Raw genomic sequence first — 63,372 nt, 5'->3', positions numbered from 1 at the left:
GAAATAGTATAACTTCCTTCAATTTGGTGACCCCGACGTGATGGTCAACGGATAAGTGAGAAAGAATACTCCAAAACTGTGGGAGGCAGGTGAAACGAGAGGAGGATAAAGACACGTCTCAAAACCAGGTAGGCTACACTCTAAAAAAAGAATAGTTGAGAATATTTAAAAATTCAAGGCAACCTTATGCACTAAGAATTTTGAGTTTGTTGTTCCAACTAAGAATTTTGAGTTTGTTGTTCCAACTAATATTAGATCGTTGGTCCAACTCATATTAGATCGTTGGTCCAACTCATATTAGATCGTTGGTCCAACTAATATTAGAATGTTGGTCCAACTCATATTAGATTGTTGGTCCAACTGATATTAGAATGTTGGTCCAACTAATATTAGTTTGTCCTGTCAATGGTCATCACGTTTAATTCTTCATTCTGACAATGCAGATTTGTTTGTTCAATAAATGGTGTTGTTCACAGAACTACAAAAAGCTAATCGAGAATATAATCGTCTTTCTTTCCACCCCATTCACTTTTTTTCATTAGACAAAATAATTAAATAACCTAAATTCTGAAATGAATCAATAATACTTAGCGTGGATATGATTTGGACTCTGCACTCTACAGCCAGCTAGCTAGTCATGGCTACTGTTATGTTCACTGCTGTTGTTCACTGCGTTGTTGTTGTTTATTGATTGGCCGCTTGGCCACAACTGATTTGCATATTAGCGGCCCCAAAGGATTATGGGCACATTCTATCAGTAAGTTTTATGGGTCAAACCGTAGATGTGTCGTACAGGGGGAAGTATAGGGTAATTCGAGTTCAAGGGACATCCCAAGCTAAAACCGTGCCTAGAATTGTGACTGTATCAGTGTTCGATGGCGTGCAACGGTCAATAAAAGCTCGCGTGATTTACAGGCCAGGGCCCCATTCCACTAAGCGAGATTATCTTCTAAGCCTCGATAAAGTTCTAAGCCTCGATAATGTTAGCTTGCGTTCGGTTCCATCAATGTGGCTCAAATAATTCCCTGCTTGGTTGAGCTCCTTCTGAGTCGGATATAATTAGCCTGGTCGCGACCAGGCTAAAACACTGGCTAAAGTAAGACGTGCGTCAAAAAAGGCTCACAGGCGGAAACTACATCCCGAACGACAGTTCCTCTTTTAGGAAATATTACTTCCCACTTCACACGAGATAGATGGATAGGTTGACTGTGTGATAGATAGATAATTTGATATTTTGAAAGTGTGATCGATCGATAGTTTGATTGTGTGATAGAAAACTTGATATTTTGAAAGTGTGATAGATAGATCGATAGATCAATAAATAAAAGTGTGTAAAAAAAAATATGGTAATTGTCTCAACTTGCATTGCTGTCATCACAGATTTACTCAGAAAGGCTTTAAACACCATTGTAATCGTGTCAGTTCTTGTAAATTAGCCTGCACCATCATTTTATAGCCTATATACTTAGTATTACTATATTTTAGATTAGATTTTAGATTAGATTCAGACAACGAAATGCAATAAAAAAGTGTGTCCGAAGAGGGATTCGAACCACCGTCTTAAAAAGACGAATAAATACCACAGCAGCGGTCGATACCACTAGGCCGTCGTGACAATAAGACAGTTTTAGCCTGCTGCTGATATCACCACAGTAGTAAATATTCATTTATTAATATATGAACATCAATAACTGGGGCTAGTATGACCTACGCATTTAATCGGTCAGCAATTTCTTGCCAAACAATTTCCCTCGCCTTGTTAATTGCGGCAGTATTGCATTTTACATCTTATTTTTCCGTCTTCATAAAGATCAATAATTTCGGAATGCTGCGCAAATGTAGAACCCCTGCAGAGTGGAGTATTTTCATTTAGACAGATCGACTCTTCGGGGCTCTTTATGTCTGCGTGCACGAGCCCATATCGAAGATTTGTAAGCCTGTCTTCTGTGAACACTCATGACACAAGCCTGATCCTCGTTCGAGGAATCACCTGAGGCTTGAATTCCAATCCCGAGTTGCCTGATCGCCTGATTTATTTCAATCGCCGATATACTAAGCCACCTTTAGTGGAACGGCCCCCAGGGCTAGCTTACCTTCAATTCACACACAGCAATTTTGGCACCATGTTATGGGTGATTTCTCGAGCTAACCCAGAAAAGTCAGTGCTCCAGAGCAGGGCCAGATCACTTTCAGCCCAAGGCTGAAGTCGTTGCGAAACCAGATTTGAATGAGCAAGAGTGAACAGCTGCTTAGCCCTAGGCTAAAAGCTCTATTAACCTGCATGCAGTGTGAAAGGCGCTGGGGAGACGTCAGGGAGAGTCCAGCCATCAGGTCAAATACAGTAGTGAAAGTAGTCAAAGGGATGGACATGTTGGGAAACTGCACAATCAGTGGGTGCTGGGGTGTTGCGCAAAATTGGAGAGCAGTGTGATGTTGGTATATCACAAGTGACAGACAAAGCTGTGTTAACAAACATTACTGGACAGTGTCATATCAACAATGGTGACTGGCTTATAAGGTACAGTAGGCTATTGACTTTTGTATGTGTATATATATACTGTATACTGTATATCATATATACAGTAATGTACCTTTGTAGAAGGGACACATTTTTAAACTGCCTTTAAATAAATATTAAATATCTTATAATAGGACAATACACTTCATCTGATTCATCTGGTGATACATCTTACATGAACTGTGTTGCAGTCGGAGGAACATTTCACTCCTCCTTTTATCACCATATCATTTGGGGTAAATCTCTGCATCTACTATTTCCTGTGAATAGACTGACTTTGTGATAGGAAACCTCAGGATTGGTAGGAAATGATGCTGGTCCTGACAACAATATTTTATTTTCACAGGGATTGCAAGCCAAATAAGTGCTAAGCAAGTCACAATGGAGGATTATCTTTTTTATGACAATTTTGATTATGATTATAGCAATTACACCTATAACAACAGTACGCCATTTGAAGAGCCTGTTTTTAAAATCCACACCACATGTTTCAAGGAGATATCATGTGTCAGCCTCTTGGTGGTCAACGTGCTAATCTTCCTGCTGGGGGTCAGTGGAAACGGGCTGGTCATCTGGATCACCAGCCTCAAGATGAAGAAGACAGTCAACACCACTTGGTACCTCAGTCTGGCCATCTCTGACTTCATATTCTGTGCCTGTATCCCCTTCACTATCACACAAATGGTAACTAATCAATGGTTATTTGGGCTCTTCATGTGCAAGTTCACCTCTTTTGCGATGTTCCTCAACATGTTCAGCAGCATTTTCCTCCTGGTTGTCATCAGTATTGACCGCTGTGTGTCAGTCATGTTTCCAGTGTGGGCTCAGAACCATCGCACCATGAGTAAAGCCTCTGTTGTAGTCATCCTAGCCTGGGTAGCCTCTATTGCCCTCAGCATACCCTCCATGGTATTCCGGGACATTACAACTCATTTAGGAAAGACTGTTTGTTTCAATAATTACACCCACAACCAACACACCCACAAGACCATTGCCGCGAGCCGGTTCATCGGTGGGTTTGTGTTCCCGTTCCTCATCATCATCGTTTGCTACTCTCTTATCATCATGAGACTATGGAGCAACAGGATGAGCAGGTCCTCCAAGCCCTTCAAAGTCATGACTGCCCTCATAACCACATTCTTTGTCTGCTGGCTGCCATACCACATCTTTGTTCTGCTGGAGCTGAGCCTTGAAATCTCCAAGAAGGAGCTTCTAACAACTGGACTGATGGTAGGTACAACTGTGGCCACAGCGAACAGTTTCCTCAACCCAATTCTGTATGTTTTCATGGGCAATGACTTCAGAAGGAAATTCAAGAGCTCTGTGCTTTCTAAAATGGAGAATGCCTTGGGAGAGGAGGGTCGCACCACCAGCCGCTACCTCTCCAGGTCCAGCTCCATGGATCGGAGGGCCTCCTCACATGCAGTATAATGAACAGTATATAATCTATTAACAAAACTCCATATCATGACACTTTAAAGTTTAAACAATTGTCATGATACTGTTTGTCAATCAGTTAACAAATACATAAATTAACAATCCTTTTGGATAAATCCAGGTGACACAGTCTCCATTGGATCATGCAGATATGGAACAGTGGCTGCCTAAAAGATCAGAGCTATTAACTCTGGCCTGTTTCAGCCAGCAATGTTGGATATGGTTGGATAATGTAAAATATTACAATATTTACATCCAACTACAGTATGTAGACATCTGTATTGTTATGAAGATATTTAATAGAGAATATCCTCCTGCCCTATCCAAACATGACTCCAGATGGAAGGTTATAGGTATACATTCCAAATACTTGTGGTGTTTTAAATTATATCGATTTAGTTTATGAATTCATAAGTAATTAAAACGGGTAATTCTGTTACCAAATCAAATAGGTAATGTAATTACTGAAATTAAATTGACTGCACTCGCTTATTGTACAGGTTGTACAGAACCTAAAAGGGTTCTTTGGCTGTCCCCGAGGGAAACCTTTGTGTTCTATAGAACCCTTTTCACAAAGGGTTCTACCGGTACATGGAACATAACGTTTTTTACATGGAACACACAAACCACTACATCAACATCATCACCAAGCAATGCATTAACAAACCATCTCATGCTCCAATAAATGAAGACTTCATTTTTGTTGAGTACATGTATGTGCATTAGTAACTTCCATTGAGAATGATGACATACTGTGCTGCACACTTCTACAAATAGGACATCAAGGGATTTATCTTCATCATGAAAGAGCACACTGGCACGTATGGTGTGGTATCCCTAGGACAGATTCTTAGGATCCTTTCCACACCGGTTTATGACAATAAAGAACATTTTCATTTTGCAGAGGCTTTTTCTGAGACCAACTAGAAATAAAATTTGATTTGATTTGATTTGAAACCTACTGTTTTTTCCAAAGCCATTTTTGCTGCCAAAAGTGGACACTATTTTATTTTTTGGTATAATGAAGAAAAATTGAATTACATTAAATTACATTAAATTAAGAGTTTCAAAGGCAGATTTATGTGTCTTGTATTTTGTGACTTTTTACCAATTTCTCTTTTAATGTTATATATAAGTTGATACAATAATGCATTATTACTATCATCATGTACAGAATAACATTAAAATCCAGAAATGATGCATTTCTGTGGAGGACCCATTTAGTCATTCTGTTACCGGATGTAAATCCACTTCACTTACTGTAGCTCAACAACCAAAATATATATTTTATAACTCAAGGTATCATATGATAGCTAACACCTCACTATTTTTGCTAACACATTTGAAACTTAATTTGGGTAATTTCTTTACCAAACGTTGAAGCTGCATAATTCTTAAAGTGAATGTGTTTTTTAAAAAAAATATAGTTAGAAGAGTTAGAATTAGTCCCTGTAGTCCCAATAGTCCTATAGTTTATTAAGCATTGCTATCAAGGGTGTTTGTTTGGCATATGTTTGAAAGTGAAAAATGTTGTCCCATGGTCATTCTGTTACCGTGGAATTGTATTTGTAAAAACAGTATTGTTCTTTGTTTAGTATTATGAGTATTATGAGTATTATGTAACATTTTGCACAGCAGTTCACCTGCTTGTATATTTTTCTCCAATGAACAAACTGATTATGGACTTGTGCAGATATTGTGCTATTATTACTGTATATTCAAAGTAATAAAAAAGCTGCTTATTAAATTAGAGTGTTGAACCATATTCTTTCTAACACCATTGTGGTCATACATTCTAAATATATGGTACATCACCGAAACAGAAGTTGCGCCTTAAAGGACATTAATTTCAGAATACAGGAGAAAGCATTGCAAGCTTATACAAATTGCTTCAGATCGTCTTTGTCATATGGTGATTGTTCTGTTCTGATGAAATGCAATGTTTTGGGAAATGTAATATCAATACATAATATACTATCTTTGTTTATGTAACAAGCTGTTCAAAGCATCTCATTCAAAGTTGTGATCAGAAACAAACTGCCGTCACCATCGTTCATGAATGAATACAAAGTAAAAACTCAAACATGCATGGAATAACATGATGTTTCTGTCAATTTGCTTGGGTTTAGTGTTAGCGGTTGAATAGAAATGAAACAGCACTTTGAAATAATCTTCAATTGAATATTTTAAATTGAAAAGTGACAGCATGGCTTGAAAACATGATTGATGGTTGCGTTATGTGGTGGTTATTTTTAGAGAATTAATAGAGAATGTATAGGACGTTCTGTCACTGCCTTATTTTCAAGCCATGCAGTTAGAATGGCCCTTTCATAGAAACTCAATTTCTCACATCCTCTGCTCTGTCCTTCACTCACTTCCTTCTCAAAAAGTATTGTAGGAGAATATCCTCTAATGCATTTTAAGTAGGAAGCTAGTGGAATCTTGAGGCTGGATCACCAGCCTCAAGATGAAGAAGACAGTCTACACCACAGGTTCCTGAGTCTGGCCATCTCTGACTTCATATTCTGTGCCTGTATCCCCTTCACTATCACATAAATAGCAACTAATGATTGGACCTTCGGGCTCTTCCTGTGCAAGTTCAACTCTTTTACAATGTTCCTCAACATGTTCAGCAGCATCTGCCTGCTGGTTGTCATCAGTACTGACCACTGTGTGGTGGTTATATTCCCAGTTTGGGCCCAGAAACCATCTCACCTTGAGGAGGGTGTGTGTAGTAGTGGTCCCTTCTTGGGCCATTGCTGTTGCAATGAGCATTCCGTCTTAAGTGTTTCGTCAAGTATTGGAGACAGAAGATAACCCAATATGCTTTAACATCGCATCCCGTAACAGCCACATAGCTGTAGCTTTGAGTCGTTTTGTCAACGGCTTTATCATCCTCTGTTACTCTGTTGTCATCCTGAGACTACGGAACAAAAGGATGAGTAAGCCCTTCAAGTCATGACTTCCCTTATTGCCACTTTCCTCATCAGCTGGCTGCCCTACCATGTCTTCATTCTCCTGAAAACGTTCCATTACTCTTCTTGTGTTGGGCTGCAGGTTTCTGTGGCCCTTGCTTGTGCAAACAGCTGTCTGAACCCATTTCTCTATGTATTCATGGGCAAAGAGTTCAAACAGAAATGCTGGAGCTCTTTTCTCTTAAACAATGAAAATGCTTTTGAGGAGGAGGGAAATAATTTGACTTCCTTTTCTCAGGTTTACTCAAAACATTCTACAAATGTCTGATTGCTTTCCAGAAAATAATGAGAGGGATAATGTAATATTCATCCTCATGAATATCTAAATATTTCCAATACAATGTATTCCTGTTAAACCTGCACACTGTACAGTATCATGGATCCATTGTATGATAAATTATTCATAGAATGTGCTCCATTTGCTATGTTATCCATGTAGGTATTTGAGGTAAAAGGTAATCACACATTTGAAGTAACTTTTCTGTAACACCCACTCAATTAAATACAAATTACCCCAATGATCAGGTACTACAGTATTTATAAAACTGCAGCAATTATTGAGACAAATGTAACATAATGGACTCTGAACCCAAATATCAGTAATGCTATTGTTGTTAATTTTCATTACCATTCATGTACTGTAATATGGTATGAGAAGAAAAAAAAAACTAACACTGACATAAAGTCAACAGCATTTGTATTTCATGCCATACATAACCAATGTTGTGGTTGACAGGTTTTTGTGTAATCACATTTGTACCATGAAATGTACACTGCACACAATGCCAACACTTATTTGTCAGCTCATCTACCGTAGCACTGAAAGGTCAAGTACAATCGCATAAACAATGGAGGAGCTGAGAAACGTATTGGAGGATAGGGCAAGGAATACTGAATAAATCATATCAATGGAGGTAGTGGGAACTTCCTTCATAATAATCAAATGTGTACAATAGGATTAAATACTGTTTTCTTTCGCACTGGAAAAATAGCTAGTCTTCAGAGAAAAGAATATGACAGTGACACATGCAAACATACAACACAATGCTTGCTTGGTCCTTCTATCATACTATAGATTGATATGTTTAAATATAAATACAAATTAATAAAATTAATTAATAAAAACTAATACAATTTAAATATATATTGTTTGATAACATTTCCTTTCCTGTGAAAGAAATCTGAAAGCTGATGAGAAATGTTTTGGAATATAGTTAATGCAGTTAATGCACACAGTTAATGTACTGTATTTTGTGTCCATAGATGTGTCTTTGCATAGATTATCAAGAAATAATGTAATATGAAAATACTGGACAATAAATTGGAAGAATTTGTCCCAGTTGAATTTATACTTTTACCATAATGTATGTGTACTTGAAATTAGGGTCCTTTACAATATGGCCATTTACATATTTATTGGGTATAATCACATTACATTCATTCCATACAAAATACATTCAAATGTGACACCCCATTTCAGATATTGCCAGCCTGTCAATGAAAGCAAGAGACACACCAAGTTAAAGCCTGTGTCCAAAAATAGACGAGATCTCTCCCATTTACTTCTTGCATTATAAAGATATTTTTAATGTTGTTGCACGCACTATAAAAATATATGCATATATACTGTATCTATATATCTATATATATACTGTATATTAGAAGTCATCAATCATCTCATTGCTCTCAGCCTACATGTTTCAGAGACAGGTGTACATTGCACATGACTTGAGACAAAATGGTGGTTGTACAATATCTGACCAGAATATTTCACACTGACGGATTATTGTAAGATTTTATGCTCTTGTTGCATGATTAAGAGCTGAACAGTACCTGTATGGATGGGACAATGTGTAGCTTGTATTGCAATAGCAATGAAATCAACAATAGACAATGGTGTGTCACTTTCTGTATTGTATTACAGTAGCAACTGTCAACAAAAATATGCTATCTGGGAAAAATGTATCAGGAGGACTAGGGGAAGACAACTCTAATCTCATTCTATAAAATGAAGGGAATACCTTTTCAGCCTTTGGGGTTGTAAGCTTACAGTCCACAGTGAAACTCTTGTTGAATCATAACAAAAATATTCAACTAATTAACCATACGTTAATACTGTATATGTTTCATTTTCATTATGACAGAATCACACAAAATTAAAAGAAGAGATTTCAAGATTTTTGATGACAAAATACATATTGTCAATTTGAGTCAATTAATGTAGGCAAATATTTGTCTGCTTCCCATATTTGTCATGAAATGTAACAAGTTATCATCTGTCATCATACTATCATCAAGTATTGTACTGTGGGCACGCTTGAGAACTCTTTATCACTGACCTAACATGCCTCTATAGGACAGTTTACTATATGTATATTCAGACAAACTTTAGATCTACAGCAGATTAAATATGTGTTTGTTTGATAACAATAAGTAATTTAGAAATGTAAATACTGTACAACTATTGATGAGTATGTCAGTCTTTTGGATCATAATACAGTAACCTGCTTAAATATCAGTAGAGAAACAAAAACATCATCAGTCTATTTGGTTGCCCTAGGCTGTCATTTACAGTAGTAGCCAAATAAAATGGTGAAAATAGTTCAGCCTATATCTGTGTTAATACTGTACAGTATAGTTCAGCCTATATCTGTGTTAAGACTGTACAGTATAGTTCAGCCTATATCTGTGTTAAGACTGTACAGTATAGTTCAGCCTATATCTGTGTTAAGACTGTACAGTATAGTTCAGCCTATATCTGTGTTAAGACTGTACAGTAGAGAAAAAGCACTGTGTTAATACTGTACAGTATAGAAAAACCACCTGCATTTTGCAAAATGTGTGTTCTTGAGTTTGAAATTTGAAATATGCAATGAGAGATTTGGAGTTCTCAAGCGTCCTATCTGTGCCTTGCACTGACAAAATAATTGCAATAATTGCATAACAACTTCCTTGCTATATGTTTTCGACACTAGTGCATTAGTACATTGCCAGGGATGCATGACGATAATATTTGATATCACTCAAATCTGTTTTCCCTTCATTAAAACACAAAGCCAAAGTCCAACTGACGCTAAAGGCACTGCAATGTCATTTTGCTTACAGTAAAACCACCTTTATGAGCAAAGCAACTAGATCTGCAGAGTCTTTTGGCAGAAGTGGAAGTTATAGCATTGTGTCTGATGATCCGACTGGATTAAGTCTGTGTTCACCAGAAAGTTATGGTCAAAACACCCTGTGGGGGGTTTGTTCAGTGTTTGAGAGCTATTGTCAGTAACAGAACGACCTAACTATTTAGAGATTGATTGTGTAATGTCTTAGTAGCACTGATACAGTGCTGTGTTGGGTGAGGCAATTTCTTCAGAGAACGAGAGGTGCTATAGCGGTGCTGTATCATACCTACTCATACAGTAGATTACTGGGTTACAGTTGAGGCATAATAAAGAGGGATTATGTCCGTCGTCATGGGTCTGAAGGGGTTGATGGAGAGCTGTTCATGAATTTAGAAAGTCTCATTATATGGTTTTGACCATCCAAGTCCAGTACCTCTCAAACATACAGTATTTTGCAACTGGAGGTATACATATTGAATTTTCATCTCTCAAGCTATTTTTATTTTATTTTTTAGAAATGACCAATCATTGAAAAGGTTTTATGTGACCATTTCAAATGATTTAATGTATCCAAGAGTACTACTGTATGTTTTCTTTATCAGTGTTAGCAGCAGATCATATTCCTACAGTAAATGTACAAGTATGCATATAAATACACTCATTTATCTTTTCCTACAATGCCTCTTCATCCCTTTCAGATGAATAGGAATTTGCTCCTTATGGGTGGCTGAAAGTAACTCAGCCATAATATACTTGGATGTGCTTCAAAATTAAGTCACAGCAACTGTACCTTCTTCATGTTAAGGCATGTGCATAGAGGGGAAAAGTAGCATTACTCATTGGTAGTCCGAGCTGAGTCCATATCTGACCACTTCTCCTAGTGCTGGGCCAAATGCATGTTTATCAACGTGTCCTTCCTATAGCAATATACATGCGTTCAAATGTGTGTCTTGTCAAACAAATAAAGAAAAGGGATGTGAGAACAAAAAGCAAGATGGAGGGGAAGAGAGAAGTGTCATAAATAGCACTGTCACGCAAACATACGTAGATCTTCAGTTTATGTGACATTTTGGGGACAAAAACTGTCTGAAATATAGGCAAAATGATTGTCACATGTAATCCCATGTGAAACTGTGGTGCAGGCCATGGGAAAAACAACAAAGATGAAGGAGTAAAGAGAGAAAGAATAAGAGAGAGAGGTCATATCATCTTGGCCGGTAATCCGTGGGCACCCCAGACATGTTCCTCCTCTTCAGGGCAACGTCTACTGTCTTGATGAGCTCGTCAATGCTAGCGCGCATCTCAGGTGTGTAGGGGTCGTACTCCAGCTTGCGCAGGCCAGAGCGTTTGAAGTTTCCATCCTTTTGTCCCTCCACACAGAGAAGGCGGTCCTCTGACACCTCCGGGCCCATAAAGAGGACCATGGCTTTGAGGTGGGAGAATAGGTCCCTCTTCAGCTCCTCAAAGTGGACCACGTGGACCCTCCTCCCAAACCGCAGCCAGTCCAGTGTGTGCGAGGCCCACCAAGGAGAATAGTTCTTCACAAACTCAGGCCACTCTGAAAAACAATACAAGGAACAAACAAAACGGTTTTGTTTAGAATCAAATTACACAGGGAGGCCACAAAGCCTAGGATCTTTTTGTAATTAAGGGAAGACATTTAGGCATATTTAGGCATTCTGATCCTGAATCCAGTGCACACTATATTGATTAGAAAGGAATGGACAAGACATTCAATGGGGCACTATTTGACTACACCAGCAAAGAGCAGAAAGGAATACAATTTCAGAGAAACAGGTATTCTCCACAGCTATGCCCCTCCCCAGGGAACCCCCGGGTAGTATTGCAGTGAAGGCCCCTCTCAATGCGGGCAATAAAAAAGGGATGTGAGAAAGGGACCAAAACAAAAAAGAAGTAAAAAAAAGTTACGTTAAGTTACCCTTCCCCCTTTCCCTGTAGAACAATCGTCTAATACTGATTCACTTCATTTATGGGGTCTGGTGCAATTCACCCAGTGTAATCACAGCACATAAAGCCTTCACAGACACACGGCATCCTCATTGGGGGGATTCAATTAATGACTCGTAAAGAATAAAGAAAGCTTTAGTCCTTTAGCAGACCTGCAGTCTGAGAGGCTTAGGATTTACCACACTGCAAAAAATAAAATCTAAGTACGATGAAATATCTTAAATCAAGGCAATATATGCTTGCTTTTTTGTCTGACAAGATATTTCTTCTTACCAAGCAGATATTATCTTAGAGCATTTCACTTGTTTCATGGTTAAAATTATCTTAGTAAGACATTATAACTTGTTACAGAGATTTTATTACTGGTTCTGAGTACCGGTAACTTAATGCTTGAAACTAGAATTAGCAGAATTATAAAGCTGTTTGATCTACACTGACAAGTACAAAACTCCTTTGTCGAAGTTCTTATTTCAAGCATCTTATCCTTTTCATGTCTTCACAGAGAACAGATAATGATCAAATGGAATTCACTGTTTTATTGTCAATCTTATACACAACACAGCAATCATGTAGACAAAATACAGTTTTGAACAAAGACAGTGCACTTTTCATATCTGGGGAACACACTATGAGTCATTTGAACTGTTATGCAATTATACTACCTCCTCAAGATGGTATTTGACTTAAGTTTGGCTCTTGTTGCTAATTGTGTACGGTAATAAGAGGTAAAATCAACCAGCTTTTCAGCATCCACTAACTCAGTGGCCTGTGCAAGGTGTGGGACCTCAACTTGATAAGCCATGACGTTTCTATCAAAACATAGTCTGAAATGGTTGATATTCCAAACAATAAAGCCTAGAATCTACAAGAAATATGTTTTGATATATTTGATATATTATATATTAACCCTAACCCTATTAACCCTAACCCTAACCCACATACTGAACAACACTGCATAGCAGGTGACAGTTGTTTTTGCACAGCACCAGACTGAATAGGGTAGTGTGGGGTAGTGGTGGCCTAGTAGATAGTGAATTCGACTGGTGATCAGTTCAAATCCCACCTGAGAACATCACCACTAGTGTGCCCTTGAGTAAGTAAGGCACTCAGCTGTAAGTTAAGTTAAGGAGACTGTCCCTGTAAATCTAATTGTAAGTTGCTTTAGAGAAAAGTGTCTGCTAGGTTAAAATGTAAATGAATGTCTCACATTCATTCACACTATCATTCACACTACATTCACACTATCTTCAAATAACTGTCTACTTTCAACCACACTCAGAAAGCAACAACCCATCAAACCCACTTTTTTTTTAAGTGAAGTATTGCCCACAGCAATAACATATAGTACATGAGCACAGTAACATTTTGAGTACATTTTCATTGCTTTTCACACAAAGTGAAAATGTTGAGCACGTTTTTGCAAAACAGTTAACACAACTCTCTACATAAGACAGAAACATATTGTTTTGAAATGTATTGAGCAAGTGTTGACAAACAAAATGTAATTATTTCTTTACAGGAGAATAACAATTAGTCTGTAATCACAAATGACAGGTCATTGGTAACATAAAATGTGGCCTGGCAGACAGGAGAGTATGGATAACTGTAAGTGTTTTTGTTGGCAGCTTTTCTGTTCTACAGTAATGGGATTTCACTAGAGGTGGGACGCGATTATTGTATTTAAATCTAATTAATTAGAGGCTTTGTAATATTTTTATAATGGAAATTAATCGCATTTTAATCGCATATCAATATTTGACACGAGAAGCAACAGTTTTCAATTCAAATGGATTTGGTATGAGTGAATCAATGAATAGCCATATACATAAGTTTAAAGCAGCAAAATCCTGTTTATTTTAGCTACACAGACCAACAGATCACACAATGTACCTAACCTAATGTTACACTAACCCGGGTTTTGACAAACCTGCTAACCTTTTAGGGGATTTGAAAGGTTCAATACTGTTTTAAGAAACGTGCTTAAGCAATCGGGGCAAATGGTGGTTTAGGAATTGTCTGAAATCCCAGCCACATGTTTCACCTAACAACAGAACAGACTAAAGTTCTGAATATGACACATGCAATATTTAGGAACGGGTAATATTCAAACTCTCCCGCCAAAATAGTTCTGTTTTGTTGTGTTGGCCATGTTGAAAGGCATATGTAACAACAGTTGTGTCCAAAGTCCCTATAGACAGGCGTGAGTCCGCTGAAATCACACAGCTGGGCCCTCTTATACAATGTCATACTGACTCAGAAACTCAGAACCAGATCAGAACTGGCAGCTGTCAAAAAGCCTTTCTCTCTCTGACTTGGTCACATCATCTCTACACCAAACAAATAAAGAGAAACAATCATGAGAGATGGCAGGCCAAATGTGCTGATGTTTCCACATGCTAAGAGGAGTGCTGGAGTCGGCACGCCTTCATCCGTCTCAGAGGGAAATCAATTTAACTACAGACAAGGTCAGAGGAGATGGACAAGACATGGCTGGTTGCCATGGCTACGGAGACACTCTAGACTAGAAAGTGTCGTGGGGGAGGCAAAATAGACAGAACAAAAATGTTTGAAGTTGTAGCTGAAACTAAGAAAAGTAATCTTATTTTAAGTTAATCAAAGGTTAAAATAAATAGAATCAAGACTATTCCTTTAGAAAAAAAATGGATTACCCATATGGAGTGGACATAAGCTTATTCAAGAAAACACGATCACACAATTTCACACAATCAAATGGAAAAATACCTGCTCCACTAATAGATAAGAATAATATTTCCTCTCCAAACAAATTTGACACCACCTCAAACCACATATAAACTCACATGGCAGTTACACTTCCTCATGGGTAATGTTTTCTTTCACTTCTCATTTCCAGCTCTCTGGCTCATGCTTAGTCAGAAACCGTTCCATCATTGAAAGCTTCTTGATTACAGTTATTCCGTCATAGCTTGACCACAAAATGTTTTTTTAAGCTAAATGAAGTACATTTTCTGTACACTTCAATACATGTATTATACATATTGAATGTATGTACATACATGTCACAAAAACAAATCAGTGCATCAAAACACTATAATTTGTCATCTAATGAAAAATTCATTCCACCATTAATTTCTTAATGACACACTAAATAGTAACTATAACCATTAATATGCATTGTGCAGGTTGGTCAACTTTAATTTTTCATCATTTCTAAAACAAAGGTTCTTCTACTTAATGCTATGAATATACTGTATATCATATTCGTATAAAATATTCAGAAATAAGCAAATAATAACAACAACAAAATGCATTACTGATCTGTCAGATGAACTATTGAGAAATTACAGTTTACATGTAAGGCGTAGAGATTCACTATAATTTGAGAAATATCTACAGTATATGGTGTAAGGAAATAATTAGTTAGTTTATAATTCGGTTTTCCGTTTTTCTGTCAACACTTACCGTACTCAATATATAATGTTGTGTCTTATGTAAAGAATTGTGTTAACTGTTTTGCAAAAAGGTGATTAACAGTTGCATTTTGAGTAAAAAGTATTTTGCAAAAATTATTGTAAATACACTGCTCAAAGAAATTAAGGGAATACTTCAAGGATATGCCTCCCCAGACCATCACTGACACGCCAAACCGGTTCGCCACGGCGTCTCCAGACTCTTTCACGTCTGTCACATGTGCTCAGTGTGAACCTGCTCTCATCTGTGAAGAGAACGGGGCACCAATGGCGATCCTGCCAATTCTGGTGTTCTCTGGCAAATGCTAATCGAGCTACACAATGCTGGGCTGTGAGCACACGTCCCACTAGAGGACATCATGCCACCCTAAGTCTGTTTGGTTTGTTTGGTCAGAAACATGCACAAGTAGCCCGCTGGAGGTCATTTTGTAGGGCTCTGGCAGTGCTCATCCTGTTCCTCCTTGAAGGAAGGAGCAGATACCGGTCCTGCTGCTGGGTTGTTGCCCTTCTATGGCCCTGTCCAGCTCTCCTTGTGTAATGGCCTGTCTCCCGGTATCTCCTCTACACTCTTGAGACAGTGCTGGGATGTGCCACCCTGGAGGAGCTGGACTACCTGTGCAACCTGAGTGGGCTGCAGGTACCGCCTTATGCTACCAGTAGTGACAAGGGCACTAGCAAAATGCAAAACTAGAGAAAAATCAGTCAGGAAGGATAAGGAGAGAGAAATGGTCTGTGGCCACCAGCTGCAAAACCATTTCCTTTTGTCTTGCCGTTGCCTCTCCTGTCCACCTGTTGTCGCTTTCATTTGCAGCAAAGCAGGTGAAATTGATTAACAATCGTTTACACTTCCTAACTGGACAGATCGATATCCCAGAAGTTTAATTGACTTGGTGCTATACTGTGATGATTAAGTGTTCCCTTAATTTCTTTGAGCAGTGTATTATTGTGCTCATATAGAGTACTGTATGTTGCTGTGGGCATGTGAACTTCAGTTTTATATGAAAGGTTTATGCGATCAAGAAAAACTATAATAAGGAGAGAGCTGCTGCAATGTGGAATAGACAACTATTATAAGTAACTCAGTTGTTGTATTTCAGCTGTGTAGCACATAACATAATTTCTGTCACATTTGAAGACCATGAAGGACGGACCACCTTTACAAAAAGCTTGACATTCTCAGAGAGTATGAATGACAGCAGTATTATTTGAGTAAACAAATCTATCCATTCATTATTAACTACAATCTCACCTTTCCCTCTCCAGTGGGCCTGGGAGGCAAATCCAATATGGCCACCATACTTGCGGTTGAACTCAGCCATGAGGGCCTTGTAAGGGTTGCGGATCATGATGATGCTGGCGTCAAAGGCCTCAATCTCCTTCTTGCCGCTCTCATGTGTTTTGATACAGACGGTCCTACCACTTCGCCAGTGGTCTCGCTCCCCTTTAAAGCCTTTAGAGAGATCAATCACCACAAAATAGTAAGGCATAATGGTGTATTTCATGGTGAGCAACTATGTATGATGACAGGGCATGACAGGTTTAAATTAGTTTATTTACTGTACCGTATAGTGTATTTTACTGTGCTATCTCCAGGCCAGGCTTACCTTTATTGTAGAGGGAGCCATCAAAGTAGTAGCTGCCTGTGTAGTAGCCAGTTGCAAGCTCTAAGAGGTGGCGGGCCCAGGTATTCCCAGCCCCAGGGAAGCTGGCCAGAGCAATCAGCTGTTTGGACCGAGTGGGCAGAAAACGCCTGTCCATGCAACGGTTATCTAAGGGAACAAACATGCATACAGGACAACAGGTTATAAACCTGTAAGTCATATGGTATGTTGATCTAGTGAAAGACCACTGGAAAAAAAATTCCATGATGAAATTTAATGTGAAATTCACAGCATTATTGTGTGTTTCCTCCAAAAAGTGCTATATTAACACTGTTGCTGTCTATTGAGAATGCCCAATGTCTGAAAAGTCTAGCAGTACTGGGCTACAGAGAAGGCTTTTCAGCAGCAGTGCAACCTTGAACAGACAGGTAGTGGAAACGAGGAGACTGGTCATGCAAAACTCCTTTGAAATACAGTCAGTGTTGGAAAAGGTGCTGTACAGTAAAACATAATGACCCTTTTGACCTATACAGCCTACCGTGGGATACACTAGTCAGATCGGATACAGATATGCCTATTCAGCAACAACATAATGGGATGTGGTAAGGTGAAGGGCCCTAAGCAATGTCAGTGTCTCTGCAGGACCTATTGTGAGTGAGTTGACCCTGTGACTGTTGTTGTTGATGTTGTAACTCTGGAAGCAGATAAGGAAGTGAGACAGCTTACGTAAATGTGGACAAGAACTGCTGGTGACATACGTGCCTTCACCATGGCCCAATGGGTCACATGAGCCATAGGCAGTGAGTCAGAACGAAAGGGAAAACAACATTATGTACCAAACTGGTCAAGGCCAGTCATATTGTAAAGGGAAATAATAAAAAAACATATATGGGTTATAACCCATATTTCTCAACTACAACTGGGAATAATGTGTTGCTTGTACTGTTGTTTTTAATTATTTCCCTTTACAATATGACTGGCCTTGACCAGTTTGGTACATAATGTTGTTTTTGCATCCAAATCTAAAATGGGGCAGACTATAAGCCCCACCCTTTTCTCACACCACCCCTGCTGCTGTGCTTTCACACCTCTGCTCAGTACAGAGGTACAGGGAGCAGCACTGGGGCAGCCTCGTCTCTGAGCAGAGGCGTAAAACCACAGCAGCAGGAGTGGTGTGAGAAAAAGGGTGGGGGGTTATTGTTCGGTTTTCTGTTTCTGTTAACACCCAGAATTACTCCAACAATGTCACTCAGAGAGTATCAATACTTACCTATGACAATCCATCCACTAATAATCCACAATAATCACTAGTTTTTTTGTCTGTCTTACATGTAACGATGAATTGAGAATCAAGGACCCCAATTGAAATAAGCCAGTGGCTTTCTTGGGTTTTTATCCTGTTAGTTGACCTTGTATGTAATATGTACTTTCGTGTACCTACTTCTGCAAATCTTCTAATAAAGTTTTCAATCAATCAATCAATCACTCATATAAATGATAATGACAATGATTATGTTGCATCCATTTACTGCAAACGAGATTGATGAGGTACAGTAGACAACCAACACTGACCTTGAACCTGTGTCTGGTACACCACAAAGAACTCATCATTCCCGCAGCTCTCAAACTCCTCCCCATGGCATCGGTGCAGGCACATGTCCTCATCCTCCAGCTCATGGAGAGAGAAATGGGAAGTGGGGAAGCCACAGTGACATCGCTGTCCAGCTAGGACTGCCAGGGAGAACTCCTGTAGGACAGGGGAGGATAGAGGAGAGGGTCATTTGGGTGACAAAACTCTATCTCTCCATCTGTCCATCTGTCTCTCTCTCTCTCTCTCTCTCTCTCTCGCGCACACACACACACACACACACACACACACACACGCACACGCACACGCACACACACACACACACACACACACACAAACATACTGTATAGTAAACTCAACATTCAAACACACAAACCTCACCTTCAAACAAACAAACAAACAAACCTTACCTTCTCTGTGCACATGTCCACACACTTGTCCACTGACATGTTTTGGAACACTGCTCTGATTGGAAGTGCAAGCGTGACGTTGTCAGGTCTGCGGAAGCACCCCTTGAATATGGCACTCCCATCTGAATGAAGGGCAAACACATGAAATAGAACATACCACTAACTCATTCTCATATTTCATAATAACATTATTCAGTTTGACCCTTTTACTGACTGACCCTCTCTGCGTCCCTGCTGGAGAATCTTCCACAAGGCACGAGGCCTGACCCTGCGGTGGCCTGAGCCTGCCCCATCGCTACAAGCCAGGGGCTCCCACTCCCAACACCCTTTAGCCCTAGACCCTCCCTGTTGGCTGCCACAGCTAGTCAGCAGTCTGAGGACATTGTGCACCAAGAGAAGGGAACAAGCCTTACTGGTATCTAGAGTGGGCCAGGCCCCACAGATACTGTATCAATTCCCATGACAGGTACTCAGTCAACTGGAGGAGCTGGTCACGGTGTGTGAGGGAATAAACACACAATCATCCTGTCTCCTGCAGGATAGTGCTCTGCTCTCCCAGCCGTCTTGCTCTCTCTACATCTGCCCTCTCTCATGTTAGGCAGCCTGCACGTCTTTGGTAATGAAACGCTTCAGTGCAGCTCCCTTGTCTAGTGTGTCACACAAATACAAATCACCTCCAAGGCCTCGAGAACCAAGGTGATATATTGTTGATTCATTTTCAGTTGAATTAAATCCTAGCATGTTTGTGTAAGATCACCTTTATCTTTCTGCTTCAGTAACACAGAGGGGTAAGTAGAGAAGGGGAAAAGAAAAGGTGAGAGAGTTACTGCACGGTAGGTTTACTGAGCAAATGGGACCTTATGTCTAGTACTATCCTCAGCATTGTATGTCCACACTGCTGTGAGAGGCTACACTGTTTAGCAGACATGATCATGTGATGATTACAGTCCACAGAGAACAACACAGGGCAACAAATCATGTTGACTGTAGAGAAAAGAGGATAAAGAGAGCCAATTTGCTTCTATAAAAATAGCAATAAACGTCTAACGGGTGCTCATTGGAAGCAGGCCTAAAAAGACTGAGAGCAAAATAAGCCTGCAACAAAGATCAAGGCACTCCTTTTGCGGAAAAAAAGGTTGTACAAATAAAGGTTAGCTTATCACAAACAGGATTTGTTGCCCACCGGATTTGTTGCCCCCCTTGATATTTGTTACAGACTTATTGTTTGAAAAAATGTCGACTCAAGCCACAACATTTTGCTCTCAAGTAACATCTTGCTTCCTCTTCTGACGCACACAGCAGGGTTGTCACACAACAGATATTGGGATCAGAGGTTAGAACTTGCAAATGCACGTACGCACGCACACGCACACGCACACGCACACGCACACGCACACGCACACGCCCACACACACATACACACACACACACACACACACACACACACACACACACACACACACACTTCTAAGAGCAGATGCTCAGCAATCCAGTGGATTGTGGGCAGAAAAGGAGAAATAAGAATGTTGTTAATGTCAACAGGCAGAATACATTGGATCATATTGAAATCCTCTGGGAGTGTAGAACTATGCAGAGGGCTTTTGTAGAGTGTCAGTACAGAATGTGAACATCGTTTCAGAAACCTTGACTCAGCATAGAAGGGGGGAGAAAGGGTGGGAGAGGAGGAAGGGGGGGGGGGGAAGGGGTGAGGTGAACTGGTGCTCCCTCCCTCCTTCTATGGCTTCTAGATAATCCTCTCAGACAAAACTCCCTAAAATGTCCCTTTGGAGGGTTGCTAGGACAAACAGACCACAGCCGAGCCACACAAGTGTGCTGTAGGTCCCCCTCTCTGGGAGCTGGGGATTGTGGGGTGGGTGAGGTCCACTCCTCTCAACTATTACCAATCAAAGCCTTTTCCCTTCCTATTCACCTCACTGCCAGGGCAGCTCTCACACAAGGCCAGCAGTGTTAGAATGAACAACACGCCTCACCGAGCTAGGTAGCACAGCCCAGCGCTGCTCTCTGGGGGAAAAGTAAACATAATTGACCTGGACTGCTCCTGACCCTGGCCTCACTCCAGAATAAAACTATTCACCATCAAAACACAGAAGTTTATTACCACATTACAATATAGAGTCACATTGATATGATTCAATAAATGTAGTGGGTCAGGGATTGTGCCGAGACCTTTCAAGCACCTCTTTTATATCAAACCTTTGATGCTTTGCATAGTAATATCTAGAGTCTGAGGTATGAGGTAGGAGACAATCATGTTCACAGTGAAGAGAGCTGTGTTGTCACTGCTTGGCTGGTTGTGTCAGTACCCTTCCGGTTGTCAGTGTGTGTGGAGCAGCATGCTCCTTCAGTAATGCCTGTGTGAGGAGTGTGGTGGTGGGGGTGACACTCACATCGGCGTGCAGACTCCTGGCTCAGCTCCAGTCTGAAGATAGACAGCCGGTTGGCCCCTCCACACAGGTTGCCTTTCTCTCCCTTACACTCCATGTTACATTCACTCTCCGAAGCGTTGGGCGCCTGGATCTTGTGGCCGCAGTAGCACTCTGCCCCAAACTCCAAGCCTGCATACAGATAGCCCCTAAACCAAAGTAAAATGGGGGTTCATATCTTTAGTACATCCTCATTAATGCCTGCCAGCCTCCCGCACCTTTTGACCATCGAACAAAAAATATAAATGTACATAATTCATGAAATTGTCCTAAAGCAGCATGCCCCTCTGGCTTTCCTGACTACCTGCTACTCAACATTACATTTACATTTTTGTCATTTAGCAGACGCGTTTATCCAAAGTGACTTACAACTTCCATTAGTCATCACAACAAAAAGTAATCTATGCTCGGGCCAGAGACCATTGGCAGTCAACATGCTATAAGATATACAGTAGAGAAACCCTACAGGGGACGGAGAGGTTTCAGGAGGGATAGTTAAGGAGTAGCCTGAAGAGATGGAGGTCTTCAGTCTACAGCGGAAGATAGAGAGTGACTCTGCAGTCCTGACAGCAGTGGGAAGCTCGTTCCACCAGTGGGGTGCCAGGACAGTGAAAAGTTGTGACCGGACAAGGGAGATGGTGGTGGACTTTAGGAGGACTAGGGTCCCCCTGTCTCCTGTTTCCATCCTGGGAGAGGACATGGAACTGGTCCAGAGCTACAGGTACCTGGGGGTGCACCTGGACAACAAACTGGACTGGACTGGTAACACAGATGTCCTGTACAAAAAGGACCAGAGCTGGCTTTATTTCCTGAGAAGGTTACGGTCCTTTGGCGTGTGCAGGACTCTGCTGAATATGTTTTACCATTGTTTGTCAGTGGTGCCAGTGCAGTGCTGTACACGGTGGTATGGTAGGGGGGCAGCATCAAGGAGGGTGACACCAAGAGGCTGAATAAGCTTATTAGGGAAGCTGGTTCTGTCCTCAGTATCACCCAGGACACAGTGGAGGAGGTGGCCAATAGGAGAATGAGCTCCAAACCCCTGGCCATCATGAACAATCCCTCCCACCTCCTTACATGACACTGTGGCAGAGCAGAGAAACTCCTTTAGCAACATACTATTACAACCACGCTGCACTAAGGAGCACTATAGGAGATCTTTTCTGCCTGCTGCAATGAGACTATACAACTCCTCCTATGGCTGGCTCAATCTGGGGGATGTTAATTCAAGTTAATTCATACTGGACTGTTGACATCTATAATCCTCTATCTATCTATCTATCTATATCTATATCTATATCTATATCTATATCTATATCTGTCTGTCTGTCTGTCTGTCTATCATCTATCTATCTATCTATCTATCTATCTATCTATCTATCTATCTATCTATCTTTCCATTCTGTTCAAGGTAATCTTTCAGAGGCGTGAGGGGGGGTGGCTGTCAGCATCTGGCTTCATCAACCACAGTCTGCAATCTCTGACCAGAGGGAAGTGTACTTAAACGTGATTATGTGTGCATGCATGCGGCCATTACAACAGCTCTTGTGGATGACTCATAGTCAGCTGTGGATTGGGTAACCAGTAGATGTCTTTTTCTTAAAAGAAGAGATGATGCTAATTATCAATCAATGCACAGTATACTGGAAGGCTCTATCTATCACACTAGATCTGTACTCTTGCAGGGGCGAGCTGCAGCAGGCATGTGAGGGATGCTTTTTTGACTCCTCTGAGGCCTTTAGGATGTAATTAGATGGCCAGCACATCCCCCACCCACCCAGGAGAAATCCCCCAGGCTGTCAGTCAGGGCCCAGCCCTCTACGACACTGTGTCCTGTTCTCCCTCATTCATACGTCTGAATTTATCAGCATCGTGCTCTCTGCTCTGGGAGGAGAGTGGGTGTAGGATTTAAACATCCTCTCCTCTCCTCTCCTCTCCTCTCCTCTCCTCTCCTCTCCTCTCCTCTCCTCTCCGAGTCAGTGGTGGGCGTAATAGAATGCATTGGGCTGAGCCGCCTGTGATGTTCCACAGGAAGAGAGAGAGTTGAGAAAAAGAGATGATGTGAGGAATAGAGGAGGGATGAGGACAGAAGCAAGCAGAACGAGAATTACATTAAGAAGGGAGAGGCTAAAGATAGAGAGGGGGTAGGTACATGTGATGTGTTTACTAAACTCAAACAGGACATGTCAGTTCACAGACCCAATCTGTACATCAGAAAATTAAATATCTCCCATCGTTATTACACAAATATTAGTGTGCCAAATCCTTGTTCACATGAGTATGAGTGTTGTTTAATTTCATAGCCAAAAGAGCAGAGTAAATATTGTGTGTCCTGAATCAGCATATTTGTGAATTTGTATACTAAGAACAATACCTTTCCGCACAGTTGTCCTGACAACGGAAGACAGTCATTTTCTTGTAGTCAAAAAAGGACACTCCCCTGAGTGCTCTTTTCTGTGTATCATCAATGTAGCAGCCAATGTACTTTGCTGCGAAAGAAAAAAAGACAAAAAAGACATTTCACACAACAAATCATATATGCAGGTATATGCAGTGTGTCATTAAATGCAGCATGCTATTTACACGCTAGTTACTCACTATTTACAGCAATGAATATAAGAGGGGACAAGGGAGAGGCTATTATGCCGCTTTGGGTAACACACTAAGATAAAACAGGTGTTTTAAAAGATATTCAGTAGTTTAGTTTATGTGACTAAAGCATGCACCTACTGTATAGTATAAAGGCAATTATCTTTCAACACTTTTAAGGTGAATAATTGTTTATACTCAACAACTGGAAATGGCTGTAGCACTTGTTGTAATGTAACTTAACATAACCATGAATCTTCGAGACCGTACAGTGTGGTAGTATTGAAGGACACGCCTGCCCAGGGAATCAACACCAGAGCAGCACGTTTATTTATTCATAAAGATACACAACCCCTTCTAGTGGCCTGCTAGTGTAATGGCAGCCAGCTTGCTTCCTCCCTGACAAGTGCAATGGGGGGTAGAGAGGTGCTGCTCCCCTGCAAACGGACACAGTGATCCTTCCACCCTTCCTTCCTGCTCTATAGAATGATGCCCTTCCTGTGTGGTCGCATTCTGGATGTACAGATACAAACCCCTCACCATCTGTCTCTGTAATCTCTGACCACTCCATTACTAGTTAGTAGTACTATTGTTAATAGCCAAATGGGGGGTGCACATAGTAACCCACCACATTACAGTCATTGTAATAGTCTAAAAGGCAGCTCAGCAGCATGTGGAGTCCTGTAGGACCAGAGCAGTAATCTTTCTCTCAGACAAAGGCAGAGCTGCTCAGTAATCTGCTTTATGACAAAGGGACGCACTGGTTTGAAACTGAACTGCTTTGCAACCGAGCTGACCTTCCGTTTTAGTGGTACTGAGTTTATGGAATGGAATAATCAAATCAGAAGCAATTTAGGAAAGCAACAGGGTTGGTCCTGCACCATTATCAGGCAGATTAACAGTAGACCTAGATACTGACATGAGTTCTATGAAAGGCACTGATGTATGTCACAGATGTGAGGCAGCCTGGCAGGGGTGTACGACAACCACTCAGCTACCTGCATCGAGGCACTCAGGGGGCTTGGCTAAGCCTGTCATACAGAACATCTCTATCTAACAATCTACACTGGCAACTGGATTTATTCTCAATTTCCTAAATAAATCGCCAGCATGTCAGAGACACTGCCGCTGTCACTCTAGTCTTAAGAGGTTTGTCAACAGATTCTCTTTATGACAAAAGTTAAATCATGAATCAAGTATGATGCAAAAAGAACACACAACACACACAACTGCCTAGAGAAGACCAAGTGTGTTTGAAATGCATTATGCCATGCATACTGGAGCTGGGTAAAATAACCATCCTACAGTATGGTCTGCTTCTGTACATTACCAGTATAGTTTCAATGAGTTCAAGTTCATTATAATTTAAAACCTTACTTTGTCTTGTTGGATTATCACTGTGTGTTAAGGGCGCCCTCCCTCTACGGAATAACAATTCACTTCCTGACTGAGATAAGGAATGTGTGTGTGTGTGTGTGTGTGTGTGTGTGTGTGTGTGTGTGTGTGTGTGTGTGTGTGTGTGTGTTGGGGAGGACTGTTTAAGATAATATGACAGGGGCCTGGAGCCTAATGAGGGGGGCGGCGGTGCATTGAGGGACAGAGTAGTCGTGGATGAAGGGGAGCAGCACTGCTTTGAAAGCACTAATTACTCTTTCAGCACACTCTGCTGTGGGCCTTTGGGGGCTTACCTCTTCAGAAACAAGGACACAACCAGACAGAGAGACAGACAGAGAGACTGAGGGTCCTTCATCTGATCTGATCTGATTATTGTAAACTTAAGAATATAAGACATGTTTGTTTTTCTTTCAATTATCATGGAAAGGAAAGAACAATCTTAACACCATGTCAATACAAATAATAAATAATGCACTTTAATGTAGAGCTGCTTGTATACATTATATACATTATAAACAATACTCTATTGTTAAGGCTTATAGTAGATTACTGCTATCCCTTTATTACAAGGCTTACTGTATGTTACAATTCCTCTGTTACCATGCTCACCTAACTACAGTGTCACACAAATTGGTGAATGTGAATGAGGAGGATAACATGTGGAGGAATCAGGACCCTTGCTTTCCTGAGTGGCACTGCCAGCCTGGTACCAGCTGTATTCCAGGAGCCATGTGGAGTCCCAGGCTAGATTAGTCTCTATCACTTCACAGTAGTGCCAGCTCTTCTAGAGAAAGGTTAATTGCCATTGACATGTTGCATATGGCCCACACAAGTGAGCGGTGCACAATTTCATCCAAGATTGGAGTATGTTCAGTAACCATCTGTTAGAAATACCAGCTCTTCAAACATTAGTATGCATTGGCCTAATGCATGAGTGGATAAAATCTTAAAATAAGCAGTTTCAAGAGGTTTTATGGTTTGATATTCTGCCAAGAGCTAGTCTATTCACTTTTTTTCACTCTACACGTTTTTCTGGAGCGGCATCACCAGGTCATAGTATTTTAAAACTTTTTTCTGGATCAGAATTATGCAGATTCTATTATCCCTTTTTTGCTATGCAGAATCAGATTGATCTTGGTGATTTTGAGCCAGTATTTCAGAAAATTATCAGATAGGACGATTCAGATCGAGATACCACAAGATCAAGAATCTGGATTTTTTTTTTGCTTTGAATAGGCCTCTATCTTGACATCTAGCGGGCAAGCTAATGTTACAACATGAGTGAACTACATGAAGAAAGGTAGCTAAGACAAAAAAGACAGCTTGTATGTCACTTGTATGTCACTTATCTGCATAACTAATAATATAACACGTTGACAAAATTCAACATCTTATTGGATAACTCATAGTAACCAGTATTTAAGATGTATATATATATTTCTTTCCAACATCGGTTACTGTACGATGTCTTGGTGCCCATCACCTTCTAAATCCATCCTAAATCCATCCTAAATCCATCCTAAATCCATCAAAACTATACTGATCACTACCTTTGAGATTTGAAATACAGATAAACATTACATCTTGGTTAAATGTCAGATTGGATTACCAAATCTGAATCCCTATCCGAATGATCAGAATCTAATTTTTCAGTTTTGAAATATCAATTTCTAAGATTTAATCCAATCCGCTTAGCGAAATCCGATCGGATACGTTTTGAAATACTGGGTCCTGAAGGGCCTATTACTATTTCAATATCCAGTCATTTAAATGCTCCAGCCATTCGAACCGCTGAGGCCTCCTGCACAATCATTCTCACATTAAACTCCAGCAATTTAAAAATGAACATTTCTACAGTATATCCAGAATGTCTGTATACTGTACACTTGCATCACAGTGGAACTTGTGGACATATTTAACAGTATAGTAGTAATAATAACTATTATTATTATTAAACTAGACTATTATTTCATCAAACTACTGCTCCTAGTCAATAATAGACTGGGACTTGGGACTGTTGATAGAGGTGAACCCATATCGGCTGTGAATTCTGCCACTCTGTGGTAGACACTAATATCTATGAACATACACAGCAAAGATAAATATAGGTGAATGTTTGTGACTGATTGTATCTTAGTTTAACTTCAATAGTCACTCTGGATGTCTGTTCAAAGAAAATACCACTGATATCAGTAATGTGTTCATACTACAACTACATTTACCACAGGCAACGTGTACCGGTAACTCACCCCTTCCGTCTTCCATGTCTTTGGCATTGCGTCCCTTGAGAGCCCGACTCCAGCTGCTGGTGTAGTCTCCCCCCCTACCTCCCCAATCATGACTGTCCTGCCCAGCCCCTTTCAACCAGGGGGGGCCGTACCTCCGGATGGGCCTTCGGGTCTCCTTGAACACCCTCCCCGTGAGCCCCAGTCCCCGGCTGTCTGAGGAGGCCACCCGGCTCCTTATCTCTGAAGCCACCAGCGGGTCTCTGCCCCCATTGGTTCCGGTGGAGCTGTCGCCTACAAAACCTGAGTGCAGGAACACCAGGCTGCCGGCCGTCAGGTAGAGGAGGATGAAGGAGAAGAAACGCACAGGTTTCCGTCGGAAGTAGCGCTGGATCTTTAACAGAGGCCTGGCCATCCTGGCTCCCTCTGCTGCTCAGTCACACTCACCCTGTGACACCCAATCATAAAGCAGCAGAGCCACACAACATCCCCCCCTAATTACTGAGGGATCCGAACAAAACAGGAGATACTGTAGAGTCCTAGCAAAATCAACACAACAACAAAGGTGGATAATGCTCCTCAGTGTCTGTTTGGGCTTTCTGCATGAGGATTGTACCGAGTGGAGTTGTGTGTGGTCAGGTGTGCCGCTGGAGAGAGTGTGTCTCCAGTGTCTGTGTGTCTACGTTCCCTCTGAGAGAGCAGCGGAGAGAGCTGACAGAGGGGCCATGGCGTGAAAGGTGAGCGGCTCAGACTGAAAGACGATCAGAGTAGCACTGCTTTCTCATCCGTTATGAACCTCCACTGACACTAGGCCAGCTCCACAGTGGCACTTTCTCCTGCAGTGCAGATGGGGAGAGGGCGGCTTTTATTGACTCTGTGGGCTTAGAGCCTCTTGCTTTTGTGTGGCCAGCCATTCACCGTGACGATCTGGGAAGGAGGTCGTGGCTCACCATCTGCAAGTAACATTACACACATTAGTCCTCTCTCTGGGCACCACACCAACACATGCATGCACACACACACACTCACACACACACACACACACACACACACACACACACACACACACACTTGTACACGTACACGCACACACACACACACACACACACACACACACACACACAACCATAATGCACCAGGAGGCAAAAATATAAACAAAAACAAATCAAAGCAAAAACAGTGGCAAACACATTAGGGTAGATGAAGAGCCTTGGGCTCAGGTTGTTACCGTCTTCCTTAACCACACAGTGGGGGGTCTCTCCCTGATTGCAATCTTCTCTGAGCTCTACAAGCTTCATTATCTCTGCTAAATTAGGTTGGAATAGGAACACTGGATGGGGAGGGGGAACACAGAGGCAGAGAGCAAAAAGTTCTACCCCGCAGCATCTTCATTGATGCTATTTCTGTTCATCAAGGTGTCTCAGTACTGAAGGCAATTAAGAATGGCTAACAATACAAGTCTAGAAGTCTAATTACCTCTTCCACCTCATCCCTGATGGTATGATTTACTGGATTGGAAAATACTCATATTATTTTCAGTCACTTTCATTCCTTTAAATGTCATGTCAGATCACGTTTACAAGAGTTTACTTACTCATATTTGTGTGACAAATGAAAAAAGGATTGTATTGCTCCCCAGTGATTTATCCATGATGCACAAATATTTGTTTTGACATTTGTTACTTTTTTCAGTCATTAGTTTTTTCTGTCCAGCACCTGATTATTAGATGCATGCATTTTTCCCTTTACCAAAAAAAATTGTGAAAATACAACTGAAGCAAATCTAGAGTAAAGCACTAGGTGTGTGGATCGTGGTAGGTCCACTAGACCTTGAGGTTAGGTTGGTAGGGCCCAATCCCCACTCCCCTATGTTCTTCTACAATCCCATTCAAAGGGCTCTCTGTTCAGCAGCACAGGAGCACCTGGTAGGGTACAACTGAGGGGCGTAATGGAACACCTTTCTGAGGGTCATGGGCATTGGCGACACTCGCCCCTGTGCCTTTCTGTCTGGCTCGGGACAAGTCCACAAAGCACCTATGTCACCTGACACTAAAGCCACCCCCCTCCCCCCGCCCAGGTGGTCTGGGGAAGGTCCTGGACCCTCCTGGATCACATCCAGCTCTGAACAGAACCCACAGGGCTCATGCAAGGAACCTGTGGATTAGGACTGAGCCCTCATTACCTGGGTCCTTCTCTAAGGTTACATTGATGAGATCTGACAGGTACAGTGCAACATATCCATGAGTCTGTTTATGTGGACTTTATTAAGCTTTCGCATAAAAAGCTTTAATGCATCAGAGTCGTACAAATGAAATACTGTCGGCTCAGATCAAATTAAGCTAAGGAACACAGACAAATATAAAACTGTCAAACTTTCTCCACATAGTATGTCTAGCTGTTCCTCTGCCACAGGAGGTTCAAGTTATGTTGTGACTGAAGCATGACGGGTGATGAAACGTGAGTCCAGAGTGCAGAAAGTACATTTCTCTGACTGGCCTGGGACCCCTGAACTAAACCAACGTCAATGTTCACAGTTGAGCAGCTGTGCAAACAATAAGGAAAACAGCTAAGGCAGATCTGCTAAGCACTGCACTGTAGTAGTAGCCATCCAAGCTTTCAGGCGAAAAGTGTACATCCTTTTTTTTCTCTATCAGTAGTACTATCATTCTATAGGCTTGTGCTTGAAGCAGATGCCTGCTGGGATTAAGGTACTAAGGTCATGGCAGGGGTGCAGGGCGTTACCTTGAGGCTGTGATAAATGGGTATTTTGTCAGGTCTACAATTGCCTTTTCATTACTACAGCTCACAGACTGAGGTAGACCTTCAATAAAGGTAGTATAGGTAATGGTATTCCAAACCATCATAATTCTTTCTCTGCTCACTTTCTCTCTCTCATATACAAATAATGATCTGTGAGAAGCCTTCTCTACACTCTGGGATTGGTAAAAGCAGGGCTAAAACCTTTATTGGGCTGCAAAGGTAAAGGATACACATCTAAACATAATTACTCAGGGAGGAATGAGAGGAGGAAAGCCAATGGACTGCATCACACACACACAAACACAAACAAAACACATGCATGCACGCACGCACACGCACACACACACACACACACACACACACACACACACACACACACACACACACACACACACACACACACACACACACACACAGATACACACATTTCTAAGAGCAGCTGCTTAGCAATCCAGAGGATTGTGGGCAGAAAAAGAAAAGAAGAATGTTGTTATTGAAACTCTAGAATGTCAGCAGGCAGAATACATTGAATCAAATTGAAATCCTCTGGGAGCGTATGCTATGCGAAGGGCTTCTGTGGAGCATCAATTATACAGTACAAGCTAACCATAGTTTGAGGATTGGTCAGTACAGAATGTGACCATCATTTCAAAAGCCTTCACAGACGCACACATGCATGCAATCATCCTGCTAATTATTTATAATGAGCACAATGAGGAAAATGAAATTGAACTCCGCCTTGAGAAGAACATTGTCAACTGACAGGTTCAAATGACAATAATAAGAGTGTGCATAGAATTCACAGGTTTCAAACTAGACACTGAAGACAAGAGAGAGGGGGGGAGAGAGAGAGAGAGAGAGAGAGAGAGAGAGAGAGAGAGAGAGAGAGAGAGAGAGAGAGAGAGAAAGAGAGAGAGAGTGAGAGAGAGAGATAAACAGAGGGGGGGGGGGGGGTAGGGGTAGGAGACATCCATTCTGTTGTTACCATAGTGCACTTTCCTGTGCATGCAGATAACTTGAGTTTAACAATGCTTTTCTGAGCAATAAGAGGCCATTGCAGTTAAACATTATGTAAGTCCAGTATTCTCCTGAGATGAATTATAGGGAGTGTGCCATTGTCTGCCTTTTATCACTGTAGACATATTGCTAAAGTGCAACCGTTTCTCTCCCAGGCAGATACTGAGAGACTTGCTTTTATCACTAGCAGGCTTGATTACTGCAATGCTCTCATTTCTGGTCTACTTAAGAAAGCTATAAATAAGATACAGATCATTCAGAATGCAGCAGCACATATACTGACCAAGACCAGAAGGAGAGCACACATCCCATCTGTCCTATGAAGTCCCTTCTTTGGTTGACTGTCAGTTTTACAATAGATTTTAAGTGTCATAAGTATTGGTGTTCAAATCACTCAATGGACTAGCGCCTGAATACTTGTCAGACATGCTTTTAATGTATGCTCCCTCTCGATCACTCAGGTCCTCTGGCACTGGCCTTTTAGTTGTTCCTTGGGTGAGGACGAAGAACTAGGAGGAGGCGGCATTTAGTGTTTATGGTCCTCGCCTCTGGAACAGCCTGCCAGAGGAGCTGAGGGCGTCACAATCTGTAAACACCTTTAAAAGAAATCTTACACACATACATTTGTGTCACGGCTTGGTGAAAAGGTCCGTATGTCGGGAATTGTGAAACCTTGCAATCGAGCAAAACAAGTGTTGTGAATAGTTTTTTTTTCATATGCATGTTTTTTTGCATATGACAAAAATGTAAGCGATGAAGAACCCACTCAATGTCATAACCAATAGTTTTACATTCACTAAATACCTACAGTTTGTTAGCAAACTGTTTGTTGACAAGATGGACACTGCCATCAATGACTTAATCCACAGAGAAAGTTTCCTCGATCAACATACTATTCACGGGAATGTGTTTGCTTGTTAACTATGTAGTGATTTACATGCCATAGCCAAACGTGTTTGCTTGTTAACTAATGGATGGAAACAGGTGGGAGGAGGGTTAGAGGAAGGAATCTGGCAGCCAAGTCACGTCCAAGCCATCACTCAGACGGGACAGACGTGAGCCCTCTGATTGGCCATTAATTCACATTCATATTAAATGAGCCAGCAAGTATTTAATCAGAGTGGACTGTGGGGGTAGAAATGTCAGAGTTAATCGTTGGTGGGCAGGCATGCAAGCAGGCAGCTCAGCTCACGCCGTGGGCAATGGCTCTGCCGGACACTCCATAAATACTCTTCATGCCCGTCCTGGGACTCCTTCAGCAGGGAGAGGGCTGTCCCCGCAGCTCGGCTGGAGTCTCCTCCCTGACACCTCACTCACAAAACAGGTCCTTTAAGACCACCCACTGGGACTGCCAGTCCTACCCAGCTCTCCTTTGGACAACTTTAGTGTGCTTACTGTACTCAGATTCAGCTTGCTTTCCATGTATTTTGGAATACATGGCAAGTAGTATTTGAGTTTGACAACCAGTATAGAATGATAATGGGAGTGTATTATTTATTTATAGACAGATTTCTAGTGTTTTTCTAGTGCATTATGTGATGGTAATAGTAAGAATATAAACTTAGGAGTGATAGCAGGAGTAAGTAATTATGTAAATATGAAGTAAGCGTATCAAGCAAAGCCCTCAGCAGTACAGTACGTAGGTGAAGTAAAAAAATAAATAAATAAATAGAGAGATATGAGCTCAAATTGTTTTGAATATTAATTTATTCACAAATTAAATTCTAAGAATTTATTCTGTTTTCAGGAATTGTAGATATCTATCCATGTTATGTTCCTTTTATCAATAGACCCTTTCTGCATCATGAGGAGGACAATCCTGCATTGTTCCTAAGAATTTCTCACATAGTTCTCCTTTTGATGCCAAGAAAACATGAGCAAGAACTATGAGGTAAATAGATCTCATCACTGAAAGAAAACAAATCCATCCAAGAAAATAATATTTTCCCATGGTCAATGCAAGTATGAGCTGACATAAAACATGTGGTTTGGCTTGGCTCCTACAGTATGTATCCAATTTCCACGCTTTTGTGTTAAGGTTGCCAAAAAAGGGAGAGGCTCTGAAATTGTTTGTTCTCAACAGAGTTGACCACAGAAGAGCTTTGTTTGTTTAATTTTTCCTCTGATGTGATTGTAATCTACAGCAGTAATCTACAGCACTGTAGCAGCAGCAGTAACATGGTGGACTATGTGACTATACCTTGCAGAAAGACCCCTTCTGGTCCACACAGACAGCACTTACTAGCACTAGCAAAGAACAGGAACATACATATTACTGCTGCACTCTACCGAGGCCAACAACAAGAAGGTATCAGGTGCCCTGGCACAGTAATCAAGAGAGGGAATGTTTAATTAGTGCCCTTTTGTTGGTCAGTTTGTGTGTGTGTGTGTGTGTGTGTGTGTTTCTTATTTTTTATGTAAATGGCATGTTGTATAAGGGTACAGACAGGTTTTCAGGGAATTTGCTTGATTTTGAGAAACTCCAGTAATATCATCAGGCTACAATACCTGAAATGCAGGCAATCGTGCAGCTGAAAAAAAAGGGCTCCATCCATTTTGAAACTGCAAAGCTCCCAGTATAGCGATGCAGGTCTGCAGATGTTCTACATAAAAAAAATACCCTTTGAATACCCTTCTCCAACATGCTATTTACATAAAACATGTTTGAACAGCCATGACCTTCCCTTCACTCAAGGGCCCCTTCTTTCCGCTCTCCTGGTGTTCACCCGGCCAGTGTGCATTGGCCATGGTTGTCATATCAAATCACTCCAAAGCTCACATTACCCCCACAGTGATAACAATGAAAACCATGTTTCCATTATAATGTACAGCAATGATTGCACGTCCCTTGCCTTCAATCACACTGTGAGCCTGGCTGATGCTCCTTCATAATGCCAGCACAGACACCTCTTTAAATGAGGCATGCTTGATTAAGCATTCTAGCTAATGCCTTGTAAGACATTTGAGGCTGGCCTGATACTGACATCATGCTGGATTACATTTGTGGATGTTAAAGTAAGCTTACAGTAAAGTACGATCATACAAGGACTACAAAGAGAGCAGGAAACAACTCAACCGAACTAAATCATTGGTTTCATTAATAAGGTCTGAAAAGGACATTAACATGTTGATCCACTTTGATCATTGCTCCTCAATGACTCAGCTTGTAACACAACTATACTATAGTGGCTCACCACAATGCTGACTGTTAAGAGTGCTGGACTCCTGAAAAATGGTGTGCCCAGGAGATTCCTTCTATAAAAACATTGAGAGATAAGGTGGAGCAGAGCACCAGAGCAATTCTGTTTGCTTTGAGCCCAGCAGTGTGTGTGTGTGTGTGTGTGTGTGTGTGTGTGTGTGTGTGTGTGCGTGCGTGTCTGAGTGTGTGCATGTGTGCGTGTGTGTCTGCGTGCGTGCACGTGCGGGGGCCCGGGCTCACATCTTCATGCCAACCATTTTAACTGGGGAGATGTCTGATCCTAGTGTGTGCCGGCATCGCCAATTGGCTTTCTGCCTGATACAATTAATTACTGGTGGCCACTCAGTCTCTGGAAGCACGTCTGTGGGGCAGCTTGGGAGAATCCCTGGATATTTCCTCTTTGTCGTTCAATGGTCCTCCAAAGCCTACAGAGCACTTTGAAAACAGCTGTCATAGTTGTTTGCTTTAGGATGCCAAAACGAGGCTGTCATACCCAAGCTACCTTGTGAATAATCAGACTCTCTTCTACACAAACCATCTCAAATTTGACACTGAGAGATATTACAGTACTGTCAATCTACAGTAATGTCATTGACATTTGGTGAAATCCTGTTCACAATAATCACTAAAACAATACTAAGACATTAACAGTAAGACATTCCTAAGAAACAATACACATACGTAAATTGGAAGGACTAGTTGTACTGTAACTGAAGTACCGTGAAGGAAACACTGAATGTTAGACAACAGAGTAGTGAATAGCAGCCATCAGATATCTGGAACACCAGAAATACTTTAAATTCCAACAATCTAATTGATGAGGCACAATGGTCAACATCTGCCTCAAAGAGAGACAGAGAGAGAGGAAGGGAGTCTTAACCAGCTTGTGTGGTAAGGTTAGCACAGCAATATGGGTAGCATCCCACTTTATAAAAGGTTTGTATAGGGGTACGTACTGTACCACTACAGATTGTGGGACAAAGCATCAAGTCTTATTCACTGCTAGTAGATTCGAGATGTAGCAAGTGAGCGATAAGATGAGTGAACAATAAGAGGAATAGAAGTAGAGAGATGGGGTTTGTGAGTAGATACTTGAGGTTTGGGTGCACGTAATTTAGAAGGAGATAATTAGGTTATGTGCAGAACATGTCTCATGTTTGTAAACAAGTGAATTCTTACATAGTGTCACGCTCCACCAAGTACTCCAAAAAATACCAATGCATTTAGCACTAGAAGGCTGAAACAGACCAATCAGCGGATAGGGTTTTAGGTACACCCTCTTAAGCTTGAAAATTAAGCCAAGGGTGGCAGGGGAAAAGCTCATTGTAATCCTCATGACATTCAATGGTCCATTAAGCCCACTGGTAACCTTTTTATAGTGAAAGAGAAGAGGTAAGTAAAAGGCTCTTAAAAAAAGAAAAATGTAATCCACAGTGGCCTTAGCTGTGTTGTAATGGAGTGACTATAATCATTTCAAAAAACATTTCCTGTGCGTTTGGTGCCACGGAAGCGACAGAGCAAAAAGAAAAGGCAGGAAAGGGATAATAGGTTCCCTTTGATTATGGAAAGTGGCCAAGAGCACTGAGGTTCAATTAAGCAAATCAAAATTGGGTTGGGGTGGTTCCATAGACCATTTTCACAGAAGCTGAATAAGCTTTCTTTTTGTTCCACAGGACATTAAAAGGGGGAAAACACAATATATCCATGATGCTGTATGAGAGAGAGAGAGAGAGAGAGAGAGAGAGAGAGAGAGAGAGAGAGAGAGAGAGAGAGAGAGAGAGAGAGAGAGAGAGAGAGAGAGAGGGGGGGGGGCACTGTCCAATTGTACCTGCTTCACGGTTTCAGATAAAAAAGCGATTGAATCCAAAAAGTGCTCATTGATGGGCACCACAGAGAGGGTTCTGTTGTCATGTTCTTACTGATGTCAGAAAATACCTCACATTCTTTTACCCTGTGCCTCTGACCCACCCATTCCAGGCCCAGGCAGCCATACAAGGACTTTTAAAAACAATAGAGTGAATTGGCCCACTCTGACAGTCTCCCTAAAAGAAGTGATTATCTGCAGTGGAGCTAAATGGGCAGGCACTGTCAATGGGAGATCAAATGATGTCTTCAACTCTCTAGCCTGAACAAAGCACTTCATTCAGAGCCCACAGAATATCTGTATTTTTCTAAAGAGGGACGTTTTTCCCCCTCGCTTCCACCATTTCTACTCGACCCACAGAGGATTCCTCGTCTTTAATTAAAAAGGAATTCTCCTAGCATGGTTATTCTCTGAATCTCCAACCTCTATGCTTGAATGGAGAGTGGCTACATGTTGGGTCAGTGAGAGTTTTAGCAAATATTTTGCTAATGAAAAGGCAAAGAGGACAGGCGTGTGTGTTTGAGAAACAAAACAATCTGCAGTTATTTGCAGCAGCACATCATTAAGATGAACTGAAGTGAACATACCCAGCCGCGCACGCACACACACACACACACACACACACACACACACACACACACACACACACACACTGCAGTGTATAAGTAATTTATTAACCGAAAGGATGGCTCTTTGTTTTTCCACATTGACCAAACAGGAAGCCACTTCAGCGAGCCCGCATTTAAGGGGGGAAGTGCCTCCCTGCACTCTCTCTCCAAGCTCTTACATTACACCTTATCTCACATCAGCATGCCCTTTGCCTCAGTAATAAGCCAGATTTGGATCTGAGCCAGGGACAAGAGCATGCCTACAGTATACCACCAGCATTACACAAGCCCAGCTCAGACTGGGCCCATTGAGAGAGCAAGGCATAGAGAAGCGTGTGCTGTTGTGTATTACATTCCAAATGTTTCATTTATTGTTACCACTTTGTTTTTTTGTTTTTATTATTATGTGTCAGGTGCACTTAGTGAGAGAGCGAGTTTCAGAGCTCACCCTCAACTATCTACTCCAAAGCCTAGAACATTAGGTGCCCAAAATCAAAGCACTTACGCTGAGTACCAGATCATAGCCTAAATCCCAAATACACAGAACTAAACCAATCCATCAGCTCCACATCCAACCTTTAGACCATTACTCCACGGATTAGTCATCCCTAAACATGAGTAAATGCACCTGAATGTTGGTGGCATAACCTCTGGCAGAAAGAGGTGGCGCTGTGAGAGAGAGAGTGGGAGAGAGGGAGTGATGACAATAACAAGAAGCCTGCCCTTGCCTTCTGAGTGAATTTGTACGTATGTGGTTTGGTTGTAATTTCTCTTAATTTGCCATTATTGTTTCATTACTGTTTTTTGTAAATATACAGCAGATTTGAGATAAAACATGGCAAAGCTGTCTCCTACTTCACACCTCAGCAACAGACAGCATAATTCCACAAGACCAAAACCACCAGTTGTAGCTCCAGCCAGCCCCATGGTGAGATTAGAATACCTGACCACTCCCCAGGTAAAACCCCCAAGCACACAACCTAAATCAAAAACTATTGATCAAAACATGTGGCCCTCCTGTCGGGGTCATAGACAACATGTCAAATAAACAGAGATGGGATGGGACAGGATTAGAGGGGGAGCAGAGATGCTGTCTGTCTGTCTGGGCCAGAAGGGGCTCCTACCCAACTAAGCATATACTGTAGTGTAGGGATCATACCAAACAATACAGTGTCCTGAAAAAGCCTGCAGCTTCAACAGTATAATGAGGTCAAGTAAACTATAGGGGTTAACATAAACCCAAAAGGAACTCATCAACCCTATGAAGGGCAGTTAATGAGACATCCCTCTGGGGAAGAATAGCCATGAATAGTCCATGATCATAGTATCTTAGTAACAGTAAGGTAGGCCTACAGTAAAACATTTCCATGACAGATACTGGCAACTTGTTTTTCAACGCATTAATGTATAACAAAACCACACTGAAAAGCATGAGAAAAAGGGGTAAATTACATTGCATCAGAAAATGGCTACAGGAACAGAGAGTGCCTGGACAAACAACTATTGGCAAAGTGCAAGATGCTCTCAATGGTGTAGCAGTAGAAGTTGACCAGAATCCGGAGAGACTGGGAGCTGGGCTTTCTTCAATCCCCTCAGGAAGTATAGGCGCTGATGCATCTTTTTGACCAGGGAAGACGTGTTGAGGGTCCAAGAGAGGTCCTTGGAGATGTGGACACCCAGGAACTTAAAGTTGGAAACACGCTCCACCTCCATCTCATTGATGTAGATGGGGGAGTGAATGCAGCCCCTAGTTTTTTTCCACAAAGTCCACAATGATCTCCTTGGTCTTACTGATGTTGATAGCACTGTCACAGTAGTACACTAGCACAGTAGACACTTGAACCACCTTTCCCCAAAAAAGTAATAACCTGCCATCTTCTGAGGTCTATAGAGGCCTTGGCATGAACACAATGAGATGAGCCAAGAAGCCTGCTCATGCCTCAGTCTCACGTACCCTAATGAAATCACTACTCTACCACTCAGAAATGGCTTTCAGATGAGATCTTTTAAACTGAGTATTGTCAGGCAGAACCCAGGAAGCACTGGGCTGGATACATTATTTTGGGCGGTGGGGTTCGGTGAGCATGTCTTGTCTTGCGGAACGGCCACTGAACCATGGGCTTCCTCATCACGCCAATGTGGCTGAAAAGGGCAAGTAGCGCCAGTGGCCCCGTATCATAACAGCTTCTCCAATTAAAGAGAGACCATCGTCAGTGTCCCTGTTGCTCACTCTTTCTATTTTGGGACAAACTGTTGTTGTCATTGAGAGGATATACTGTAATGAATGAATAATAATGACTAATCATAGAGAGAATAATCATGTACAGCCACCGAGATTTACAGTACTCTGTATACTACAGTGTATATTGCAATACACACAGTGAAAATAAATGGTAATATAAGGAAATGATAGTATACGAAATAAGAGACATGGTAGAAAAGAGAGACCAGTGTAGCATAGTAGAAGATGGTAGATTAAAATACGATGGATTAAGAGAATGCTAAATTAAAAACATACTGTATGTTTTAAGATTTATTTTAAATGTGTTTACAGATTGTGACGCCCTCAGCTCCTCTGGCAGGCTGTTCCAGAGGTGAGGACCATAGACAGTAAATGCTGCCTCCCCATAGTTCTTTGTCCTCACCCAGGGAACAACTAAAAGGCCAGTGCCAGAGGACATGAGTGATCTAGAGGGAGCAAGTATTCAGGCGCTAGTCCATTGAGTGATTTGAACACCAATAAAAGGATCTTAAAATCTATTCTAAAACTGACCGGCAACCAATGAAGGAACTTTAGGACAGGTGAGAGGTGTGCTCTCCTTCTGGTCCGTACATGTGCTATTGCATTCTGAATGATCTGTATCTCTCAGTATCCCCCCCCCAGTTGTACTACTGCTGGTTGCACATCCCTGGTCAACGTGATCACCCCTGGCCTGAGCTAGATTACTCTTCCTGCTACAACTGGTGAATTGATGATTCACTTGCTTAGTCAAATGTATCGATTGTAAGTCGCTTTGGAATAAGGTGTCTGCTAAATGCCAAAAATGTAAATGTAAAAGTTTAACCTATGCACTACTGATGTTTACAATATTACCTTTGCACATACTGTACACCTCTTTTATATAGCCTCTTTTCCAGCATCATGTCCAGGGGTAGTACTAGGCTCCTGCCCTAAGGGCTGTTAGGCTCGAGTACCATCAGTTCACTTACTATCATTGTCATGTTTTTTATATCATGTTTTTTTTAATAAATCATGTTCTTATATCACTATTTGCACTTCTGGTTAGATGCTAAACTGCATTTCGTTGTCTAGTACTTATACTCTGGAATGTCAATAAAGTTGAATCTTATTCATAGCTTTCTTAGGTAGACCAGAAAGAAGAGCCTGCTAGTGATAAAAGCATGCACAAGTCTCTCAGTATCTGCCTGGGAGAGAAACAGTTGCACTTCAGCAATATTCCTAAGGTGATAAAAATAGGTTTTAGTGAGATTACTGATGTGAGATTCAAAATTAAAATCAGGGTCTAGAAGCACACCAGGATTTTTTTGCCATTTTGTTTTGTCACGTTTGGCATTTTGTGCCAGGGATTTTAAGTTAGTGCACAGTATCTCTCTCTGGAACCTTTGCTCCGATAATTAAAACCTCAGAAATTATGTGACATCCACAAGATGATTTGATTAATGGACTGATTTATATAGCGCCTTATTCCAAAGCACTTTTACAATGGCCTCTCATTCACCCATTCACACACACATTCACACACCAATGGCGGCAAGCTACCATGCAAGGCGCCGGCCCACTCATTGGGAGCAATGTGGGGTTCAGTGTCTTGCCCAAGGACACTTCAACATGTGGCCAGCTGGGGCTCGAACCGCAGATCTGCCAACCTTGCGATCATTAGACGCCGGCTCTACCTCCTGGTCTGGGGCTGATGTCATTGGGTGATAAAGATATGTACAGTTGTGTATCATCGAGATAGCTATGAGAATGAATCCTGTGCTCTCTGATGATATTTCCCAGTGGCAGCCTATTTGGTTGTTAAGTTTGACGTCACACATGACATTTAGCAATTTCGGGGTCCAAACCAAAAATTCCCTGCACCAGAGTACTAAAGCGGTAGAATGACAGTTCAATCGTTTTTTAGACTCAGATCTTTTCATACAACAAGGGACACAGCACTTTCGCGTTTTTGCCATATTGTCAGCGTCTTTAGCCTTGGAAGCGCTATATAAATATAATGAATTATTATTATTACTGAGGCATTTCGAAGAGAGCGCCTCAGCCAACTTTGGACCCGGAAACACGCCACGACTTAACAACCGAATAGAAACTGAACAAAACAGGTCCCAGAATGGAGCCTTGAGGATCCCCACATGTTAGCCGAGGAGTGATCACCAATAAAGACAAAATAATCTCTACTTGACAGATAACTTCTAAACCAATCTAAAACTGAGCCAGAGAGGCCAACACACTTCTGTAGTCTGATGTCATGATGATCGACTGTATCAAAAGCAGCACTTAAGTCTAAAAGTATTAATATTGAGAGTTTCTTGTCATCCATGTTCATTCTCAGGTCATTTACAACTTTAACTAACACTGTCTCAGTGCTGTGTTGAGAATGAAAGCCAGATCGAAACCTCAAATATACAGCTGAAATTTAGCTAATCATTAAGCTGTTTAAACAAGAATTTATCAAGAATTTTACTTTAAAAAGAAAGGTTTGAAATTGACTAGAACTGATGGTTGCTTTTCTTTAGTAGCAGTTTCACAAAAGCATTTTTCTGTGCCAGGGGGAAAATACCAGTCAGCAAGGAGTGATTTACAATCACTAGCACATCATCCTCTAGACTAGACAATGAAACATAGTCTTCAGAGGAAGTGTCCAAAGACAGGGGTTCAAACACATTCAGTGGCCCGATCCCAATTCACCCCTACGGCTCCGTTTTCGCCCCTATGGCTCTGTTTTGCGTGTTCACGTTTAGGGTAGGGGTGTCCCAATTAATATTTCATCGAGGGCTAGGGGGAAGGGGGAGGGCTATCCACGGCTCCGTTTGGAGATTTTTTCGGGACCACATTCGATTCGGAGCCATAACCCTCGCTCCCAGGATGCATTGCGAATCATCTACAAAAATCAGATTTCGCTCTAGGCAATGCGGAAGACAACCACAAATGTCATTAACTTTTTCTGTAATTACTTATTAATAAAGATTTGAAAAATTATGATAACCATCTTATTATCTTAGTTTAATGTCATTTCAATGCATTATAGACCTTTTCTTTATAACAAGCATAACAAAAAAATCTCTATTATGCCGATGTGCTGTGTCTAACGTTACAAGCTGATATGTGCATGACAGTCACGCATATTTACATATTTACATGTCTGATGGCATGTGACACCTACTAATGTAATTTCAATGCATTATAGACCTTTTCTTTACAACAAGCATAACCAAAAATCGCTATTATGTTGATGTGCTGTGCCTATGCTTAACATAGACCGTTCCACAGTCCAGCGCACTTCGGGTTTTGGTGCTCAGCAGTAGAGGACAATAATAGCTAAACTATTACCTGGGCAAATGCCGTGGACAGGCAGTGTTCCTGTCACATCGGATTTCGGAACGCCATAAAAATAAATCTGCGCTCCCTGTCTAACGTATCTATGCATGATAGTGCTGCATTTTGACATATTTCATGTCGCATTTTCCCCCCTTGAGCTGTATAGTGGCACTTATTAAACCAAAACAACTGTTATGAATGAATGAATGAATGAATGAATGAATGAATGAATGGTCTTTATTGTCATTGCTTTAGTACAGGTACCAAACAACGAAATTTTAGGAGGGGTGGCTCCCCTGGTGCTAGGAAAGAAAGAAAAAAAGAAGAAAAAACACAAGAAGGGAAGGAGCTGGTTTACATAAATAAAGGCTATGTACACTATCCACTATACTATACTGTACAGATAGACGACTAGGGTTGTCATATTGCACATAGTGTTATTGCACATTCATTTGAAGTGTCGCAGTTTGCAGGCTAGAAATGTACATATTTGTGCCTCAGCACTACACCTGATTTTTTCAGTCCAGCAGCTGCCATCAATCCGTCCAGACTGTCCAGGGCCCAGAACCTAGGTCTTTGCTGTGTTCAGGGCCTGGATGGCCCTGGGGTAGAAGCTGTTCTTCAGTCTGTTTGTCCTTGCGGCCATGGTCCTGTACCGCCTTTTCGAGGGCAGCCGGGTAAAGTGTTCGTACCCAGGGTGGGTTGGGTCTCTGGAGATCTTGGAGGCCTTCCTGAGACAGCGTGTGTTGTACAGCTCTTCCAGAGAGGGAAGGGGGGCGCCGGTGATCTTCTGGGCTGTTCTCACGACTCTCTGTAGCGCATTTCTCTCTGCGGTTGTGCAGCTGGAGAACCAGTTGCAGATGCCATAGACGAGGATGCTCTCCACTGCGCCGCGGTAGTAGGCCACCATTATCTCCTGCTTGATGTGTTCCTTCCTGAGGACTCTCAGGAAGTAGAGCCGCTGTTGTGCCTTCTTGATGGTGGCTGTTGTGTTGTTCTTCCAGGACAGGTCATCCTGTATGTGCACCCCCAGGAATCGGAGGGCTGAGACTCTCTCCACGCTCTCTCCGTCGATGAGCAGGGGCTGGATCTCTGACTTTTTCCTCCTGAAGTCCACGATGATTTCCTGGGTCTTTGACTTGTTCAGCAGCAGGTTGTTAACCTTGCACAGCTTGCTCAGTTGCTCTACCTCATCCCTGTACGCCGCCTCGTCCCCCCCTGAGATGCAGCCCACCACGGTGGTGTCGTCTGCAAACTTTACGATGGAGTTGCTGGGGTGGACGGGGGTGAAGTCGTAGGTGTAGAGGTTGTAGAGGATGGGGCTTAGCACGCAGCCCTGGGGGGACCCAGTGCTGAGTCTGAGGGCTGTGGAGGGGTGGGAGCCCACCCGCACCCTCTGGGGGCGGTCGGTCAGGAAGTCCTTGATCCATGCACATATAGAGTGTGATAGTCCCAGGTCTAGTAGTTTGGTCACTAGCCTGTCTGGAAGGATGGTGTTGAAGGCAGAGCTGAAGTCCACAAAGAGCAGTCTCGCGTAGCTGTTTCCCCTCTCCAGGTGGGATAGAGTGGCGTGGAGAGTCGTCGCGATGGCGTCCTCTGTGGACCTGTGGGCTCTGTAGGCGAACTGGTATGGGTCCAGGTTGGGCGGGAGGCGTGTGAGTATGTGGGCCCGGACTAGTTTCTCGAAGCACTTCATGATGATTGGTGTGAGTGCCACCGAGCGGTAGTCGTTTAGACAGCTCACCATGCTTTTCTTCGGGACTGGGATGATAGTTGAGGTTTTCAGGCAGGGTGGGATGGTGGCCTGGGACAGGGACTGGTTGAAGATGTTGGTGAAAACCCCGGCCAGCTGGTCGGCGCAGTCCCTCAGCACCCGTCCCAGGACGCCATCCGGCCCCGAGGCTTTCCTGGGGTCCACCGCCTTCAGCACGCGTCTCACTTCATGCTCTGTGAGGGTTATCTATCTAACGTTACATATTTTAAGGCTGATTTGTGCATGATAGTCATGCATTTTAAAAATTGTACGTCTATTTCCCCCCTTTAATGGCATATGACGCCATTAAACAAAATGTAACTAAAGTTCAGCCGCGAAGTTGTTGCACTGTTGTCCTATATCAGTGCAGACTGGCAAGGAAGGAGCACAGGTTTAATAGCCTACAGAGCACCGTTATTCTGTCATGGTCTGATAATGAAGCATTGTTCTTTTTTATTTGATGACTTGTTTGATCGATTGATAGCGTAAAACTTAATTTGTGAATGAATCGCGAGCGTCAATGCTTTTCTATGACACTACAGATGACGTATGAGGGTCTTGAAGGGTTGTCCCATTTCATAGGGAAAGATTTCAACCACTCCGGCTTGTGGCTCTGTTCGGAGGCCTTGGCTCCAAAGCGAGTGGCACTCCAAAACGAGCCCAAGGGGTAGAAAAGGGAATCGGGATCGGGCCATAATAACATGGTTTAGATCCAACCTGATTTTTGTTATCTTGTCTCTGAAAAATGCTGCAATCTCTTCCCATTGTTGAGGAGATGAAAGAGTGGCTTTTTGGAGCTGGATTTATGAGGCTGTCAATAGTTGAGAAAAGCATTCGGGGATTATTATGATTTTTAGACAGCTTTGAGAAACAAGCTTGTCTTTCATTTCTAATTCCTTTATTGAAGATAGTGGGGTACTTAAAAAATATAATAATGGACTTGCAGCTTAGTCTTTCTCCATTGACACTCAGCTTTTCAAAAAAAAAATCTTTAAGTTAATAATATCCCCAGTTCTCCATGGTGGTTTCTGTTTAGATTTAATCATCTTAAATTTGGCTGGGGTTATAGCGTCAATGGTAGTCTTCAGCTTATTATTAAAATTGTTCACTAAATCATCACAAGAGGAAGGAAGGATCTGTGGGGTTATGTTATTAATATGATTTATGAAATCTTCAGCAACTTCAGAGGTAAAATAACGTTTCCTAAAAACCTGAAAAAAAGAAAAAAAAATCACCAATAGGGATGTTTCTACAGTTTGGGCGTCAGCAAAGAATAGAGGCAGTCCCACCACCTTTTTTTACCATGCCTTGTAGAATGATAAAAACTATAGCATGGAGTGGATGTCTTGGTTGGGATGGAGTCCATCTCTCTTATAGTTTTCACTACGGTTTCAGAAAAAGTCAAAAATTGTCAATGAAGTGGATTCCAAGGGTTGTGCACTCTGCCTTGAGCTAGTTGAGCCTGCCTTGAGCCAGTGGAGAGAGAGAGAAGCCTGGTGAAACATAACGCAGAGGCCTTTTCTGTTGACACAATGTACTGTAATAGTGGCCCATGGGATAAAAAAAATAAAAAAAAATAAAGGAATGTGCAGCTTTTGCACTTCAGAGTAAGGGTATGTGTGTGCACTGTAGAGTGGTGTGATATGTGTGTGTGTTTCTGCGTTAAACTGGGAGAACGCAGCGGGGACGGAGACAGTATGACAGCTGCCGAGTCGTGCTCTGGCCTCACAGGACTAAGAAAGCCTCATACAGGATGAATAAAATATGAAGTGCACAGAGCACTCCAGTACCAGCTCAAATGCAAGGTCTCTACAGAGAGAGAGGGAGAGAGAGAGAGAAAGAGGTAAACTATAATACACCTTAGTGGTGAGAGGAAAGAGAGATAATCATGTAGAGATTAATAAAAAGAGAACAGCAAAAGAAGGGAATTTCACAGAGTTGTATCAGGCTTTTGAGCTGTTTAAATGTATTGAGCCACAATAGTTGCTATAGTATAATATGGCAATAGCAAAATGACTAGTGTTAGTTTACATTCTTTTCAGTATGGCTAGGGTGCAGTGTCCTCCCTCAGGGTTGTGTTCAAGAGATTAATAGAATCATAGTAGCCTACTTGCGGTTATGTTTCTCTTGACTAATACATATAAACAGTAGCTACAGTAGACTACTATAGCAATACTCCTCCCAGCCAAGGCCTCAGTTTAACCTCGCAGTGAGGCCTCATTTATGTTAGTGATGCTGGGGAGAGTTTTCCACCAGAGAGTCAGTGTGGTACTGAGAGAGAGAGAGATAGAGAGAGAGAGAGAGAGAGAGAGAGAGAGAGAGAGAGAGAGAGAGAGAGAGAGAGAGAGAGAGGAGAGGGGGAGGGGGAGGAGGAGGAGGAAATAGAGAGAGAGCTGAGTCATCATTGAGGCAACTATAAGGAACCTGGCACCATCACAGACTCATTCACCATCACCCCAGAGAGATGATAAGAGAGGACATGGCATGGTCTGGCCACGTGGCTGACCAAGCATGGTTCAATGGCACCATGTGACAAGCCTGACACATCTGAGCAAACCTGGGCGACTGCACTGACAGATGGAGAATATTAGCCCTGTGGAGGTACCCTGCACGTGCTTGCCACCAGACTAGAAAGTAGGGTAATACTTAAAACATGCTTAGAGCCTCATCCCTTTTGATGCGTCTAACACAGGAGTTAACTACGACAATGTGGAACTGTTACAATGGAAGCCCTTACTTAGAGGAGTCTCTTGTAAACAAACACAGCTTGGCTACTGCACCACAGCACATTACTCAGCCACAATCCGAGTAATTAAGATAATTAAAAAGTATTAAGACAACTGAGGGCTAATCATTTAGCGGACGTACAGTATAACTACTTATTCCATGATAATCACCCAGTGGTAATCGGCCTACTGACTATGGAGATTCATTGCAGTTATACAGTGGGATGCAACTCTTGATGTTGCCAGGAACTTCACTTCACAGCAATCTGACAAATTTCCCTAGCAGGTGACAGCCCAATTAGGGCGAAGCGAGCGGAGAGGAGATCTGAGGTAGCTCCTGACACTCACTGTACAGGCTGACAGACCCAGAGGGGTCTCTCCTTCTCATATTCTTTATCGAGACGCTGCATGGGGGAATTATGAGGAAAGGGCTTAGACAAATCTCTCGCCATCCTCTTTAATTGAAGCCTGTCTGATTCCTCACAGAGCTGTCTGAATATAAATGTGTCCCCATCGTGCATCTACCACTGCTAAATACTGACACCACATATCTCTACAAAATCAGCTCTTAAATAGGGAGTCAAGATTATTGTGAATGAAAGATGTTTCTGAATTGTGTTTATTGTGAATAATAAACGTTCCTCATCAAGCAAGCATATTTGCAACAAGTTCTAAATACAACCAATATCCATCAGGCACAAACTCAGGCAGAAAGTCTCAAGACCCAAATAAATCATTAAATGAATGCTGTGTTTATCTTTTTCCCTACATGATCCACCGCTCATCAGCCTAAGAAGCCATTAATTACTTTAATATGGGAATTAATTTGCAGAATGGAGCATAATACCGTGGAAATCACTAGGCTCAGGAAGTTGTGTGTTAAATATCAATGGGGCTTTGGTTTGAGGCTGAGCATTAGCCAAAGATAAATGGCTCAGAGTAACACATTGGCGCCAGTAACGACATCCCTCCGTTCTCAAATGTAGTGAAAGTGGAGCCGGCAAACTAAAAGTCTCTGTTTTAGGGGATGGGTGTTGGCAGATGGTGCCCTTTTGGTAAACCAGGTACTGAAGAGAAAATAGGGTCTGGTAGTTTGACACAGACAAAGGCTTATTTGTGGGTCTAGGTAAGCAATTACAGTTTTCTGATGTGCTAATCCCTATGACCGACTTTATCTCAAGGTCAGTCATTGACTATGTAGAAGGCAAGCACTGTTCTCTCCTTGTACCCTCTCCACATCTCTATATCTCTCCTCTCTCTCTCTCTCTTTCTTTCTCTTGCTTTCTCTCTCTCACACACACACACGCACGTGCACACAAACACACACACACACACACACAAGCTCAACACACACAAGTGTCAAGCTCTCTGACTCCACTGGGCAGTTAATGTTGGTCATTCACACTGATGTGAGAGTGAGAATCAATGACACAATGGAGGGCAGGTAGTGGAGTGGAGAGCTGGCGACACTAAGAGGAGCCAGAGTTGACGCCATACCTAGGACCCTGACCAAACCTGACCAACCCTAAAACCCCACTGCACATCCATATCCTGTATGCAATAAGGAAACATACATTACTGTATACAGTACAAGTGACCATGAGAGGGTAATCTGGGACATTATCATTCGGTTAGATTTTTCTGTGGTTTTATAGATTTTTCTGTTTGGTTCAGTGTAAACATTGAGTGATAGAGAGTGATAGTGTTTGTATTGACCGTGGCTTGCATGACTAGTACTGAATGTCTTCTGAAGTCTTCTGAAGGTCTCACAGTGCTTGTCAGATCCACTTCGACCCTGTTAGTGAACATTATGCATCGATTAAGCATGAGCATCAAGCATCAGAATGTGGACTCATGGGCACCTGTATTATCTACCTAAAATACTAAATTCAAGAATCCAGAGCCTCCAATGTTTCAGCTCTTAGATTACCACATAACATTATATCAACAAGGCACCTCTAAACACAGCTATCCTCAGGGAGTGGAATAATTATGTCCCAACACTGGAGAGCCGTGTTACAATAATGACCTTGACTAATCACTGTAATGACAACATTAAGTCTCCTCTCTGTGACAGTGCTGACAGTCCCAGAGTCCCTGCCCTTTCTGTGGTGTTCTGTAGCATCCATCACTGTTGGATGCCTCTCCCACAGCTGATCTATCATCCCCCCGCCGTGGGTTGACGCCAGCACTAATGGCCAGACGCACTTTGAGATGTTGACAAAAAGAACTGACAGACTCCACATCACGCAGGGAAAACACACTTGTGATTCACTCGCAGCTGTATTCCAGTCCACTGGGCCCCCCAAGCCACAAAAAAAACATGAAAAAACCACACCTTCTTCAAACCGTATGCTAGTCACGGGTGGCCCAAAAAACATCCTCGCCCTCAACAGGGTGCCCTGCTCTGTCTGCATCTGTGGGATGATGCCCAGCAATGAAGCAGGTGTTCTCTGAGTGGCGATGAAAAGCATTTCAAAGTGAATGAAAAGCACAAGGCACAGATGAGACAGACAGCATAGAGAAAGAGAGTTCAACAGTTGCACTGATCGTATTCATTGGCAAAATCTTCACCCTGTTTTTTTCCGTTTCCCACAGAAAAGACAGAGGGGACAGTCCACACACTGAAATATAACTCACATGTGCAAATGTCAAACATGATTAAATCCTCTTGTAAGTGAATGGACTTGAAGATGAGTATGGTAATTTGAGTTTTCCCCATAGCCTGGCCTCTCTCCACACAATATTGCCTCACCACCTGTCCAGGCAGCGATTACTTGAGTATTATTTACTGAAAAAGCCCAGTGTTGCGGATAATCCTGGTCTAAGCTGAAAATCTGGCCAAGATATGCATGCAGCAATGCTAACCCGCTCCTCTGGCCTTCCCTGTAACTAATCAAAGAGTCATGAAGATTATCCACACTCCAAAATGATCTCGTCCTTTGAGGAAACATCATTATGAAAGGAGAGCCTTTCCCTCTGGGGAACTAAGGGGTGCAAAAAGCATTACTGTTGTTGTAGGATTTTCAGTAAGACTCCCTGTTAGACATGATGCAATGGAGCCTTTCCTATCCAACACTGCCTGCATCTCTATCTCTTCTGACTGTTCATTCAGGTCACACACAATAATTCTCTGAGAAATGTGAGGCACATGTACATAAGACTTGACTTAAGTCTTTGATTTGAGGGACATTTGCCTTTTCATTGTTCTTTTTTAATTTGGTGTTTGACAGGCCTTAGGTCAGATCTGTTGTTTCATCTGTGCCTCCACTGAATCCTGCAGGGTTCTTTGTCTCTAAAGCAGTATTCAACAACGAGTACAGAGACGACCATGAACTCCTTCTTTTACTGTGGTACTTCACTGAGGCACTGCAATGACAAAACCCAGGGAACAGTGAGGAACTGTTGTTCACATGCCAGAGCTCGTTTAAACACTGCACTGACAGTCTGTCTAAGCTCAGTGTTTATTGCCAGGCTATTTCTGTATAGGATCTAATGAGGATCTTGGCATCCTTTCATGATAATGTAATATCGATGGAGAGACACATCCTCAAACATACATACTGTACAGCGCCATCCCATAATGTGTTTTTCATTGCTATGACCACCAACTCAAGCATGGATGTTCTAATTCATGTCAGTTCCTCTGGTGATCTTCAAAGACCATGGATTGGTTATTCTGATCCATGAACGAGTCACTGAAAGGTCGCTAGGAGGATAAGGAAGGCACATAAGCTCTGGGGGAGCTCAAAGCTTTCTCACTTTGCTGTTGCTGTCGATGGCTCCACAGAGGCCTGCATATCTGAGGAGCTTTCAAGTCCTCCGCTGGGCTGGCTGCTAAGCTTCCCAGACAGAAATTCCTCTCAAATTCCAAATGAAATTTTGAAAAACAATTTTTTCAACATTCTTGCAAGCTTGACAGGAACAAGCATTTGCAATGTGTCAGGCGGCCAAGAGGGTAACTCAAATGAATCCCCCTGATGCTCATGGATTTGATATTGAAGGAGACAAGTGGGATATACAGAATGCTTCACCTTTCAACTGTTATCACTATGGTTAGTGTGCTTATCACAGTCGCAGAGAGTGCTTCCCTTCACTGTGTAACTGCAAGGGGAGGAGGGGGAGAAGAATATGTATGTCGATATATTGTTGCTGTTTGGCACAGCCTTTGTCAGAATCCAACCCTCTGGGTGCCCCTGTCTGAAGTCTGTCCCCCTGTCTGAAGTCTGTCCCCCTGTCTGAAGTCTGTCCCCCTGTCTGAAGTCTGTCCCCCTGTCTGAAGTCTGTCCCCCTGTCTGAAGTCTGTCCCCCTGTCTGAAGTCTGTCCCCCAGTCTGAAGTCTGTCCCCCTGTCTGAAGTCTGTCCCCCTGTCTGAAGTCTGTCCCCCTGTCTGAAGTCTGTCCCCCTGTCTGAAGTCTGTCCCCCTGTCTGAAGTCTGTCCCCCTGTCTGAAGTCTGTCCCCCTGTCTGAAGTCTGTCCCCCTGTCTGAAGTCTGTCCCCCTGTCTGAAGTCTGTCCCCCTGTCTGAAGTCTGTCCCCCTGTCTGAAGTCTGTCCCCCTGTCTGAAGTCTGTCCCCCTGTCTGAAGTCTGTCCCCCTGTCTGAAGTATGTCCCCCTGTCTGAAGTCTGTCCCCCTGTCTGAAGTCTGTCCCCCTGTCTGAAGTCTGTCCCCCTGTCTGAAGTCTGTCCCCCTGTCTGAAGTCTGTCCCCCTGTCTGAAGTCTGTCCCCCTGTCTGAAGTCTGTCCCCCTGTCTGAAGTCTGTCCCCCTGTCTGAAGTCTGTCCCCCTGTCTGAAGTCTGTCCCCCTGTCTGAAGTCTGTCCCCCTGTCTGAAGTCTGTCCCCCTGTCTGAAGTCTGTCCCCCTGTCTGAAGTCTGTCCCCTACCCCTGGGTGCCCCTGTCTGAAGTCTGTCCCCCTGTCTGAAGTCTGTCCCCCTGTCTGAAGTCTGTCCCCCTGTCTGACGTCTGTCCCCCTGTCTGAAGTCTGTCCCCCTGTCTGAAGTCTGTCCCCCTGTCTGAAGTCTGTCCCCCTGTCTGAAGTCTGTCCCCCTGTCTGAAGTCTGTCCCCCTGTCTGAAGTCTGTCCCCCTGTCTGAAGTCTGTCCCCCTGTCTGAAGTCTGTCCCCCTGTCTGAAGTCTGTCCCCTACCCCTGGGTGCCCCTGTCTGAAGTCTGTCCCCCTGTCTGAAGTCTGTCCCCCTGTCTGAAGTCTGTCCCCCTGTCTGAAGTCTGTCCCCCTGTCTGAAGTCTGTCCCCCTGTCTGAAGTCTGTCCCCCTGTCTGAAGTCTGTCCCCCTGTCTGAAGTCTGTCCCCCTGTCTGAAGTCTGTCCCCCTGTCTGAAGTCTGTCCCCCTGTCTGAAGTCTGTCCCCCTGTCTGAAGTCTGTCCCCCTGTCTGAAGTCTGTCCCCTACCCCTGGGTGCCCCTGTCTGAAGTCTGTCCCCCTGTCTGAAGTCTGTCCCCCTGTCTGAAGTCTGTCCCCCTGTCTGAAGTCTGTCCCCCTGTCTGAAGTCTGTCCCCCTGTCTGAAGTCTGTCCCCCTGTCTGAAGTCTGTCCCCCTGTCTGAAGTCTGTCCCCCTGTCTGAAGTCTGTCCCCCTGTCTGACGTCTGTCCCCCTGTCTGAAGTCTGTCCCCCTGTCTGAAGTCTGTCCCCCTGTCTGAAGTCTGTCCCCCTGTCTGAAGTCTGTCCCCCTGTCTGAAGTCTGTCCCCCTGTCTGAAGTCTGTCCCCCTGTCTGAAGTCTGTCCCCTACTGCCTCCGGATACAATGTGGAGGAGACTGTCTGTAGGGCAGGATAGCTACTGTCAACCAGGGTAAAGCTAGATAATGATTTCATTTGTCAAAGTGAGTGACTAAGAGGAAATTCTTGACAATTACCATATAGAGAGTTGGAAGGACAGCTGGTGCTTAAACACAAAAACTGTAAGTAGCCACTGCTCCCCAGACCTGGAATACTTGACTGTTAAATGCCGACCCACATACCTCCCGAGGGAATTCAACACAGTGTACATAACATGTGTTTACATTGCGCCTAGCGCGGTTGGTAGCTTAGCATTGGCGCGGCTACATGACGTCATCAGTAGTGGACAGAGCGCGGACCCACAGGCAGTTCATATAATCGCCGGGGACTTCAATCATGCTGACCTGAAGGTAGTACTACCGAAGTTCTATCAGCATGTTAAATGTGCAACAAGAGGAGAAAAAACACTGGATAAGGTATACACCAACATCAAGCTTGCTTACAAGGCTAGACCGCTAGCTCATCTAGGCATGTCTGACCATGTGTCAATCCTCCTGATCCCAGCCTACACTCCCATGAGGAAAAGTGCTCCCATCACCACTAAGACTGTCAGAACCTGGCCAGCAGGGTCCGCTCCACTGCAGATCTGCCTGAATGACACCTCATGGCAGGAATATGAGCATGAGGACCTGGAACAGTTCACGTCGTCGGTTCTGAACCACATAGTGAACTGCACCAACTCAGCCACCGTGGACAAACGGGTCCGGGTCTACCCCAACACGAAGCCATGGATGACTGGGAAGGTCCAAAAACTGCTCAAGGAGAGGGACAACGCCTTCTCAGGGAAGGACACACTGCTGTACAGCACCACCAGGGCTAACCTAAAGCGCGGCATCCGGGAGGCCAAGGCAGACCACAGAGAGAAGATTGAGGAATGCTTCCTGAGCAACGACTCCAGGCGGGTGTTGCAGGGGGTTCAGCACATGACAAACTTCAGAGCCAACAGGCTCACAGCCGCGGAGGACGACCCCCTGCTGGCGGAAAAGCTGAACTCCTTCTACGCCCGGTTCGACGAGGGGCGAACGGAGGTAACCACAACACAAACACCACTCTCTCCAGCTCTCAGCAGCCTCACCCTCACAGAGCATGAAGTGAGACGCGTGCTGAAGGCGGTGGACCCCAGGAAAGCCTCAGGGCCGGATGGCGTCCTGGGACGGGTGCTGAGGGACTGCGCCGACCAGCTGGCCGGGGTTTTCACCAACATCTTCAACCAGTCCCTGTCCCAGGCCACCATCCCACCCTGCCTGAAAACCTCAACTATCATCCCAGTCCCGAAGAAAAGCACGGTGAGCTGCCTAAACGACTACCGCCCGGTGGCACTCACACCAATCATCATGAAGTGCTTCGAGAAACTAGTCCGGGCCCACATAGTCACACGCCTCCCGCCCAACCTGGATCCATACCAGTTCGCCTACAGAGCCCACAGGTCCACAGAGGACGCCATCGCGACGACTCTCCACTCCACTCTATCCCACCTGGAGAGGGGAAACAGCTACGCGAGACTGCTCTTTGTGGACTTCAGCTCTGCCTTCAACACCATCCTTCCAGACAGGCTAGTGACCAAACTACTAGACCTGGGACTATCACACTCTATATGTGCATGAATCAAGGACTTCCTGTCTGACCGCCCCCTACAACCTCTACACCTACGACTTCACCCCCGTCCACCCCAGCAACTCCATCGTAAAGTTTGCAGACGACACCACCGTGGTGGGCTGCATCTCGGGGGGGGACGAGACGGCGTACAGGGATGAGGTGGAGCAGCTGGGCAAGCTGTGCAAGGTTAACAACCTGCTGCTGAACCAGTCAAAGACCCAGGAAATCATCGTGGACTTCAGGAGGAAAAAATCTGAGGTCCAGCCCCTGCTCGTCGATGGAGGGAGCGTGGAGAGAGTCTCAACCCTCCGATTCCTGGGGGTGCACATACAGGATGACCTGTCCTGGAAGATCAACACAGCAGCCATCATCAAGAAAGCACAACAGCGGCTCTACTTCCTGAGAGTCCTCAGGAAAGACCACATCGGACAGGAGATGCTGGTGACCTTCTACCGCTGCGCAGTGGAGAGCATCCTCACCTACTGCATCTGCGTGTGGTTCTCCAGCTGCACAGCCGCAGAGAGGAATGCGCTACAGAGTCGTGAGATCGGCCCAGAAGATCACCGGCGCCCCCCTCCCCTCTCTGGAAGAGCTGTACAACACACGCTGCCTCAGGAAGGCCTCCAAGATCTCCAGAGACCCATCCCACCCTGGGTACAAACACTTTGCTCGGCTGCCCTCGGACAGGCGGTTCAGGACCATGTTCGCAAGGACAAACAGACTGAAGCTCAGCTTCTACCCCAGGGCCATTCAGGCCCTGAACACAGCAAAGACCTAGGTTCTAGGCCCTGGACAATCTAGACAATTTGATGGCAGCTACTAGATTGAAATCAAGTGCAACACTGAAACACAACTGTGAACATTTCAAACCTGCAAACTGCGACACTTTAAATGAATGTGCAATAACACTATGTGCAATATGACAACCCTCGGGTACATAAGGTTCAGAGATAGGAAATGTTAGAATAGGTATAGCATAGCATAGAGTACAGCACAGTGTTTTATTTGTATAGTATAGTATAGTGGATAGTGTACATAGCCTTTATTTATGTAAACCAGCTCTTTTCCCTTCTTGTTTTTAGTTTTTTTTTTTCTTCCTAGCACCAGGGGAGCCCCCCCCCCCCCTCCCAAATTTCGTTGTTTGGTACATGTACTATATCAATGACAATAAAGACCATTCATTCATATAGAACTTGTCATTATTTCCACTTTTTTCCATTACACCCTTTCTCCAGACACTGTGATGACATATACTACTATGGAAGCACTGAGAACAATGTGGAATATCAATTATTGGGAATTTCAGTCGGCTTGTGTTATTAACAAACATTACATGTTGCACTATAGCTCTTTTGACTCCAGACCCCAAGTTATTCTATGTGGGAATCTTAGCTTGCCTACAGTCCATATTGAATGTGACTGGGGTGCATCTGCCGTTGGCTGATAATTGGTTTTCACAGAATATTGCTCAACTCAATATTGTTATGGTTGTCCCACAGCGGAGTTGCCAAAGGCATAAAAAAAAACTCACAGGACATCACTAATGATTTGATTAGCTTCAGTAACAGACATGGGGAGGATGAATGGCAGCAAGCTGATTCTCTCTGATCTCTGAGTCGGTGTTGCCAGTCATTCTACTGGTTAAACATTAGCAGGAGGGCTCTAATGAAAGTCCAGCTGCTTCACACTGTTGGTCAATTGATGAGATGATGTGTTGCTTCTCAAGGCCACCTTACATCTGAATAGAGCCCTCCAGAACTGAGGAATAATTACATCTTCGCTGAGCCAGTGAAAATGATATACACTGAATAAGCAGAAGGCACCCTCAAATTTCCATTAGCACAAGCTGAGGAGACAGCTCTGCATGTATCAGAAAGTATTATTATGAGTTCCAGGGAAGCTGAGAGTTTTCTATTCACCCTGTCTTCCACTGTCACACACCTTGTGACTATGTAATACCACATAGTGTTTAGTGGTGTTTGATTTAATAAATCCCAGAGGAATAATCAAGTGATAGGTATAGGTTACTATTGTGTTAAGTATAATATTGAATTTCTAATCAAATAACTAGTCATTTCTAAAATGTGCTTCTGAAAAATAAATAGGCCAACTGAATGAATTAAGTCTAATATAACTACCGGTACTCGTATCTTACTGTACAAGGGTTATAAATGAAAAAACAGGCAGTCTAGTCTGCTATTTGATAACCCTAACCCATTTCAATGAGGTATGTCTTCACTGGCAGGCCCTCTCCCAACATATAGAAGACTGTATAAATAGTTAAATTAACGAATTGATGCTTTAATACTTAAATCTCATTAGTGCCCCAAGGCACCTGAATATCTGAAGCTGTTGATAAAGACTCTAATGGGAGAAAGGGGAGGCCAAGGGGAAAAGTGGTGAACAAGTCACGTCAGTGCTGGGTTTGCTATAGAAATCACACTGTCTCTGAACGTCAGAATGTTTCTGTAGGCCTTTTTTAGTGTATCTCAATTAATGCAGGCATATTCTGATAGAAACACTGACAACATACAGGCGAACATAGACTGATAAAGAAAATAATATCATAAAGAAGGCCTATTATGAGAGAGTTCCTCAGGTGAGCCAATTTTGTTTTTACATTTATTGTACATTAATAAGCCTAATGTGGCAATATTTGCTTATTTTCCGAACAATGTTAACTTCCATAAACTCAGGGATGATTTTTTCCCATAACCTACCTCAACTGGAGGTCGTCAGAAAGAGATGGAAAGAAGAGTGCATTACAATCCCGATCCCGCAAATGTGGAAGTCTTTGGCCGCACGAGTAGCAGGGAGACGCAACTCTTTAATATGAATTGGTCCGATAACACCTCGAGTGAAACAATCTGGGTTACCGCTGCGTGAAAATCGAGCACAATAACAAAACAATATTTTCCGGTGTTAAATATTGAAACACCGCTTTATGAATTCACTGTCCGTTCGTCGGTCCACTGAGTTGATCAATCCCGTTAGAAATCCGGCTCCAGTTCAATACTGCGTTTAGTGGATGTCGCTGTCGTGTTAGGAGGAATATGGACAAATTAATGTAATCACCGATACATTCATGGGAAGAGATCCTTCACGCTTTTCCCTTCATCTATTTAGGTCAGTCGGCACTCTGGTGTGATGCAGCCAGCGTGTCGCGGTAAGGCGACCTGTCTATTCTCTCGGTATCCAGACCGCCTGTCAAACAGCCCAGAGGATCGTGCACAATAGGCTACACACACAAGCACAGCATCCGCGCTCTGCGCTTTACATAGGCCGACAGCAATGCCCACAGTATTTAAAGAGACACAACTGACGCGCAAAGCAAGGGCGCAGTGACTGTGCATTTCACTGTACGTTTTACAAGGCAAATAACTGTTTCAAGACAACTGTTTTCAAAGAAAGGAATAATATGTGGTATTAGATTTCAATGGTTTGTCCTATTTGATATCACACTAATTCACGCGAGTTTTATCACACTTGGCAGAGGCATTTGAAAAGATGACCGATTAACTTCTGTATAATGTCATAGCAGATCAACATTCCTAAATATTTCCCTACCTGCCTACCTAATTCTGTTTTATGGAAACACAAGGTCCAAATCCTCATTTGTGGTAAATATTTACCTTGGTACCAGCATCGATTTCGTACATTGCAACACATCTATAATTGCCTAAGCAATAATAACATAATAATTAAAGCGAATGACGTGGTGTGTTTGTTTGTGTGGGGGTGTATGTTTGTCTGTGAATACTTTATGTGTATGTTGTGGCAACCCTGCCTATCAACCGGAGGTTTAGGGCCTTCAGCATCGCAGACAGCACAGACAGGGGACACCATCTCCTCACACCACTGCCCTGCATTGAACAATTAGCACAGAGTGAGCTCGGGGCTAATCAGCAGAAGTGGCCGCTCCCATGCCTCTGGCTGGGGCAGCACATAAGAAGAGCTCCAGAGAGGAGGGAAGGGGGAACGTGGCTAGCGGAGCCTGAATGCTACTATTCGCCACAGAGAACCCGAGAGACCGGACAGGCGGAGCCACCATGGAGGAGGGTGAGAGGCGGACACCGGCATTTTGTGCAGTAGGGTCAATGCTAATGCTGTTTATGTTTTCTGTGGTGGACGTTGGGCAGAGCCTAGTGGAGAGGCCCCGACAGGTGGAACAAGCAACGTCCACCGACCGACCCCACAGAGCTAACCCAGGCCCCATCTGCTACGCCCGGCCCCAGAGTAGAGATGCCAGCCGACCGACGCCCACCAAGCCATCCCTGACTACCCTGCTACCCCACCTAACACCGCACAGGGAAGAACCTGAGTTGGATTATATCCCCCGGAGTCTTATGGTTGTAGACTCTCCTTCTTCTAAGTTTGACCTAATTCCCCTGACCTACAACCCTTTATTAAATATGCCCATTGCGGCTAAAAGCCAACACTTGTGTCTGTGTCGTTCTCTAGGTTGGGTGTGTGTAAATTCCCCCGGTCGAAGCCAGTGGTTGCCACAGTGTGTATGTGTGTGGTGGTCTGATCGACCTTAGGCTGTGTTGACAACAGGACAGAGGTCTCTTATGCAAGCCTATACACAGGTGGGCCATCTAACCTGATCCCCCAATGCTGTCATCACTGCCTGAATCAAAGAGCTTTTAGAAACCTTCTGGCACTGCAGAGGGTAAGGCAAGAGATTTACTGTGATCCTTTATTCTCATCTGTTAAACAAACGTCATATCGCCATCAACATCAGTCGTCTCTATTTTGAGGGATGTTCCTACTTTAGATCACAATGTTCCAGTTTTTGTCTCTATTGTTTTACTTTTTTTTCTTCTAGCACCTGTCCCTCTGACCACCATTTCAACCACAGGACTGTAGATTGGGTAAAGTAGAGACTTTGTTACTGTTGCTCAATTAAATTGCAGCCACTCAAGAGCACATAGTCCTTGCCTGACCCTTCTCAAATGCATATGCAGCTGTTCCACTGCTGCATCCTAAACCATCATACAGAAGGATCTCTCACTTTAGAGACTCAACTCACAACCACACACACACATACTGCACATACACACATGCATATATGCACACACACGCACATAGGGGGGTAGTGGCTCAGGAGGTACCAATGATCGCTTGTTTGAAGGTTGGTGGTTTGATCCCCAGCTGGCCACGTGTCGAGGTGTCCTTGGGCAAGACACTGAACAAAATGTGCTCCCAATGAGCAGGCCAGTGCCTTGCATGATAGCTTGCCGCCATTGGTGTGTGAATGGGTGAATGAGAGGCCATTGTAAAGCGCTTTGGAATAAGGTGCTATGTAAGTGCAGTCCATTTACCATTTACATGTGCGCACACACATAGACACACACATACACGCATACATGCACACACGTGGGGGCGGAGGTAGCCTAGAGGTTAGAGAGGCTGGCTAGCAATCGGAAGGTCTCTGGTTTGACACCCACCTCAGGAGGGAGCTGCATGTGCCCTTGAGCAAGGCACTTAACCCCTAATTGCTCCAGAGTATGGCCTAGAGCAAAAAATTACAAGTTGATTGCATGGCAAATAAAACTATTATTATTAATATTATTATTATTATTATTATTATACACGTGCACACACACACACACACACACACACACACACACACACACAGGCATGCATACATGCACGCACATGCACACACACACACACACACACACACACACACACACATAACATATTCACAGACAAACATACACTCACACAGAAACAAATACGCATAATATGAGAAATATGCCCCCTGAGCCAATAAGACCAGATAAGCAGAAATGCATGCTTTCCATGCAAATGAGTCATCCACAGCACATGAATATGCAAACAAATAGCTTGTGTAAGCAAGCCTGTTTGTTAATCAGAGCTAAGTGAATAGAATAGCCAGAAATAGCTCAATATTATTTTCAATTGAGAGGGATAATTCTGTATAAGGAATGGGAATTGTTATTATTCTATTTTTATTTTATTTATCTATCCTGTGTCTGTTTGTTTCTGTTTAAGTAAGTTATCTTTGCATGGCTCAAAACATTGTTGAAAAGATCACTTCACCTTGAGATTTCAGGTATCTTCTCTGAAGGTCATATTGAACATCACAGCAACATCATATCATGTCAATCATATTACATAAAACAAACTTGTTATTCCCAAAATTGAGAAATGACAATCTGCATTTGTGACCTGGCGAACACATTTGGCATGTTATTGATCATATATCTGCAGGAGCAGTCTGCTGACACTACAGACATGACACTGCACATTCCGACCAAGTCATTGTAGGGGAGTGGATGTGGGTTTCTCCTTATGCTCTGGCTCCTGTCACTGTCAATGGTGGCGAGAAAGCCTGTGGCCAACCTACAGGGACATTCTTGGCCCTGGCACAGAGTCTCAGTGATATTATTCGTGCTAAAGCTGGCAGGGTCATGCCACTGTCTTAACGGCTGGATTCTAAAAGTCACTGGGACTTGGGACTGAAGACTACACTGCATTTATGGATATGGTTGTTTGATATTTGAGAAAGGTTTATTTTTTTCTGTTCAACTGCAAAGGCCTCATAAAACTGGGTGGATCAGAAGACTGGAATGCCATATTCTTACTTTCATAGTAAGATGCTGATAAGATGCAGCACATGGGGGGGGATCAGATTTTTGTTTCTGTGAGTAAAATCACAAAAAAAAACTGTGCGTGTGTGTAGAGTGGTTGTATCAGCAATAAGGACCCAGGCAATGTCAGTCCTCATTCTTCTATCTCTGAGGACCTCTCTTGGACCCGCAACTCCTCTTCCCTGGTCAAAAAGACGCAGCAGTGCCTATACTTCTTGAGGAGGTTGAAGAAACCCAGCTGTCTCCCAGGATTCTGGCCAACTGCGCCATTGAGAGCACCCTAACCAACTGCATCACAGTGTTGTGTGGCAACTGCACTGTGTTCGACCGGAAGGCCCTGCCCTGCAGCAAGCATCATCAAGGATACCTTTCACCTGTCGTGCAACTCGAGTTGGGCAATCTCATCAAACCTCACAATGGGAAGCTTTCAAAGACTGACACTGACTTTCACATGAGCACACTTGGTATAATGTCAACATCGACACGACAGTGATAACAAGCCTGCACTCCTTCACTGTTTACCAACACAACACCCTCAATTCAAGGTCTTGTGCTCATAAACAGGACCGCCGAACTCCCAACAATCCCATGGAAGCCTCCATGAAGCTCTCCACTCCTGTATATACCTCTAACTACCATACTTGCCATACTGTACCTATCACTATCACTATCATGTTTTATATCACTATTTGCACTTTTGTTTAGATGCTAAACTGCATTTCATTGTCTTTTGTTGTTTTGTTTTGTTTATTAGGATCCCCATTAGCTAATGCCATGACATCGTCTTCCTGGGGTCCAACACAACAATTATACAGACATTTACAGACAATTATAAACATATACATACAGACATCACATTGCTCACAAATATAAATATAAAATAAAAAGAAGCAATAACAATCAACAACAACAATCAGCAAACAAGATGAATCATCTACTGTTTGTTCATAGAGTTAAATGTATTAAGTGTTCTTTTATCGTTTTCTTAAAAGTGCTTCTAGAATTAGTTTTAATAACATGCTTAGGTAAAGAGTTCCATAATGGCTAGATTTAAGAAGATTTGTCCTAGGTCTAGGTGGTAAGAGATATCCTGGCCTGTCTGGTACTTGTATTGTGCAATGACAATAAAGTTGAATCTAATCTAATCTCTAGAGGGTCAGGCATATGTTATAAGTCAGAGGTCAAAGCATTGTCTACTTTAATGGGTATGTGTGTGACCCATGGTTTGGCTGCCCTACAGATAAAAGACAAAGGCAAAGACAAACATGTAGGAAAGATCCGCTCTCAGTTTAAAATTCGGTTGTGTTGGTAGTGGTAAGATAGGAATGGTTGGAGAGACTGTTTTTTTGATACTCTCTCTTCCAAAGGCCCAGTGAAAGCTGTGATTAGCCTTATAATTTTGTCTGATGCAATGGACCACATCAGACCTTCACAGGCAATTACCGTACTTGTCCATTATTTTTTCATTTTCTGGTCTGTTCTGGTGGAAATTGGAAAACTATTATGAAGGACAGCAGAAATCACGTTCCGTATTCTGTGTGACACGACACCATTCTGATTTGAATAATGCATGTTTATCATGCAGGACACTGGGGTACATATCACAACCACATCTTACAATCAGCCACAACAAGCAGTCAGGGAAAATCATTGTGGGTGTCATGGCATTTGTGACAGGGTCTGGTGAAAAATTCCCCAAGTAGGGCTTTTTTTTTTTTTTTTTTTTTTTACAGATTATGAAAGTGCAGATTGTAAACTTTCAAATGATGTGTCATACATTGAAATCTTCAAGAATATATGCTTATTTGAATGTTGATACACCTCAAATAAAAGTTTTTTCACCAGACCGTGTCACATTTTGATTCAATCATATGGTTTTCCAGGTTTCCAAAGTTGAGTCATACAGAGTTTCAGTATTTACTCTCCTCCTTTGTATTTACATTTTCTGGTGGTTTGAACTGAATATGAGCCATAACCTTCCCGCCACACACCACACATCATTCAGAATAGCATATACTGTAATCCTCTTATATACATGCAGCTCATACAGTACAGTGCATAATAAACTACAGTATGCAGGTACATCTTTCAAAACAATGTCAAATTCTATCAGGCAAGTAAAGGACATCTTTGCTTTATTTACCATTAGTATTCAGAGAGAAGTCCC

The 63,372-nt window shown here is 42.9% G+C and overlaps 2 protein-coding genes and 1 pseudogene across 4 annotated transcripts; 2 read left to right on the top strand and 1 right to left on the bottom strand.

Moving 5' to 3' along the window:
• Positions 1-2,899: 2,899 nt before the first annotated feature.
• Positions 2,900-3,949, top strand: LOC308157891 (chemerin-like receptor 1; the record flags this gene model as incomplete). The annotated part of the gene is made up of 1 exon (XM_080531487.1): positions 2,900-3,949. The coding sequence occupies one exon, from the start codon at positions 2,900-2,902 to the stop codon at positions 3,947-3,949; it is 1,050 nt and encodes a 349-aa protein (XP_080387613.1).
• Positions 3,950-4,756: 807 nt separating this feature from the next.
• Positions 4,757-7,198, top strand: LOC308157890 (chemerin-like receptor 1; annotated as a pseudogene). Its single transcript has 3 exons — positions 4,757-4,786; positions 6,383-6,680; positions 6,814-7,198. The product of its transcript is annotated as a chemerin-like receptor 1 (transcript).
• A 4,050-nt stretch (positions 7,199-11,248) lies between these two features.
• wscd2 (WSC domain containing 2) lies at positions 11,249-28,130 on the bottom strand (the record flags this gene model as incomplete). Of its 2 annotated transcripts, none has more annotated exons than XM_080532708.1 (8): positions 27,695-28,130; positions 23,875-23,989; positions 21,468-21,652; positions 19,060-19,181; positions 18,634-18,808; positions 17,065-17,229; positions 16,710-16,910; positions 11,249-11,601 (listed from the first exon to the last, which is right to left on the bottom strand). In XM_080532708.1, exons 1-8 carry the CDS (start codon positions 28,122-28,124, stop codon positions 11,249-11,251), a joined length of 1,746 nt encoding a protein of 581 aa, XP_080388834.1. In that variant the 5' UTR covers positions 28,125-28,130. The 2 variants fall into 2 exon arrangements, with proteins under 2 accessions (XP_080388834.1, XP_080388835.1); XM_080532709.1 differs by having other exon boundaries at positions 27,734-28,130.
• Between the last annotated feature and the right edge of the window lie 35,242 nt (positions 28,131-63,372).

The sequence above is a fragment of the Nansenia antarctica genome (assembly GCF_963989245.1).
Source record: "Nansenia antarctica genome assembly, chromosome: 5".
NCBI lineage: Eukaryota > Metazoa > Chordata > Actinopteri > Argentiniformes > Microstomatidae > Nansenia > Nansenia antarctica.
Note: the sequence above shows the minus strand (reverse complement) of the source record. Positions and strands in the feature narration are given on the sequence as shown.